This window comes from Cnephaeus nilssonii (genome assembly GCF_951640355.1).
Source record: "Cnephaeus nilssonii genome assembly, chromosome: 18".
Lineage (NCBI taxonomy): Eukaryota > Metazoa > Chordata > Mammalia > Chiroptera > Vespertilionidae > Cnephaeus > Cnephaeus nilssonii.
This window is the reverse complement of record NC_137089.1, coordinates 11,876,254-11,945,299: the sequence shown is the minus strand read 5'-3', so window position 1 is coordinate 11,945,299 and position 69,046 is coordinate 11,876,254. Positions and strand designations below refer to the sequence as shown.

Here is a 69,046-nt window from a genome sequence, read left to right as displayed (position 1 = left end):
ATGGTTTCAGCCCAGGCCAGATAGGAGAGAGTCATCCCCAAATGCTAAGGATTCGATTTGATCTTCCCTCGGGGCAATCAACCAAGGAATTCGTAGATGGGTGGAGCAAAAATGGATGTTTCTCTCCCTCGTTCTCTAAAATCAATAAATAAAAATTTAAAAAGAAAAGAAAATAGTTCCACTAATTTTATGAGAGCCCTAGGTGGTCTAGAATAGAAGCTCTAGTCTTGTTATCTAGAGAAAGAAATGGGGCCTAGTCTTATTTGTGCGGCAATTTAGTAAGTAAAAACAGTGTATTGAGATAAATTAGCCAGATATTTAAAACAAATAGTTGTTTTACTATGATGTACAGCATGGGGCAAAAGTAGGTTTACAGTTGTGAGTATACAAAACAATTTATTCTTGTATTATTATTTAATTATTATTTTCTATAGGAACAACTGTAAACCTACTTTTGTCCCACCCTGTATAAGCACAATAATAAATAATCATGGGATAATAAACATTTTTTTGTGTGTTCCAGTATGTCCATTTTCTCTTGGAGCCAAAAAAAAAAAAAAAGTAGCAAATTCCTGTCTTTGGAAAAATATTTGAGAACTGATTGTTTGTTTGTTTGTTTGTTTGTTTGAAGAATCCAAAGGTTTTCAACCTGTGCTCTCATGTGCCCTGTTCTGTAAGCAATCAAGATTAATTCAATTCCTTTTCAACTAATACATTTCATAGTTCATGGGGTTTTTTTTTTTTTTACATCAAATGAACAGCCTTTCCCAAATCTCCTATTATGTCTTTCTGTTGTAAGATCCCCATTCCCCCCCAAAAAAAATTTTTTCATCTTCTCAAGAAATCTTTGAGGCAGGTTGGTTATATAGCTAATAGCTCTGTAGAGTCAAGTGAACTTTTTTCTTTTCTTAATTAGAGCAATTGTAGCTTCACAGCAAAACTGAGCTTAAAGTACAGAGAGTTCCCATATAATCCTTGTCTGTCTCTACACACAACCTTCCCTACCACCGACACCCCCACCACAGTGGTACATACATTACAACTAATGAACCTACGTTGACACATCATTATCACCCAAAGTCCATAGTTTAGGGTTCATTCTTGGTTTTGTGCATTCTATGGATTTTGACAAATGTATAGGACACATATCCACCATATACAGAATAGTGTCACTACCCTAAATTATCTTCTATGCCTGTTCATCCCTCCCTCCCCCAAACCTCTGGCAGCCACCGAACTTTTTGCTGGCTCCATAGTTTTGCTCTTTCCAGGATGTCATTTACTTCTGCCATTTAGTAATGTGCACTTAAGTTTCCTCCATGTCTTTTCATTTTTTTGATAGCCCTTTGTTTAATGCTGAATAATATACCATTGCATGCATGTATCACAGTTTATCCATTTGCCTGTTGAAGGATATCTTGCTTATAAACACTTGTGTATACATTAATTTTTGTGCGTGCACAAATTTTAACTACTATAGATAAATACTAACAAGTACAATTGCTGGATTACATAAGAATATGGCTAGTTTTGTTTAAAAAAACTGCCATACAGTCTTCCTAAGTGACTGTACCATTTTGCATTCCCACCAACAATGAATGAGAGTTCCTGTTGCTCAACTTCCTTGCCAGCATTTTGTGTTATCAGTGATCCAGATTTTGGCCATTTTAATAGGTATGTAGTGGTGTCTCATGGTTTTAATTTGCCATTTGTATACCTTCTTTGGTGAAATGTCTGTTCTTGTGTTTTGCCCAGTTTGCAATCAGGTTATTTTCTTATTGTTGAGTGTTAAGAGGTCCTTATATGTTTTGTATAAAAATCTTTTATCAGATGTGTGTTTTGCAAATATTTTCTCTTGGTCTGTGGTTCTTCTTCTCTTGAAATTGTCTTTTGCAGAGCAAAAGTTTTTAATTTTAATGAAGTCTGGATTACCAATTTTTTTCATGGGTCCCGTCTTGTGTTATATTGAAAAAGGTTTTGCCATAGCAAAGGTCATCTAGGGTTTCTCCCATTCTCTTCCAGGAGTTTTATCATTTCATGTTTCATATTTAGCAGTACAACCCATTTTGAGTTCATTTTTGTGCAGAGTATAAAGTCTATGTCTGGATTCATTTTTAATTTTATTTTTATTTTTATTTTTTGGCTGTGGATGTCCAATTTCTCCAGCACCATTTGTTGAAAAGTTTCTTGGCTACACTGAATTGCCTTTGCTCCTTTGTCAAATATCAGTTGACTATGTTTATGTTCATCTATTTCTCTTAGCAGTTCTAGCAGTTTTTGCCTTACATATTAGGTTTCCCCTAGGATATTTCTGCTGATGGGTTTCTGCTGTGCTAAGTTGTGTTTTTCTGTCTCTCCAATTTGGGGCATAGTGATTTGCCCTATGAGCAACTTCTCTGATGGATCTAAGAGATGGTGATATTTCATTTTGTTCAGTTTTTTACTTGTTAAGATAGAGTTGCAACTTTTAAGCTACTTACATACTAGACCGGAAACCAAAAGTCTCAGGTGAAACTTTTAAATACTTGAGTGGTGTTTAAAAGTTTGAACAAAGTAGAGAAAGGCTCCTTTACTGTTTAGTTTTCTATTATATTTAGTGTATGTATGAGATCTTCAAGTACAGGAACTTGTATCCCTGGCGCCTTGTATATTATGATACTTAATAGGTTGTGTGGCAGTTACTAACTTTAACAGTTATTCAATAAATCTGTTCAGTTTCCTACCTGTGCACATGACTAGATTATTACTAGAGTTCTCTTACAATCATGTGTTGTCAAGTAACTGAGTTCTGAGCATTTGAATTGGGTTGAAGTAATGTAGCTACAGGGCTGGCTCATAAAAGTCCTCCACAATACAGCTTTATTCTTTCTCCCATCACCAAATTAGATAAGATGCAACAGAGAAATCCAATGTCCAAGTGATGCCCAGGAGAAAAAGAATGGGAGAGTGAAACTGTGAACCTTGCCTAGGGGTACACAAACTGCTAATTGGTCACATTCATTAGAATTTTGCATGATTGAAAAATCAACTACTCCTTACCTCCTGGGATTTGAGGGTTTAACTGTTGTAGCAGGAAATGTTATATTAAGTAATAGGTAATAGACATTAGCTGAAATTAATCCATTCAACTTTTTTACTTCAGGAACATGAGAATTGAAGTAAGTTAATTTACTTACAAAATTATCATTGTTTAATTCAATTTTAAAATATACTTAGACAATCACTGAGTTACTCATTGAATATTTATTGCATGTTATTACACCTTGTTCCTTTTGTAACAAAAATATGGCACAATGAGGAAGTTCAGACATGGAAAGATTAAGTGAACTACCTATGGTCACAGCCTATCAACCCAACTTGTATGACTTCAAGTCTTGATTTCTTTTGAGAAGGAAAAAAAGAAACATAAAGTAAAAATCTGTTAATTACTATAATAATAGAACAACAAAGGACTTTTTCTGGGTTTAGAGTAATACACATTAAGTAGCTGCACAAAACACTTCTGACTAGCCTCCTAAAGAATTACAGCACATAAAATTTTTATTATCGCCTCAGAGTTAACTATAAACAAGTATCTGTGCAAGTTATATAGGTGTTATCACACTATGACAGCTGGGCACAGTGTGTAGTTCAGTTGATAGAAAATCAATAATAATCATGGTTGCTTCAAGTTATTGAAATATATTAGTTTGGTATATAACAATTAGAAAAAATAACAGTAAAGAATAACTTATTATATATGTAGTATATATACTATAGTGTATATAGATAGTACATGGTATTTATATATAGTATATATACAATATGTAAGATATATATGTGTATATCTATATCAAATGGGAATTCTGTAGCTAGAAAAGTAAATAGCTAAAATTCAAAATTCACTAGAGAGCTTCAAGAGCAAACATGAACAGGCAGAAAAAAGATCAGCAAACTTGAAGTTAGGAAAATAAATTATCCAGTCTTTGGAGCAGAAAGGAAAAATAATGGGGGGTGGGGAACAACTTGTGGGACAGAATTAAATATCACATCATTGTGGGAGTCTCAGAAAAAAGAGAGAGAGAGAATGGAGCAAGAAGAATATTTGAAGAAATAAAGGCTTCAAACATCCCAAATTAGACAAAAGAGTTAAATCTACACATCTAAGAAGCTCAACAAACGACAAGTAAGATAAACTCAAAGAGATTCTCACCAGAACACTTTGTAATAAAACTGTCAAATATCAAAGAAAGACTGAGCAAGCAACACGAGAAAAATGATTTAACATGTACAAGTGCTCCTCTACAAGATTAACAACCTATTTCTCATCAGAAACCATGGAAACCAGAAAACAATGGGACAACATATTTAAAGTACTGAAAGGAAAATAAATTATCAACTAATAATTCTACATCTGGCAAAACTAATCTTTAAAAATAAAGGAGGAATTAAGACATTTTCAGATAAACAAAAGCTAGGGAGTTTGTTGCTATGAAACTAACCCTATAAGAAATGCTAAATTAAAGAATTGAGAAACAAAAATATATAAGACATTAAAAAAAAACACAGCAAAATGACTAAACTAAGTTCATCTTAATCAGTAGCCATCATAAAAATAAATGGATTAAATTCACAAAATAAAAGACAAAGATTGTCAAAATGGGTTAAAAAACATGCTCCAACTACATGCTGTTTATAACAGATTCACTTAGATCCACAGATAGAAAAGGTTGAAAGTGAAAAGATGAAAAAAGATATTCCATGCAAATGGAACATATTACTAGACATTAGTGGCTATACTAATAGACTTTACTAGTAAGTCAGAAATTATTACAAGAGACATATGTGGACATTATGGTCTGTTTCTGATCAATTGCTTTCTTCCATTTCATTCAGCTCATTTTCTGGAGATTCCTCACATTCTTTCATTTGGAGCCTGTTTCTTTGTTTCCCTATTTTTGCTGTTTCTTTGTGTATGTGTCTGTATTTTGGATAGGATTGCTAAGACACCCAGTCAGTGGGGTGACCTTCTGTAATGGGTGTCTTGTGAGACCCAGTAGTGTAGTCTCCTTGATCTTCTGAGCTGGGTACTCTAGGAATGCCCTTGTGTGGGTTATATCTGCCCTCCTGTTATAATTGGATCTTGATATTTGTTGCCTCATTTGTGGGTGGGCTCAGCCCTCAGAGTGGCTGCCTTGAGGCTCTACCCTGACCACATCATGCGAACTGTTATACAGACGCTGACAGAACAAGACCAAACTGAAAACAACACATAGAGAGAAACAAACCAACAACAACAAAAAGAATCAGAAAAAAATGAATACTAAAACACCAAAAGAATCAGAGAAGAAAAGAAACCAAAAAGAGGTTATGAAAGAAAAGAAGGAAAAGTAAAAGAATAAGAATAAAAAAAGAATAATAAATAATAATATTTTAAATGTTATAATAGTGGATAAAATAAAATGTAGAATAGGAAAAGAAGCATGGCAAAAAGATAGAAAGAAAAGTAGAATAAAAGAAGGAAAGAGAGAAATAAGATATATGAAATTAAAAAAAGAGAAGAAAAATTTTTTTAGTCCTCAACTGAGGATGTTTTTTCCATTGATTTTTAGAGACAGTGGAAGGGAGGGATGGGGTGGAGAAAGAGAAAGACTGATATGGGAGAGATACATCGATTGGTTGCCTCCTGCACATGCCCTGATTGGGGCAGGGATCAAATCTGCAACCCAGGTACGTGCCCTTGACCAGGAATCGAACTCATGACCCTTTGGTGTGAGGGCCAACGCTCTAACCATTGAGTACACTGGTCAGCCTAGAAAAAAAAATAATGAAATATAAAAGAAAAAATAAAATGAAGAATCTTTAAAAATGCAATTTGCTTGCAAGATTTTTGTGCCTGCTGCAATTACTCTTTCGATCTTCTATCTGTGAAGTGCCTGGACTTTGCTCTGATGTCTGAATCTGGCCACTTGGTTTACAGGTCCCAGGCCTCCCAGGAGATTCCGTGGTGCTAGCCCATGTCAGTCGCTGTCCCTGCCTGGCCCTTGGCAACGGGACTGAAGCTTAGCAGGGCTGAGCCCCAAGTAGTTCAGTGGGCTGGGCCTCCACAGCCCAGGGGCTGGGTCCCTTCTCTGAACCACTCCCCTTTCCCCCACGGAACTGCCCTTTGGGGGATATCCTGGGTTTGGCCAGGGTGGTTTACCAGTAAATAGTCTAGCGTTGTGGGTGGTGCCCGGAGCTTGTAGAAGGCAGGCTTCCCAGAGCTGCGCTGGCTGTACTCACTGGGCATCTCCCCTCCCGTTCCCCACAATGCAGCCAAAGGGCCCTGCACAACCACAAACACAGTCACAATGCCTCAGCTCTGCCTGGTTCCCTGGCACCCCCTCGCTGCCACACCAAGTAGGAGGGGATATTAAAAATGAAATTAAATTTGAAAAAGAGAAAAAAATTAGCCTTGCTTGGCATTCCAATCTTTCCTCACAGCTGGCCCAATACCTGAGTCCTCTGAACCGCTCAGAGCGCAGAAGAGGGTGCAGAGGTCCAGCCCAGCGCTGCCTCCCCCATCCCCCCGCCTGGTCATAGCATGATGGGCAGACCCAGCAGTTCCACAGATGGGAGGAGGGATGCAGCTGTGTAATCGAGGTGGGCAAGTCCGATCCTCTTTCCCAAGCCACTCTGTGCAGACCCTGTCGCCAGGCACTCCGCCCAAAATTCTTCCAGATAATAGCAGGCCCCTCAGAGTCACTGCTAGGTGTACCAGACCCTTCTGGCCCTGAGCTCTACCGTGTCGCCCCTCCCGCAAATACAAATCGGAGGAGACTTCCCAGGTGGGTGGTGTAACAAAGAAGTCGCTCTTTTCCTGGGATGGTGTGGGCTGTCTTCCAGGTGGACCAGATCCCCACCGATTCCCACAACGCCTCAGCTATGCGAGCTCCCCGTCCCTTCTCTGTTGCTCTGGATTGGGTACCCCTGCCTGAGACTCAGACCACACGCTCCCAGGGGGCAGGGCTCCACGGCGGCAAAATCGCTCGGGAAGCTACATGAGTTGGCTCACCCTTTCCTTCCTCCCTCCTGTCCTTCCTCTGCGCTCCCTGCAACCCATATTTCAGATCAGCTACACTTTAACTGGGCTTTCTAGCCGATTGCTCTGCAGTTTAGCCGCAAGTCCAGTCCAGGTTGGAAGCAAGTGGATAGAGCCTCTTGCTACTCTGCATTCATCCAGGATAGCTATAGTTTTGGTCCTGATTTTTTTAAAAAACTTAGCATTTTACCAAAGTTATTTAACACATTAACCTTGTAAATGTCAAGTTTATGTGTGAGCAATCATCAAAATTAGGGTAATTTTCTGTGAGGGCATCTTTCATAGTCATTACATACGTGCAAACATAGCATAAACATCAGAAAATTTTAAGAGGAAAATATTTTATCTACTACACCTATGCCAAATTAAACTTTAAAAAAAAATTTTAATAATAAATAAAATACTTATAAAAGTTCATTCTCAGGCCAGCTATCTGTAAGTCTGATCTTATGAGATCCCATAGGGCGTACATTAGATTAAAATGTTTGATTTATTATTCACTCTGACAGTAATATAATCTAAAACAACACTCTGAGGATTACTTTGGTCTGAAAGGCCAAGAACATGATAACCCTATAATATGAAGAGTACAATAATATTTACCAGATTGGTTTTTCTTACTTTTTATGTGAAAGGTAGGCACAAAATATTTTTACCATATTTGAAATTGTCATTTTTAATAAAGAAAAATAATCAAGAAACCACTGCTAGCTATAAGCTTTACAACAATTATAATAGTTTATTCTTTAAAAAATTTGGCCTAGAAGAAGCATCATAAATAATACTATAGCAAATACCTTTTGGGGAAAAATGAAACATCATCATATTCTATTATTTAGCATGTAACCAAAAAAATAACTTTCTCCAGCTTCCAATAAAATAAAATCTAAATCTTGAACTACCTCTCCCCTATCTGAATGAAAGTTTCAAAGCTATTATTATATTTTCTTAGGTTAACAGCTTTGAGGAGGTAAAAACTACATTGTGTTTTTTTCTATATGTGTCTACATTTAAAATACTATTTTTGCTAGATCTTTCCCGACAAATAATTTTATTGAGTATTTTCAAAAGTGTAGAGACTTTTATTTCAAAGTTTTGTTCATATTCTCATGGCACATCAAATTTTAAGGAAATATTTTTATCATCAAAAAGGAATTCTGGTAATACTTGTTTCATTGGGTTTGCAAACTTTTCTTCATATTTGCTCTTACATCTCCAATCTGCCATTTCCCTTAGTTTTAGTGTATTATAAATTTCTTCAAAATGGTAGAATAAAAAAGAAATGTGTGTAAACATTAATTTTTAAGTAGCCATGTCCTTAATCCACTAAACTTTTGTCATTTTATCTTAATAGTATTTCATGTTAAAAAAAAAAGTGAATACAACTATCTGACACCCTTCAGTTATACTTTGAATAGTGATGGTTTGTGTCAGTTATTGACGACTTGAGTTAGAGAACCCTTGACCATATCAATAAAAACCAGTCAAACTATATGATAACTTTAACATCAAAATCATCAGTTATTGATAGGAAGAAGATTGCACAGGGAGATAATGATTTCAATGGAGGGTTGTGTTTGATGAAAAGAAAATTAAAATTCTAAATGTAAGTCAATAGTAAATCCAAAGCCATTCCTCTCAAGGGAAGTTTGACATTATGTTTTTTACTTTCACAATCCTTTCATCATTACAAGAGCTTTTTTTTTTTTCTGGTTCAAATATTGCTTTCCTCCTTTTAAAAGTCATTCCTGAACACATTAGCCTAGATGAGCTAATTTCAGATGGCTTATTTACCTGCTCATAGATTTATATGCCACCTGCTTTTGCTTTTTCTACAGATGCAAAGTCAATCTCTGGGGCAAAATTCCACCTTTCTCTTTCTGCCACACAAGTGGTAAATAACATTACCCAATAAATTTTAGCATTTCCCCCAAATGTGTAGGATACAAAAAATGTATTCATTCGTGTGAGATATAAAAATGTACACTCACACTTCTGAAATCAACAGCCAGCCATTTCACACTTGGGCCAAAGGCAAACAAACATAATTCTCACTGGCAGCTGGACAACATTCCAAGCTGCCACCACATTAATTAACTCACCTCAATCAGATTCCACTTCAACTTGCACAGCTTGCTGCCAAGATGCCTAGCAATAAATTGTTAGGTTAAATACTGAACAAGGTAGGGAAATGCCATATGGTATGTTGTTATAAAAGAGTGGGATATTCTTGTTTAACACTAGTAGCTGGGTTTTCCATTTACTTTTTATTATTGTCTCTTGTGATTTGAGAATAATGAGTATATATTGTTATTTTTAAAATTAATTTTAGAAAGAGGAAGGTGGTGGGGGACATCGATGTGAGAGATAAACCTCAATCAGTTGCTTCCTGCATGTGTCCCATTGGGATCACACCCAAAACCTGGGCATGTGCCCTGACTGGGAATCAAACCTGCTACCTTTTGGTGTACAGAAAGACACTCCAACCAACTGAGCCACACTGGCCAGGGCATGAGTATATACTCGTGTTGCTAAAATCTTGCTTATCTTATTATGAAGGGGAATGGGAGAGTAACAAGATAACAAAATACTTTTCTCCATAAGCTTCTGTAGTTGATATTCCCTATATTTCAAGGTAGCAGCTTACTTAGCAAGTACTGGGAATCCACTAATTATAAATTATTGTTTTAAATTTGAAGGGAATGTCAAAGGACTGAGAATTCAAATTCCCTTTTCATTGAGGTCTACTGGCAATTTATAAATAAATACAAACTACTTAATACTTGAAAAAATTCTAACCTGGAAGTCAAAATATTTGAGTTTGAAGTCCAGTTTCAGCCTCTGACTAGCCATATCACTTTGGGGAAATCACTTGACTGCTCTGATATTATTTCCTTATTTGTCATAAGTAGTTTGACTAGATGAGCGGTTCCCAAACCCTAATGCACAAATCAATTTAAGGAGCTTGTTTAAAATGCAGATTCGTGGATGCCACCCTTAGGAATGGAAACTGATTAGGTTGGATGTGAAGCCCAAGAGTCTGAGTTTGTAATGAGCAAGAAATTCTTCAGACAATAGGGTGCTGAAGGACACAGACAATAGGGTGCTGAAGGCCTGGCGGGGGGGGGGGGGGGGTGCTGGCTGAAGGGGGTCAATGGGGGAAAAGAGGGGACATATAAACTACTTTCAACAATAAAGAAAAAAAGTAATTAAAAAATTCTGCTGCTGATAGAGGACCCACGTTTTGAGAAATACTAGACTACGTGATATCTAAGATCCCTTTACCTCTGACAGTGCATTGTTTTACCTACCAGTCCATGCCACTGCTTTTATTTCTAGTGGTGTGATTTTGGAAGGAGGTATAATTGAGAGTGTTCATTCAGGACTTAATCACATTAGGTAGTTCTAATATCTAATGGGAAAAGACTGAAAACACCAGAATATGACTACTCAAAGTCATGTAAGCATTTGCCTTTGGTTGTGGGATGGGTGATGGGGGTGATAGCTGACTGACTGCTACCCCTAAAAATCCTGCCTGAATATGTAGGTAGACTCTAAATCTAGACAAAGTATAATATAGAAAGCCATCCTGCAGATCCACTTTATTTTTTAATATATTTTTTATTGATTTCAGAAAGGAAGGGAGAGAGAGAGAGAGAGAAACATCAACGATGAGAGAGAATCATTGATTGCTGCCTCCTGCATGCCCCCTCCTGGGGGTGGGGGGGTCAAGACCTCATGTGCCCTTGGCCAGAATCGAACCTGAGACTCTTAGTCCCCAGGCTGATGCTCTATCCACTGAGCTAGGGCCAGATCCACTTTATTCATATTCCGTTTTTAGTGGAGAGAGAGGGAGGGAGGGAGGGAGGGAGGGAGGGAGGGGGAGAGAGAGAGAGAGAGAGAGAGAGAGAGAGAGAGAGAGAGAGAGAGGCATTGATTTGTTGTTCTACTTATTTATGTATTTATTGGTTGATTCTTGTATGTGCCCTGACCGGGGATCAAACCTTCAACCTTGGCGTATTGGGATGATGCACTAACCAACTGAGCTACCCAGCCAGGGCCTATTCATATTTTTTATCACTCATCCAGCAAAGTCTTTCCTTGTTCTAAGGATGTTATAATGAATGCTTGTTTCATTTATTTTGCTTCTTCTGTACCTTGTATATTCTGCTTCTATTTTAAATGATAGAATGCAGAAAAATATTCTGTACTTGTTGCAAGATTATAAAAGGCTAGAAACTTTTGGAAACCTCATTCTTCCTAGCTTCTAGGACATGACTTGGCAAGGACAGAAAAAGGCTTAACCAGTATACACTTTCAGTTCATTTCAAATAGGTGCTTATGGATTTTTACTGGGCCACATATATATTCTTCCATCTGATCCCTCTTATGACAAGCAGAGAGCTATCCCATAACACAGTTGTCTGAGCATAGCCTTATATTATGAAAAGAAGAACCTTAATTGGCCCAATAAAACTGTACGCAACACAGGCCTTTCTCATCATGTTACAAACTCAACAGGCGTGAAGCCTCAAAAAAAAGACTCTACTATTTTAGTACTTAACACTGTGAAGTCACCTTTATCCTTAATTTCTATCAATGGTGGATGTAAAAAGGCAATGTAGTAGTTGCTTTACTATTTAATTTACACCAATGAAACCTGATTCTCTTAGATTTAATCAGTTCCTTGCAAGCTACTCTAATTACCATAAAAGGTGTAATAATGTCCCTTCGAGTAATGTCCCTTATTGATCTTTGTATTCCCAGCTACTAAAATCAGGCTCTTTACTTAGTAGATGCTCAATTAATGAATGCTGGCTTGGAGATATTCTGGCAGAGAAGAAAGAATTAAATCCAGTTGCAGACTTTTTCATCCCCTGCAGGTGGTGCTGGGAGACAGGTTCTTTATTTATTTACTTAATCATAATTATTTGGGATGGTTAAAGGTGTTCTCAGTACTTGGTTTAAAGCTATTGTAATTATCTTTTCTCTTTAGTTATTGAGTCACAAAGAACAAAAAGACTGAAAGGTGATCCAAGTGAAAGAAGAGACATTAAGATAATTAATGGTGTCTCCCAGGTCAGGCAGTAGAGAGATGCTGTAGGGATTTTGGGGAAAGAACTTTGTACACTTGTATTTTCAAAATGAGAACATATATTCAGGAAATTATTCTTTGGTATTCTCTATCTCTCCAGATCTACTATATTAACTCTAGTACTGTAGTTGTTACTTCTGGTATTTCTCACCATGGTTAGATATGACCGGTTGTTGGTATTTGGGGTTTCAAGCTTTAATAATTTCTGTCCACCTCACAACTTGTCCACCACACCTACCAATCAGAGTCAGCTGCCCTTTCCTCTGTGTTCCTCTAGTTCAAAGAAGGTATTGCTTATCGGGGTGATCACTTCATACATTATATAAAGTCTAATCACTATGTTGTACACTTGAAACTAATAGATTATTGTATATCAACTGAAAAAAAAAATAAAGAAGGGGCCAGGCCGGTGGCGGGGAAGGGATACAGGAGGTTGGCCATGAGGGGCCGTGGGAGGGTCGAGATAGGTTGGCTGGGAGGGGCCGAGGAAGGTTGTGGGGGCTGATCAGGGCCCCGATCGGGCCAGTTGGCTGCCGCAGTGTATGTCATAGTGACCGGTCATTCCGGTCGTTCTGTCGTTACGGTCGCTTGGCTTTTATATATATAGATATCTTCCAGGATTTACTTAATCTATGTTTAACCCTACTGTTAGGCATTGAAATTATTCTAAGTTTTCAAAACTACAAATAACGCTTGGATTTTCTTCCTTGTATATATATTTTGTATACAACTTTGGTGATTTGTTTATAATAAACTCAAAATTACTAAGCCAGGAGATATAAACAATTTTAAAACATCTAATCCAAAGAGTCAACAATCTTTGATGCCATTTTACTTTCTCACTAGAAGAAAAGAAAAACTATGACTTGGGAAAAAAGGAATAATTTGAGAAGTAGTGAGAGAAAGGTGGGGAAGCATATGGAAGAAGGACAACTCATAGAGAATAAGTGCTGCCGCCCGGCCAGCTTAGCTCAGTGGTTGAGCGTTGACCTATGAACCAGGAGGTCATGGTTCGATTCTCGGGCAGGGCACATGCCTGGGGTGCAGGCTCAATACCCAGCAGGGTCCGTGCAGGAAGTGGCCAATCAATGATTCTCTCTGATCATTGATGTTTCTATCTCTCCCTCTGTCTCTCTGAAATCAATAAAAAATATATATATTAAAAAAAAACAACTGAGCTCCAGCTTCAAAAATCCTTCTGTGTGATCTCAGCCTTTATAAGAAAAGAGAGAATAAGTGCTGCCAAAGAAGGGAGAAGGGAAGGGAAGAGTAGGAAGCATGATGGAGTTGAAGACTGCCTACATAGGGATAAAACAAGGCATACTGAAGAGAAGATTTTAGAGTCAGATCTACATTTAAAACAACTCATCCACTAATTATCTATGTACCGTAGTCAAGTTACATAACTTCTCTAAGCCCCCATTTTCTTATCTGTAGATATGAAAAGCAAAGAACTTGTCAAATAGTAGGCACATAATAAATGTTTGCTTCCTTCTGAAGAAATAGAATAAAAGGTTGGGGAGAGGCAGAGGAAAGAAAAAAGGAAATGGAGATGAAAGAATAAATAATCGAATATATGGAAAACAAAACTTAAAGAAAATAAAATTTTATTTTACAAATTACTACTTTTGTATAAAGTCCTGATGTAACATTAATGATGAAATAGAAAAATGAAAGAAATCAAAGCCACACATAAGTGAACATTTGCTTATGGGAGAGAAAAGTGGGTTAATGTGTAACAAATACAAAGAATACCAGACCTTAATAAAATCAAATGTTGACTCAAAATATTTGCAGATTTTTTTTTGTCTGTGGTTTGAAGAAAAGATCAATAAGAAAGATGCTGAGGAATTAAAAGTCAATTATGATTTGGAGTGCTTTCTATTCATTAAACCATGTTTTAAATTGGGAACAAATTGGAAACTGAAACCAAATCCACTGAAGCACTCAGTATTTTGACTGATCTTCAGCCCTAAAGACCTACACGTTATACCTGTGCTCCTGCATGCATGTACACGCTATCTTTTTCCTCTATCAAGCAAAGACGCAGGTGGCAACACCCATTAGCACTCAGCTTTCTGTTACTTAACTTCTGATCTTTGCTTTCTCCTTCACAAACTAAAGATAATACCAGGAATTAAGAATCTCCTCACCCAGCCAGTGTAGCTCAATGGTTGACTGTCATCCGACCATTCAACCTACGAACCAGGAGCTCACGGATGGTTCGATTTCAGGTGTGGGGAGTGCAGGAGGCAGCCAATCAATGATTCTCTCTCATCATTGATGTTTCACTCTCTTTCTCCCTCTCCCTTCCTCTCTGAAATCAATAAAAATAGATTTGAAAAAGAAAAAAAGAATCTCCTCTTTCTGGAATTTCCCTACATGGGCTAGAAATCTTGAGAAAACAGGTTGCTTTTTTCTCATGAAATGTTTTGGCATTTCATGCATCTAACTGTGCCAAGACTGTCTTGAGACATTTTATTTGGCTTTTCCACTTGACAATTTAAATAAAACCTGCTTACTCAGAGGTAAAAGCACATCACCAAAAATTTAATATGCCTCAAAAAGAAAGTTAATCAAATATTAAATGAATTTTATTTTAATTAAGGGTAAAAAGATGAATCAGTTTTTATTTACTTTGCAATGCATTCCTACAGCTTTCAATGACTAACATAGTTTTAGATTGGTGGAGCGCTCAGCTCTATGGGTGGTGGAAGAATAAACTGTAATGGGTTTCCTATTTGACGCCTCTTGGAGGAAAGTACTACTGATAAGCGTGATAATGGCTTTTCACACAGCAAAATTTCTTTAGGAACCAACCATGGAACATTAAAATGTTATATAGCAAACATCATATAATTTAGTTGAAGAAAATAAATCTTCTACACAATCCTAATATATAAAAACCCAGGGTCCGTAACAACCAACTGAAGGCTCAACCCAATACCGGAAGTCAGTCCTGCAGTGCAACCCAGCACTGACTGCTGAGAGGGATATGGATCAGGCCCGGAGAGAGGCCCAAAGAGAGAGGCAGGGTCTGATCTGCAGCCTCCGTGGCAGCTGTTGATCAGCCGTTGCCTCTCTCTTTCTCTCCGGGCTTCACCAGCAGCCATACCTCTGTTTCTCTCCGGGCCTCTGCGGGGGCTGCTGATAAGACCCGCCTCTCTGATCAGGCAGACAAAGAGGTTAGGGGCAATCAGGCAGGCAGGCAGAGGGGTTAGGGGCAATCAGGCAGGCAGGCAGAGGCAGATAGGGGCAATCAGGCAGGCAGGTAGGTGAGCGGTAGGAGCCAGCGGTCCCAGATTGCGAGAAGGATGTCCGACTGCCGGTTTAAACTGGCAGTCAGACATCCCCAAAGGGGTCCCCAATTGGAGAGGGTACAGGCTGGGCTGAGGGAACCCCCGCTCTCTGTATGAATTTTGTGCACCGGGCCACTAGTCCTATATAATAAAAGGCTAATATGTAAATTACCGAACGGCAGAATGACCGGTCACTATGACATGCACTGACCACCAGGGGGCAGATGCTCAATGCAGGAGCTGCCCCTGGTGGTCAGTGTGCTCCCACAGTGGGAGCACTGCTCAGCCAGAAGCTGGGCTCACAGCTGGCAAGCGCAGCAGCAGTGGCAGGAGCCGCTCCCGCCTCCATGGGGAGCGGGCCTAAGCCGTCAGTCAGACATCCCCCAAGGGGTCTCAGACTGCAAGAGGGTGAAGACCAGGCTGAGGAACCCCGCCGCCCCAATTGCACAAATTTCATCCACCAGGCCTCTAGTAGAATAATAAATAACCAGTTGAAATAAAGAATGGGTGATGGCTGGCCAGCATGGCTCAGTGGTTGAGCCTTGACCTATGAACCAGGAGGTTATGGTTCGATTCCCTGTCAGGGCACATGCCCGGGTTGTGGGTACGATCCCCAGTGTAGGGCATGCACGAGGCAGCTAATCAATGATTCTCTTTCATCATTGATGTTTCTATCTCTCTCCCTCTTCCTTCCTCTATGAAATCAATAAAAATATATTTTTTTAAAAAAAGAATGGGTGACGATTAAAGATTATTTTAATTCCAGTCTGACAGAAGCACTAAGTGGGGTTAGACCACACTTCTGATTTATTCTGGATTGCTCAGGCTATCCATCAATCCTATCTTCTCTCACTCAGCAGCAATATCTTCCAGACAATTTTTTTCTTGTCTTCTCACTTTCCTAACATCTGTCTTCCCAGAACTCTGAAGTAATTGGGGATCATAATACAGACTAGTTAAAAATCTGTACACATATTCTAGATCATTTCGACCAAGTCAAATTAGTCATTTCTTCCTTTGTCCTTGCCCCTTAACTTCCTCCCTTCGCTAATTCCTTCTACCCTTAATCCCAATGTGCAGACTTCAATTTTACAAAATAGTTTGATTTTGTTATCCTTATAATGATGAAGTTATTTGATGGTAATTAGTACATAAAATTTCTGGCTCTCTGTTTTCCAAAAATGTTAACCAGGTCTTAGAGAATCTCAACAAATATAATGAAAGAATCTTACAAAAGGTAGTTTGTACTAAAATTCTTAATTTAGAGCTAGCACCATTCACTGTCTTTTCTGTACCTAAATCATAGATCTCTCCAGAAAAAAGGATTGTATCCTTTTAAGGTGTCCAGTTTTCTTAAATATATCAAATACATTGAGTTTTTCAGGCCATTAGATATTTTTATGTAAAAATTTGCATCTCCCTAATAGAAAAATATACTGTATAATCAGCATTATCTCTTATGGATCAGTTGATTACAGGTCATACTTTCATTATATCCAAGTGTTCTATTATTTTTAAAAAATATGTTTTTATTGATTTCAGAGAGAAGAAGGGAGAGGGAGAGGGAGATAAAAATATCAGTGATGAGAGAGAATCATTGATTGGCTGCCTCCTGCACACCCACCACTGGGGATCGAACTCGCAACCCAGGCATGTGCCCTGACCAGAAATTGAACCATGACCTCCTGGTTCATGGGTTGATGCTTAACCACTGAGCAACACCGGCCAGGCATGTTTTATTATTTTTAAAAATTTACTCATGATACTGTATATCCCAGATCAGCACTGTCCAAAATGGTAGCCACTAGCCAATTGTGGCTGTTTAAATTTAAATTAAATTAAATTAAATTATAAATTCAGTTCCTCAATCATACTAGCCATATTTCAAATGCTTAATAGCCACATGTAGCTATTATATACCCTATGGGACAGCATAGACAGGACATTTACACCATTGCAGGAAGTTTTATTGGACAACACTGGTCTAGAGAAATTAAATATATCATCAGCTAATAATCATACACATAGTAAGGCAGGTATTGTTTCATGGAAGTTTTGTTTCAGTTACCTATATATGTATATGTGTACTGGTTCACATGTAAAATTTATTTCATTATGTGAATCCTAGTCAAAAGTTTTTAAAAATTTGTTTAGAAAAGTACCTACAAGAAATTTTCACAAAACGGTTCATTCTATAAAGCTTGTAACTTCAAATGTTCTAATCTAAACTAGCTGACAAGACTGAATAAATGTCTTAGAGAATAGGTAGTCAAGCACCAGCAAGGTCCTTCTTTTAAAAACTGTTATCTGTATTTAGATCTCTTTTATTAAAATGTTCACCAGTCAATCAAAATGCTATGCAGTTCCAACCAAATATTTTTACCATTAGTTAATGCAACATAAAGAGAAATGAATATGATAGTTATCTGACATCCTTGGGACTCAGAAGAGGGGATTTGGGGATATAGTTATATTAACCGTGATGATATTCAAATAGAAACATACTCTGAGTTGATTTTTATGGATTACAAGTTTTCTTCAAGGATCTTAAGTACTTTCATATTAGTCAAGGAGTGCACAGTATCAAAATATTTACATTATGAAGTGCTAAGCAATTTTAAGCAGTCCCAACAAAAGGTTGAATAGCCAGTTGTACCACACTTTTAGAGGCTGATTCATCCCAGCTAAACATATCTGAACTCCACAGAGCTTATTATGTTTACTTACTTATTTAACTCTTTAAAGTAAACTCTTACTAAATCCTAAACAACTTGAAGTCGGAGAACACATCTATTCAATGCTTTGCATATACATAGTAAATGTTAAATGATTAGTGTTGAATGGACTGCTGATATTAATTTTTTGTGTGTTTTTCTTTTACCAAATATCTGAATCAATAGTTCAGATATATTCAGAAATCTCTCTCTCTGTAGAGAGGAGTCCCTGGAAAAGCTAAGTCCATCATAGGCCTTTGTAATACTTAAACAATAAAACCCAGTAAGTGTTAATGGCAATTATTTTGTCCTAGCCAATATAGACACAGAACCAAATTACAGAATAGGAGAGTTTAAAGGTCACTTAATCCTATCCTTTGAAAAGATGGAAATTGAGTCTCAGAGAGGTTCAGTGATTTGCACAATGCTTTCCAAAGAATCTGTACATGGGTATGTTAGAACTCAGGTCTTGTGATTCCCAGTGGTAATCTTTCCATTATAACACTCTTATTTTTTATCTGCCTCCACTTCAACCTTTTTTTCATTTGTGCTATGTGCAAAATACTCCCTAGGTAATCTAGAAATTTAAAAAATTAAAATATAAAACTAAGATAGTCTTTGGCATTAAGGTACTTTAAAATGCAGAAGTATACACATAAATACATTCAGAGATTCATGGGGAATGAAGTTTCTGGCAAACTACTATAATTTAATTCAAATCTCATATCTTCTGAAAAGTCATTCATGACCATTATGGACTGAAATATCATCTATACTATTATATAGTCAATATGAAACTTGGACTTGTGTTGTAGCTCAAATACTAAAAAGATGTTTTAAAATAATTATTTTACTTCAGATTACTCATTTGTAATGTAGGGGGAGATGCAGGGGTAAATGATCTTTAAAGGCCCCTTTCAGATCCAAGCAACAGTTGTCTGCACCAGCCTATTCCAACTCTACACTTTACATCAAAGCCATCCACTTAGGCAGCATAGTGTTACAGATAGATCATCCTTGATTGTGACAACTGTCAAAGACTCTCACTTTAACCTTAATTCCTCCTTCTACTCCAGTGTCCCTATGGCTTCATTTTTTAGGCCATCTCTTATCCCTTGATGATTGAACTTGGTTCCCTGGTTTTGATCTTCAGTGCTCTCTAAAGGACTTGGTTTGTACATACTCTCTGGCTCTTATTATGCCTGGACATGGCAGGAAAATACTCCCAAGTCATCTGCCTTTGGCACCTGGGATCCAAGACCGAGTAACTGCCCATTTTCAGGGACACCCAACAGAGACACCAAAACCCTTTAGGCAATTTTCCAAGTAATGGTTTGAGATTATAATATTACTAGAGGCCCAGTGCATGAAATTCGTGCACGGGGTGGGTGTGTCCCTCAGCCCAGCCTGTACCCTCTCCAATCTGGGACCCCTCGAGGGATGTCCGACTGCCCGTTTAGGCCCGATCCTAGTAGGACAGGATCGGGCCTAAACGGGCAGTCGGACATCCCTCTCACAATCCAGGACTGCTAGCTCCCAACTGCTTGCCTGCCTGCCTTCCTGATTGCCCCTAACCGCTTCGGCCTGCCAGCCTGATCACCCCCTAACCACTCCCCTGCCAGCCTGATTGATATCTAACTGCTCCCCTGCCAGCCTGTTTGCCCTAACTGCCCTCCCCTGCAGGCCTGGTCACCCCTAACTGCCCTCCCCTGCAGGCCTGGTCACCCCTAACTGCCCTCCCCTGCAGGCCTGGTCACCTCCAACTGCTCTCCCCTGCAGGCCTGGGTCCCCCCCAAATTCCCTTCCCTGCAGGCCTGGTCACCCCCAACTTCCCTCCTCTGCCAGCCTGGTCACCCCCAACTGCCCTCCCTTGCATGCCTGGTCCCTCCCAACTGCCCTCCCCTGCTGGCCTGATCGCCCACAACTGCCCTCCCTTGCAGACCTGGTCCCTCCCAACTGCCCTCCCCTGCCGGCCATCTTGTGGTGGCCATCTTGTGTCTACATGGGGGCAGCCATCTTTGACCACATGGGGGCAGCCATCTTGTGTTGGAGTGATGGTCAATTTGCATATTACACTTTTATTAGATGGGATTATATTAGTTGTTATTTAAATATTTTATAATTTAACTTTTTTGTATGTTATGCAGACCCCCAATCCCCAAAACTCTTGAGGTCAAATGTATTTTGGAAGTCAGAATTTTTCAGATTTCAAGAGGTAACATAACATATATAGCATGTAAAACATAACACCACCATAACTGAAAGCATTAATATTTCTAAAGTGAAACATGAATATTCTTCTTACGTGGAATAAATGGAAACTATAAATAGCTTCACATCAGTTCAAGTCAGATTTTTCTCCAGCCAAGTCCGTCAATCTTTGGTTAGATTTTTTATTTATTTCATTTATTGATTTTAGAGGGGGAGAAGGGAGGGAGGGCACCAAAGCCCCACTGAAGCAAGTCCTGCTCCACAGGGGCATCTCCAGCACAGCAGCTCTTCAGCAGGTCTGCACAGCAGATTGGCCAATCCCTCCCAGTGACACCAACAGCAAGCAAGGCTCAACTATAAGGGGACAGTGCACACAGCCCACCCAGGGGCACACCTAGAGTGCCCAGCTCAGGTAACTGGGGAGGCTGAGCTACTGGGGCCTGCAGGACACCTACTACACAAGGCCACTCTACCCATTCCAGGAGACATGGCAGCTCTACTTAATACACAGAAACAAACACAGGGAAGCAGCCAAAATGCAGAGACAAAAAAACATGTCACAAGTGAAAGAACAGAAGAAATCTACAGAAAAAGCAAACTGTCAGATACAGAATTCAAAACAATGGTTATAAGGTTGGTCAAGGATCTTAATGAGAGCTTCAAGGGACTTAGTGACAACCTCAAGGAACTTAGAGAGAACATCAATAATATAAAAAAGGATCCGTCAGGCTTGTTCCAGGTTCTCTAGTATCTGGGGAAGTTGAGTGTCATCATTGTATGAACCTACCAGCCAAGAACCTGGGCAAGATCATTTTCAATGCCCAAAGGCAGCACTCCATGCTGACACTAGAAAGAACACAGCTGGGAGACCTCAGACAAGGTGAGAAATAGGGGCTATGACAGTTCTACAATTCTCTGGCCAGCCAGTTAGTATACATTCATGTTAGCTAGCAACGAAAAGAATTAGTACTTGCCTGTTTATTCAAGTTGAGCTTATCAACTTCTGACAAAACCCAACCTACACTTCCATCTCCTCAACAAACAAGAATCCAAAAATTGTCAAACTTCTGGAATAATCTTAAACTGAAAGTAAAAAGTGTTTTATTTTAATATAAATAAATAAAATTCACTTTCCCTAAAAAATAAAAATAAAAAAGGATCAGTCAGAAATGAAACATACACTAACTGAAATGAAGAATAATTTACAGGGATCAATAGTAGAGTACACCAAGAATCAAATCAGCGATTTTGGAATATGAGGAAGCAAAAAACACCCAATCAGAAGAGCAAGAAGAAGAAAAAAATCCAAAAATATGAAGTAGTGTAAGGGGCCTCTGGGACATTTTCAAACGTGTTGAATTTGAATCATAGGGATGCTGGAAGGAGAAGAGAGGGAGCAAGAAATTGAAAACCTATTTGAAAAAATAATGACAGAAAACTCCCCTTACCTGGTGAAAGAAATAGACATATAAATCTAGGAAGCACAGGGAGTCCCAAACAAGAGGAACCCAAAGAGGCCCACACCAAGGCACATCATAGCTCTGGACAGTTTGGCTCAGTGGTTAAAGGTTGGTCCATGGACCAAAGGGTTGTGGGTTCGATTCCCAGTCAAGGGTACATAACTTGGTTGCAGGTTCAATCCCCAGTCCTAATTTGGGTTTGTGTGGGAGGCAACCAATCCATGTGTCTCACTCACATTGATGTTTCTCTCTCTCTCTCTCTCTCTCTCTCTCTCTCTCTCTCTCTCTCTCTCCCTCCCCTCCTCCTCCTTCCCTTCCACTCTGTCTGAAAATCAATGGAAAAAATATCCTCGGGTGAGCGTTAAAAATAAAGATATATTGTAATTAAGACAAAGAGAGAGTCTTAAAAGCAGCAAGAGAAAAGCAGTTAGTTACCTATAAGAGAGTGCCCATAGAACTTTCGGCTGATTTCTCAACAGAAACTTTGCAGGCCAGAAGGGAGTGGCATGAAATATTCAAAGTGATAAAACGCAAGGACCTACAACCAAGATTAGTCTACCCAGCAAAGCTATCATTGAGAGTTGAAAGTCAGATAAAGAGCTTCAGAGACAAGAAAAAGCTAAAGGAGTTCATCACCACCAAACCAGTATAACTTGAAATGTTAAAGCGTCTTTAAGAAGAAAAAAGATAAAAAATATGAACAATAAAATGGCAATAAATACATATCTATTAATAATGAACTTAAAAATAAAAATAAACAAAGAATCTAATGAACAAAATAATCAAATGAATAAAATAGAACCAGAGTAATGGAAACAGACTGAAAAATCTCAGAGGGAAGCGGGGAGTGGGGACAGGAGATTAACCAAAGAACTTAATATGCATATATGCATAATCCATGGACACAGACAATAGGGTTGTGAAGGCCTGGGGTGCCGTAGGATCCAGGTGGAGGAGGGCAATGGGGGGGAGGGGGAATGGGAGGACATCTCTAATACTCTCAACAATAAAGATTTAAAGAAAAAGAAGAATGTTAAAATGTAAGTCAGTGATTAAGCACCAAAATTAGTGATGCAGGCATTAATGATCAGAATTGGGAGTAATAAGTCTAAATGTGAAGATTGTAATTTAGTTTAACAGGAACTGTCAACGTCTCACAAGTGTCAAAGTTGGCATAATGATTTATAGTCTGGAAAAGAAGTAGTATGTAATTTGGTAAGAGAATTCTATTGATCACAAAAGTTATATAGAAAATCACTATAACTTTTGCTGTAGATATATGGATTTTTCAGGCAGAGTTTCATTCACACTGATTCCAGAAATGGACATGCATAGAGATGACTCTAATACTTAAAAATGAAAGAGTGTAAGAGGGAGAATCATCACCACATGACTACATAGAACTGCGAAGGTGAGACGACCTAATTCTGTGCAAAGAGGAAATTATTTTTGAGAAAATTAGGTTTTTTTCAAATCTATTGATTTTACAGAGAGAGAGGAAGGGAAAGAGAAAGAGAGAGAGAGAGAGAGAGAGAGAGAAACATTGATTTGTTGTTCCACTTATTTTTGCATTCAGTGGTTGATTCTTTAATGTGCCCTAATCAAACCCACAACCTTGGCGTAGCAAGATGATGCTCTAATGAACTGAGCTACTGGGCCCGGGTGACAAAATGAAGCTTTAAATCAACTTTTTTTGCCAATTGGGCCCACTTTGGGAAGAATGATCTTGAGTCAAGAACAAATCAGAGAGAATAAGACATTCACTAAGATAACACATTATTTGTAAATCACTAAGCAACTTTAAAGAGACAAGCGACTAATAATTGGTTGTAATATATTAAATTTATTTTATGATAGAACTTGTCTGGCATCTGTTAAACCAAAATGTTAAATATTCCTCAGAAAAGATAAATATATCTATTTTACAGATGAAAACCTTGAACCTGGTTATATTGAATGGCTAAAGGTCAATTACATAATCAGTACATTATAAGTTTTAAATACAAGAACCATAACTCCAACTTCACTGAATTAACCCACTAACAACCAATTACCAAACCTAGACAAAGCAATTTGAAAATTCATTGACCTTTTCCCCTAATATATATAGCTATCTTACATAGTCAAAATAATGAGATTGATTGTTCATAAAAGCATTTCCTAAGCCTTGTCAATTCTTTCCATGTCTGGAATGTAAAGAAGAACTTGGAATAAGCAAGTTCTCAAACAAGAGATAAAGTCCATTCTGTTCTTTTTTATCAGATCCCCTGTGGTCTTAAAACACTGATATTCCAGCCCTAACCGGTTTGGCTCAGTGGATAGAGCATCAGCTTGAGGACTGAAAGGTCCCAGGTTCGATTCCAGTCAAGGGCATGTACCTTGGTTTTGGGCACATCTCCTGTAGGAGCTGTGCAGGAGGCAGCTGATGGATGTTTCTCTCTCATCAATGTTTCTAGCTCTCTATCCCTCTCCTTTCCTCTCTCTAAGAAAATCAATAAAATACATTTTAAAAAAATAAAAATCAGTAACATTCCAGTATGAAATCTATAAGCCTCTTAAGCTGAATTTATTATCTGATATTAAATGAATTGTGAAGTACTTTTAGAAGATTTTTTTCTATCAATAATGAAAAGGAAACATCTTAGCTGTTTAAATGGGAAGAACAACCTGGCAAAGACTATTACCGGCAAAATGAAAAGAAGCCTATAAGTGATATCAGATGACATCTTATATGGGATTACTTTAGTGGTGATATCATTTGACATCTTCTATAGGGTTATTTGGGGTGAGTGTGACATTTTCTTAATGAGAAGATTAGGAAGTTGCCCTAAAAGAGCCTTATATAATGTATAAGGCCAAGGAACATATGGATAAAGTGTTGCTGGAAAAGTGTAAATATGACTCTTGAAGTAGTAAATGAAGGTTAAACATTAACAGCTGGTACAGGGGAAATGAAGAAGTGGGGGAGGGGAAGTAAGCTGTTTAGACTGGTGTTTCACTAACCAGTAAGTCATCGCTATCTGTTTCCCATTTCAAGTCACCTGGCCAAAATATATTACATTTCAAAGTTCAAGGAAATAACTTTTTAAAATTGCTTAAATTTAGTTAAATTAACCAAAAAAGACATTTTAGGATTGTAAGTTTAAATTTTGAGCTGCATGGGTCTTTTTTTTTTTCCTTTTAAAGAAAGCAGTAGTATTTTAGCTATAAACCTAACACAGTACTGTTTTTAAGGATTCACAATGTATACTTTCATATGAAATCTTAGACCAGGAACACTATCTACCCTGTCTGTACACACAGCCCTCCCACTTCATGACTATATCACAATTTTGCTTCTGCCTTCTCCAGCTGAAAACCCATCCATTTACTTCTGGAACACCACGTCTTCGATGCAACTTGAAAAATCAAGTTATTACCGGTTGCTGGTTATTCCAGTTGACAGAGTTAATTGAATTAAATGTAAGAATCAAGTGACCCAACAAATTTCCTAATAGAATACTATTAGGGAGAGCAGGCTTGTAATGCTCGTTCTGGAAGGGTATGGGATACATTTCAGTCAACAAGTGTATCTATTCCTGGTACACTTCCGGTAGTAGTATATATGCAAAATTACTGGTGTGAAAAGCAGGAATTTCCCACTGAGGCCAAAGTGTAACTTCTCATTGAGACCAAATCATTTCCAACTTTGGAATCAGAATAAATGAAGCAAGGAAGTTCTGTTGCCCTGAGATTGTGTTCTAGGGGTAAGAAGAAAACATAATAGTTGTTATGAGTCAGGTCTTTTTAAAAATCTTGCCATTAAACTGCTAATGTATTTCTAGAGTTTTAAAATAAGGACTGTGAAATCACCACATGTTAAAATCAGTCCTCCATCTCTGAAAATTATAAGCAATGGTATTATTATAGCATACATCTTTTTACTTGTAGTCTGGAGAAGAAGTAGTATGTAATTTGGTAAATGAATCCTATTAATCATAAAAAGTTAGACTGAAAATCCCTATAACATTTACTCTAAATACATGGCTAATGTTAAAAGTTTCAGTAGCCCTAGCCAAATAGCTCAGTTGCTTAGGATGCCGTCGAATATACCAAGGTTGTGAGTTCAATCCCTGGTCAAGGCACATATAATAATCAACCAATGTATGCATAAATAAGTGGACCGACGAGTCGGTGTTTCTCTTTCTCTCTCTTTCTCCCCGTTTCTCCCTCCCTCCTCCCCCTCCCTTACTCTTTCCCTCTATCTAAAATCAACAAATAAAAAATAAAATAAAAGTTGCAGTAAAAACAATGCTAAATACTGGTTTTGGTTTTGGTTTTAATCCTCACCCGAGGATATGTTTCCAGTGATTTTAGAGAGAGTGGAAGAGAGAGGGAAAGACAGAGAGAAACATTGATGTGAGAGAAACACATGGACTGGTTGCCTCTTGCACATGCCCTGACCAGGGCGGGGCCAGGAGGAGCCTGCAAAGGTGGTACATGCCCTTGACTAGAATCAAACCTGGGACCCTTTGGTCCACAGGCTGATGCTCTATCCACTGAGCCAAACCGGCTAAGTCTGGTTTTATATCTTGAATAAAAAATTGTAGACTACCCCTAATGAAAATGATTATGACCAATATTGCCCATTATTGCTAAGGCAAATTTATATTTGCTTACAAATTTTACCATAACACTTATAATCAAGTTATATAAATTCATAATGGATAGATAGTACATATAGCCAGTTTTGGTTTTATTCACTTAGTTAACAGTAATGTAACTTAGTTAACAGTGCAAAGGAGGTGTCTTTAGCCACAGAAGTCTACTGTATAGGAGGCAAGAGAGAAACATGTACACAAATAGAAAGCAAGTGGAATAGATGAATGCTGTAAATGTGAGCATCACAAACACTTAAAGGTGGAAGAGATCAGACAAGAACTTCACCGAGGATGTAGCCTCAGAGGCAGGCTTTGAAGGATGGGTAGAATTTCCAAAAATGAAGTGAAGGAGGGTATGAGCATCATTCATTTACCACGTATTTAATATACCCACTAAATTTCAAGCACAGGTAAGGCACGGAGGATATGTACATCTATTAACAAGATGGATAAACGTATTTTCTACACTCACGAATTAGATATTCCAAATAATAATAAAAAATAATGCTCCAACTTATATAAACCAACAAAACATGAAAATACTAGAAAGGGTATTACAGAATTGTACCTATTTAATGTAGAGGGTATTTATATGTTGGTTAACCCAGTGGTCGGCAAACTGCGGCTCTCGAGCCACATGCGGCTCTTTGGCCCCTTGAGTGTGGCTCTTCCACAAAATACCACGGCCTGGGCGAGTCTATGTTGAAGAAGTGGCGTTAGAAGAAGTTTAAGTTTAAAAAATTTGGCTCTCAAAAGAAATTTCAATCGTTGTACTGTTGATATTTGGCTCTGTTGACTAATGAGTTTGCTGACCACTGGGTTAACCCAACTGTTTGAATCTGAATTTTTGCTACATTTCAATTAACATCTCTGTGTTGTCTTTACTGAAGTAAAATGGATTATCCAATAATCTAGATTGAGTAATTTGAAAGAAACATTGATTATAAAGTTTAAAAACACATGTTTAAAATGTACCTTTTAAAAAGTAAATATGTTTTTTTTTAAAAAAAAAAAAAAGAAAAAAGAAACATTTATCCATATCTGGGATTTAAGTCCTAACTCTGTCACAAACTAGCTACATAAACTTGAGGTCACCATTGTGAGCCTGTTTCCCCAATTATAAAACCACCAGTTTATTGTGAGAATTAAATGACATAAATGTATCTTAAAGTACTTTACAAGTTACAAAATGCTACACCAAGGTAAGCTAATGTGATTATTATATATTTAACTTCCTATGTAATATTACTACCTACCTATCTAACCTATTCCTTACCAAATTAAAAGAATGATTCTATTTAACCAGGGTTTACTTTATACCTATTTTGGGGTTAACCTGTTCAAAGCAGTAGAATCACATTATCAGAAACTTGCACATCAGATTAAAGCAATGTGTTTGAGCAAAGCTGTGAAGGACTGTCTAGCCTGGTAGAACTGGCATCTGTCTAGACCATAAACTCTTCCTTTTCCCCAAAACTGCAGATCTTAAGTTTAATGTCCTTAGCTCCTCATATAGTTATTTGTTAGCTAGAATGGCATCACTTCCAAATAACACTACCATAAAACAAATGAGAGTCTTTAAGTTTTGTTTGATAAGCAGCTCTTCCATAGACAAATCATGAACAGAATAAACTGTCTCTTTATAGCCCACGTATTTTAACATGTTGCTTTTATAATTACTACTGAATAATTTCCAAAATGGCATCAATCACTTTAGAAAACCAAAGCCCTAGAGTGCCAGCTTCCACCAGGAGGCCGATCTCCTGGAGGCTGAGAATACAGAGATGGAGGCACAGTCACGTCATCCCTTCCTTCCTAATCCCTTCACTCCGCTAGAACTCAAGAGTCTAACATGGCCATAGGATGGGTTCAGGGATTTCCCTTTATTGGTGATCAGAGTTTCCAGATTACTCACTGGTATGATTTGTTCCTACACTTAAGAATGACAGTAAAGCTCTAGCTGGTTTGGCTCAGTGGATAGAGCATCGGCCTGTGGACTGAAGGGTCCCGAGTTTGAGTCCAGTCAAGGGCACGTGCCTGGGTTGCGGGCTCTGGGCTCGTGCAGGAGGCAGCTGATCAATGATTCCCTTGCATCATTGACGTTTCTATCTCTCTCTTCCTCTCTGAAATCAATAAATACATATATTCTAAAAGAATGACAATAAATTTAATAATATGTTTCATTTTCCCATAACTGCTTCAGCAGATTCACCAATGATTCACAGGACACCATATATTCGCAAATAATAGGATTTTTATAGCTTGATGAAGGCCGTCACAAAAAAATATTTTTACAATTATATTGGAATTACTTCTTGTTCCTGTTACTATGTGATTTTCCAGAATGCAATAAGCAGAAATAGTCTTGTATAAACCTTTATTTCAATAAAAAGAATTTGAACCAAGCCCTATGAATGGGTGTGTCCTATAAAATTAGATCCTTAGGATCTTTACTCAGTGGCAGGGATAGGCAAGCCCTTTATAGATAGTCAAGAATTAGAATGTCTGCCTTACGTGTTCCTTTAAAAATGGTCAGCAACTCTGAAATTTTAAGACTTGCTACTTCCCAACGCCTTTTGTTGACATTTCATACTTCTGACTACAACACACACACCCCTTTTAAAGACGAGAGGGGGGAGGTGAAGGGGCTCTGAATCATGTCACCCAACCAAGGAGACCTGTCCTAGGATGCAATAAGGCCACCCCTAAAAAAATCTCGTTACTTTTTTAATTCGTCCACACAGCGCCTCCTGCTGGTCCCGGGGCCGCGGCTCGCCGCGGGGGTGGAGAGCGCGGAAAAGCGCGGCCTCTCCGGCTGAGCCGCGGGCCCCGACGCCGCCCTCCTTCCGCGGGGCAGCGGGGCGCTCGGGGCAGCGGGGCGCTCGGAGCCCCGTCCGCGCGGGAGGCTGGCGGGAAAGCACGCGCAGCCTCGGCGCCGGCCGCCCCGTGCCGGGAGCCAGCGCCAGACGGAGCGCCGGGCGGCCGCTCCCCCTGGAGAAGGAGCAGGCTCCCCGGCCGGCCTCTGCTGGGTCCCGGCGAGGAGGCAGGACCCAGCGGCCTGGGCGTGGCCCTCACTGCGCCCACCGACGTCAGGCCCGAGGCTCAGGGGAGCGGGGGCCCCGTCTTCACCGCGCGCCTCGCCGAGGGCGCCCGAGCTGGTCCCCAAAGGCCCCGCTCCCCAGCTCGGCGGCCCGGCCTGCACGCGCCACGCCCTCCCTCCTGCGCGCGGCGAGGGCCGAGCGGAGGGACGCTGCCCCCGCCCCACCTGCTTCCCGCCGCGGGGCCCCGAGCCGCCCGCGCAGTCGGCGTCCCTGTCCGAGGCTCACCTCCGGTGCGCTCCGCGGCCTCTGCCGGGGCAGGCGCTGCTGTTCCGTCTGGACTCCCCCATGAGCCTGCCAGGCAGTGAAGGGGCTCAAAGGCGCGCTCACCGCGGAGAAACCAGCCTGGGCCGCCCCCCGCCCGCACGGCCGCCGCGAGCCCGCGTGGCTCGAGCCTGGAGCCTGCGCCCAGCGGTGCCGCAGGGCCCCCTTCTCCGCCGGCCGGGCCCGGGCCCAGACGCCCGGCGTCCCCGGCGTCCGCGGGCACCGGGCCGTCGAGGAGGCCGCCTGCTCGCTCCTTCCTGCGGGAAGCTGTCGGCCCAGACTCGGCGGCGGCTGGCACCGTGCGGCGGTGCGCACCGCTGTGCTCCGAGGCCGCGGTGCCAGCGGGGTGCCCCGTGCCCGGAGGCGCTTGGCGAGCGAGGCCGGGAGGCTTCCCGGGAGCGTATGTGGGGGCTCGAGAGACTTTCCTAAATGGAAGAGGGCGATGAGGAGTGGTCTCCCGGCCCCAAGCTAGGCCTCTCCCGGCCTTTCTCATCCCTACCTCCCCCCACCCGCCTAGGATCTCCTCTCCGCACCCTCCCCCACCACTCTGCGGGGTTCCCCCCTCCCTCCCTCTCTCGTCAGTCCCCAAACCTCCACCCCTCTCCCTCTCACCCCCACCCTCCCCTCTCCTTCGCTCACCTCCCTCTCCCCCTTCCCCCTCTGGCCTGTGTCCCCCGCCCCCACACCTGTTTGTACTTGGGTCTGTTTGAGCCCTCACCCCCTTATACCCTCCTGGTTCCTTAGTTTATCCGGAAACACACTGCCCCGAACCTGAAGCCGATTCCCTCTTTTTTTTTACCTACAGTACTCCATACAGTTTCTGGTGTCCCAGGGCGATGCCTACACACCGAAAAGGGGAAGGAAACGGGGCTCCATGCGCTGGAGGTTGCCTCTCTGGGTCCAGTCGGAGGTCCCCGTTCGCCCCCGGTGAAGCCGGAGCGGTCTGCACCGGCCGCGTCGGTGACCAGGCCCCTCGCTCCATCGCGCTGGCCTGGGTGCTGCCCAGGCTCTGGAGGTTCAAGGCCAAGGCCAGGGCCGGGGCCGCCTGTTCCAGGGGCGCGCAGAGCCCCGAGAGCCTGGGGCCAGGGGCCAGGCTTGTCAACGTCCCCCCGGAGCAGGCCGCGCTCCCCAGGGGGACCGGTGTCCAGAGAGCCCCGGCCCCGAGCCCCGAAGCTGCGGCTCCCAAGCGGGCGCCCCCCCCCCCCCCCCCCCCCCCCCGAAGCTGAGAGCTGGCGAAGACTGTGGCTTCTGACCAGCTCCCGGGAGGTGCCTGGCGCCAGGGCCCGGGAAGGGGGCGCCTCCAGGTTGCTCAGACCGTGCGGCTGAGCCCGCAGCCGCGGCAGTTTGCGCTTGGGAGCGAGGCTGGGGAGGAGCGGGGGCTCTGTCCGGCGGAGGCTCCTGGTGAACGCGGGCCTGGAGCCTGGAGTCCCTGGGCAGCCCTTATTCCTCTCCCAGAGACAAAACGTGGAGGGCCACGGCTGAGCCCGGCGCGTGGACTGCGTGGCTTCCTTCTGCTCAGTGCGTTAACCTGACACGCTTTATGGAAATCATATAAATGTAGCATATGCAATGAATATGTTTTTGCTGATTGCCTGGACTTGCATAAACAGAAATATATTCGCTGTGGGCACAAGTGGAGAGTCTTTAAGAACAAAGAGATTGCCAAGACTGCAATTTGGGGGTCTGGGGGCCACCACACAACTCCTGCTGTCAGCTGGTTAAGTGGCTATGGGCAAGTCACCAAGTCCCACGTTCCCTTCATCATTCACTAAATAGTGTTGTTGGGTGAGCTGCTTCATTCCTATGGTCATCCCTTTCCAACTCAGAGACTCTCCCCCCACAGGGGCTTTTTAAAATGTCAATTAGCTTTCCAATTAGTTGCTTTGGCTTTTCTTTTTAACCCTTTTAATCTCTGTTACATTCAGAGGAAAAGTGAGAAAACAGTTTACCATTTAAAGTCAGGAGAAAGTATTCAGAGAAGTCTGAAATTAAATGGAAAAAGTGGCAAGATCAATTAATGTAATTTTTTTTAAGTATCCAATTTCCCCAGTGAAAATAAAACCAGAGCCCTTTAGTGCCCATGAAGTTCAAGTTTGTGCAGGTTAGGGTATGTATTGGCTTGGTCCTTTTTTTCTGGATCTTGACTCTAGAATCACTCTATCACTCTAGACTGCCAAATGGAATACTCTGGGTCTTAATTTGCTTGTCCCATCAAGTGTGTCTTAAAGCTGTGTATCTTATTGTTCTTAGGGCGAGTGGCAGAACCTGGCCATCAGTAAAATGGAGAAGAAAGGACTGGGGGCGGGGGGAGAGGAGCGAGGTTTAAGGGATCTCCAGCAATATGCCACCTTAACTCAAAGCCCTGTCTTTCCTTTCGCTTCTTAGGTTTACATGCAATATAGCCAAGAGGTAACTCTTCCTGAGTTCACGTCTCCATGAACCAACAGTCTGCATCTGTTGTGAGTTAGGCTCTAGGGGTTAGGTACTAAGGATGCTATATTGAGCAAACTTTGGGTCCAGCTTACAGACCAGTGAGATAGTTAGGAGGAAATTGCTGTTCCATAGCAATACTTGGGTGTCATGGGAGCATTAAGAAGAAACACTAGAGTCAAGATCCCGAAAAAAAAGGAAAAGCTCTCCAGAGGCATGCCCCTTCCGCTGAGCTTTCAGGAAAAAGTTGAAAGGGGGCAGTTGGGGAAGAGGGTGGGGGCATCAAAGGGTATCCAGAGGACACACCTGAAGGCCCAAGGCTAGAGAGCGCTTCCTTAAGAAAAGTTCAAGTAATCCCTCAAAGCAGAAACAAATGGTAAAAGTTAAAATTAAAGGAATACAGCTAAAGAAGCAGGAAGAGGCTATATTTTGGACGACCTGGTATACTGAATTTGAACTTTATCCCGAAAGCTATGGGAAGCTCTTGAAACATTTTTAAGTGGGAAATGAATGATATAATTTGTTCTTTAGAAAGATCATTTTACAATAATGTTGAGGACACAAAGGAAGGTTGGATAGATAGTAGGAAAACCAGTTAGGAGACTATTACAGTCATGACTGACAGAAGTGATGAGCGTCTGAATTTAGGCAATGATAGTGGCTGTAGTAATGATATTGAGGGAGGTTAGGGAGAGAGGGAGGGACTGATACAAGAGATAATAGGAAAGGAGACTTGAGAAAACCTGGTGACTAATTAAGTGTGACAGATGAGTGAGAGTGGGGAGCAGAGAGAGAGAGAGAGAGAGAGAGAGAGAGAGAGAGAGAAAGAGAGATTGATTCCCAGGCTTCTAGCTTAAGTATCTGGACATTTGATGATGCCACTTACCAAGAGAGAGGCCAGGGTTGGAACACAAAGCTGATGTGTACATTCTGTGACTTGTTGAGTTTCATGTGTCTGTGAGACATCCAGGTGGAGATGTCAGATGAATGGCTACCTGGGTCTGAGGTTCAGCAGTGACCTGGGCTGAAGGGAAGGATTTAGAAATCACCAGCATAAAAATAGTAGTTGAAGCCCTCGGCTTGTTGGATCATTCAAGGAGAGTATTTGGTTAAAGAAAAAATTAGGGAACATAGAGTAAGAGAATAGCTTTTAAGGACCTTAAGAAGGAATGGCCAGAAAGGCAGAAGGAAAACATAAGTCTGAGCACCGTTTGGGGGACACCTGTTATCTTCTAGTCAATGGCCTGTGTCTTTATATACATCATGTTATTGAATCCTTGGGCATAGCCAAATAGGAATGAACCCAAAGAGCAACATAAAGCTAGATCATCTGAAAGTGTATCAGTTGATTTTAGTATCCCCATAGGGGTACCACTTTCCTGCCTAGACCCTGGATAAGCCATCTTTCTGATATCATGAGGAAGCATCTTCAGTCTGTATACTTTTTATTTATTTATTTTTAATTTCTTTATTGATTAAGGTATCACATATTTGTCCTCATCCCCCATTCCCATCCCACACCCCTCCCCACACATGCCCCCACCCCCCTGTTGTCCTTAACCGCTGGTTAGGCTCATCTGCTTGCACACAAGTCCTTTGGTTGATCTCTCCCCTTTACCCCCACCCTCCCCTACCCTCCCTCTGAGGCCCGACAGTCTGATCCATGCCTCCTTGTTTCTGGGTCTGTTCTTGTTCATCAGTCTATGTTGTTCATCATTTCCCCTAGATGAGCGAGATCATGTGCTATTAGAAATACACTTATAAGAACCGAAAATGAGACAAACAATCAGTCTGTATACTTTAAAGTCCAGCAAAGGTATGATCCCACCGGGAGTCAGGAGTTCTCACTCAAATCCAAGACTCATCTTCCAAGATCCTGTTAATCATTCTGAGGAACTTCCGGATTATTGATACAGGGGATACCCACTTTCTTCAGAGACAGTCCTGTCTACCTCTAGGAGTGTGATTTACACGATGGCCTCAACAGTAGTCTTATTGGAACACAACAAAGCCCAACATTCATGTAAGGGTTGCACACTTTCCATTATTCCTAGAAAAAGATGAGACTTCTTGTATCAACTCTTAATCTTTAATGACCCTTAGGTCTTCTTCCACTCAAAAGTCACTCTGAAAAATGAGTTTGGATAGAGCCAGAAACTGACTGTAGTCCAATAAGACATAGAAAACGGGACCTACCCGACTGAAAATAAGAGAAATAATTTTGTCAGTATAATTGAGAAAGAACCACAAATTTATGTTTTCAAAATGAAAAGATGTAGAAGGTATAGAAATGAATAAATTATTGGTTAGTGTTCACTCATGTGTTTTTAATCCTGTAATATGGTTAGGTATTTCAACATATAGGGACTTTTGATCATGGCTTTATAGTACAATTCATAATGGCAGTTCTTTCATTTGTTTCTTCACACTTGTTTCAAGGAATGTAGAGACATGTTCTGCCCTAGGGCTCCAGGCTGTTTACCTCCAAGGTGAGGCTCCTATGCAGAACTTTTGAGGGGTAGGCACACAGCCTCAGAAAGCAGTAGACTCCAAGTCTGTGGCCCAGTTTGCCCATTCTGAAAGCCATTCTCATTAATCATTTTTATGGTAATGGGTAACTGTGAAACAGAAAAGCTGAAATGTATTTCTCTGACCCACAGCACCTGTTTTTCATGGGAAATTATCCTCTTTAGGTTAAGAATTTTAGTGGAGTTTGTCAGGAAGGCAATGGGTCTCCCAACCCCCCAAAAGAGGAGAGTTGTGGTTAAGGCAGTATGGGAAATGTTGGGTCATTCATTGTTAATCAGGTGTCTTTACTACTGTGTTTCTCAGACACATTAACTGTTGACATGTATTGTGAAGTTTCAGATGTATTTGACTACAAAATCCTTTTTGTCTCAGAGTCTAAAAGACTTTTGTCATGGATTATGCTTTAAAGAAAACTTATATTTGTCATTACTATCTGGTCAGTACTGGGATAACATACTTCCACTGGGGAAAGTCATTTCAATGCTCTCTCATCATTGAAACCACATTCACCTCCTCCAGTGAATCTTCCGCCCTCACTGACAAAGGAACCTTCTACACGCTATCATAGAAGCCAACACATACATGGATAATAAATTTTTTATTCATACTTTTCTTTTTCTTTATTTGTCTCCCATGCTAGATTAATACAGTGCCTAACATACTGATACTCAAATAGTTGAATAGTTATCAAGTGAATGAGAAGTATTGGAAAAAATATAAATTCAATCATAGGAATCTCTTGGTTTCAGAGATGCCATAGGGTTCCTCATAGGACATTAGGTTACAGAAAGATAAAAAGGACAACCCCCCATGACACACCCACGAGGCAGACACCTATTCCATATTCTTTTGTCCAGGCAACCTTAATCATTACCAAGAGCTCCTGTGAGTGGAACCATAGCTGTATAATTCCATTGGATTGTTTCCATAAGGTTTTAGCTCAAGAGAGAAAACATGACTAGGGAAAAGGAATCCTTAATTACATCTTAAAAAAATATGATCAAAAGCAACATTTAAGAAAAGTGTTTCCAGGGAAGAACTGAAGATGACACCCAGTACATAATAATTCATTTTTCCAAACCCCAGAGCATGTGATCAAAGCTGATATACATTATCTCAGGCTTGGTACCAGGGTGACTCATTTTTTTTTTTTTTTACTTTTTTGAAGTTATTATTTGGATGAATAAATAGATGAAGAAAAGCCAAACCTGGGCCAGCCAGGTGTAGACTATAAGAGACCTGCTGCCTAACCTAAAATAATCCCCCCTCCTTTTTTTTTTTTTTTTAATGAGGAAGCTGTGGCCTTTGGCAGCTTGACACACTATCATGCAATTCAGACCCTTTTAAATCAAGATAGGAATATAGCATGTTAGAACTTGCAAGAGGAGGACAATGGAACCTCCTCATTAAATGTGGAGGAGGTTGCAAACAGATTAATTATTAGGCAAATCAGTGTGATACAAGTACTCTTGACAACCTATGGGCTCAACGCTGGGATCATTCAGTTAATCTGGGTTAGGGATTTAGCTCTAACCAGTTGATCCTCCTTCCTGCCATATCACCAGAGCATGAAATAAAACTATGAAGCTTCTCATTCTTCTCCCTCCTTCCATAAGGTGTACTAACAGTGATTCGTTGATAATTGTGGGCAGATCTCCTAGGAAGACTAAACATTTGCGACATTTACTGGCCTATTTGAATTGAGAGATGAAAATTTGCTAGTCTAGAATAAGCAATGTATTATTCTGAAGACCTGATGATGTAGGGACAACATTCCCTAACAATTCTAAACATTTTACAAAGTTCAACTCAAACATCTTATCTCTTTATTATAAGAAGAATTCTCCCCTCTCCCAAGTTTACAGCTTAGAGAAAGCAGAGGGCAGGACTGGGACCAATCATTGGAAGGGGCAACACGGTGGATTTTTGATTGAACATAAGACTTTTCTAGCAGAGTTTTCTAACAATGGAAGCTGAGGCTTTACAAAATAGTGACTGCTCTTCCTGTTAGTAATACAATTTAGACATTTTTTAAAGTTCCTTCCAATCCAAAGACATTACTATTCTGGAAAAATAATAAAGATCATAACTTTGAAAATATGCTAACTGTCCTGCCTAGCAAACCAGTATCCCATCAGCTCTAGTTCTCAACTTCTTTGATAAATAATATTTCTTTCTTCATTGGTTCTGAGAAACTGAGAGGGAGGTATAGTTGACATAGTGGGGGAAACACACCTCCTGAGCAACAAAAATATCTTGAACTCCACAGTCATTGTTGCATATTTTACAAAATAAAAAAGCTGCTCTCTGTTTCCAAAAGAAAGAACCATGTTGAAATAAATATTCTTTGGTCACCAAAACTGTGAGGTCTCCATAATGTTGGATGAGAATAAATATATTAGTCTACAAGATCATTTTTCAAATGCCATTTAATAATAGTCTTCAAGCCCTGATCGGTTTGGCTCAGTGGATAGAGCATCAGCCTTCAGACTCAAGGGTCCCAGGTTCGATTCCAGTCGATGGCATGTACCTTGGTTGCGGGCACATCCCCAGTAGAGGGTGTGCAGGAGGCAGCTGATTGATGTTTCTCTCTCATCGATGTTTCTGATTCTCTATCCCTCTCCCTTCCTCTCTGTAAAAAAATCAATAAAATATATTTAAAAAAATAATAGTCTTCTAAGAAAGGCCTAAAAATAAATTTTAACCTGATATTGTATAATAGCATATATTATTTCTAACATCAAATAATAAGATTAAAAAAAAACTTTAGATTGGCTCCTATTATTTTATGCAAAGGTTAAATTCTTCTAGTATTTCAATCCTATAGTAATGGATATGACTTGACTCTATCAATTGTACTTTAACTTCTTTATTTTTTAACATTTATTGGACACCTGTTATATACCTGCTAAAAGCTTTGACATAGTTTATATTTGGATAAATAGTTCTACAACCGTAAGTTAGCAGAGAAGTTTAAATTATCTGTAATAATAAAAGCGTAATATGCTAATTAGACCAGACGACCTTCCAGACTAATCCAGGGCTTCGAGGGAAACCTGGGTCCTGGGTGCCAGAGGGAAGCCGGGGCCAGCATCCGGGGGAAGGAAGGCCTACTCTTGCACGAATTTCATGCATTGGGCCTCTAGTTAGTTTATAAAAAGGTTTCAGAGAATTTGTAAAGTCAAATAGTGCATGTAGAAGTAATTATAATAATGGTAAATATATAGGGTCCCTATTGCAGGTTATATCTTTCCAAACACTTTCACATAAATTCCTTTATTTTTTTCCTCTACTTCACTGTTTTGTTTTCATAAATGCTTTAATGAGATATAATTCATATACTACAACCATTACTGATTCTTTTTTTTAATATACTTTTATTGATTTCAGAGAGAGGAAGGGAAAGGGAGAGAGAGAGAAACATCAATGATGAGAGAGAATCATCGATCAACTGCCTCCTGCAACCCAGGCATGTGCCCTTGACCAGAATCAAACCCGGAACCCTTCATTCCTCAGGCTGACTCTCCATCCACTAAGCCAAAACAGCTAGGGCAACCATTACTGATTCTTAACCTTATTTAAATAGTGAGAGAGACACTTGAAGCTGAAAAACAGAAAGAAACCTTAACTTTAAAACAAATGAGCAACCCTTAAGGAATCCATGTTTCACTAATATTTAAATTGAAGTATGTTTTTAAGAGATAGCAAAAGGAAGAAAATATTTTGAGGCAAAGTCAGAGGGAAAGACAAGAGGAGCGAATCAAGGCATCTGAAAAACAACATGAGAAAAGAAAGCTTCATGATATACAGTATTCTATATCAAGGGGGTACAGGAGGACAAGGGAGTATGAAGACTGGAAATTAAATTTGGTTTGGTCAGTATCAACAGGGCTGAGCAGGACTTTTGAGAGAGGATGGGAAAGATGAAGAGACTAGCCAAGTTAATTTGGAAACAAGCCAGGTTCACAAATGTCTAATAAGCTAAAGAACCGTCTGAGAGGATAGGTAACTCAAGAAGGTGGCCATGGAAGGCTTGCTGCACAGGAGCAAAGATAAATCAAAATGGACTGATGTCTGAAGTGTAAGTCAAGGGAAAAATAGCTTGTATATATTCTTGTGATATAAAGCAAAAAGTGGCAGGTAGCCTATTAATCAAAGACTCACGCTGTGCTTCTGCATTCCGTGTTTTGAGTCCAGTCTAAAGTGGGTGATTCGTCAAGAAAACAAGGTTGAAGAAATATTATTTCAAGTGTACTAAATAATCGATTTTTTTTTAGTGAAAGACAGCATTTATTATTATTATTTTGCATTTTTTTCTTTATTGATTAAGGTATTACAAATGTGTCCTTATCCTCCCATTTCCCCCCATCCCCCCACTCATGCCCTCACCGCCCCCCCGCCGTGTCTGTATCCATTGGTTATGCTTATATGCATGCATACAAGTCCTTTTATTTCATTTTTTTTATTTTTTAAATATGTTTTATTGATTTTTTACAGAGAGGAAGGGAGAGGGATAGAGAGTTAGAAACATCGATGAGAGAGAAACATTGATCAGCCGCCTCCTGCACAACCCCCACTGGGGATGTGCCCGCAACCAAGGCACATGCCCCCGACTGGAATCGAACCCAGGACCCTTCGGTCCGCAGGCCGACGCTCTATCCACTGAGCCAAACCGGTTTTGGCCATATAAGTCCTTTTAAATAATCGATTTTAAAAAGCCAAACCCAATTACAGGATCCAGTTAAAACAACACTTTTTAAAAATCACACGAAGAGGAGAAATAGTGTATTGTATTTGAACTTAAAATATGATCTCTTAAATTTTGCCAACTGTTCCAAAGATAAATGCAGGTAGAATTAGTGTAATAATGATCAGATTATTTGGTATTCATTTGAAATGTTACAAAACTGAGAAATTCCCACTGGGCTTTTCACATCAGAATTTATTTCACTTGGTGTTCTTTAAAAAATGAAATTGCTGTTTTTACTCAAAGTGGATTTGAGTCACCATATAAATTAATTTATGCCACTTTACCATAATCAGAGCACAATTAATTAACCAAATGAATACTTTTATTATTACTACTACTAAATATGATGGAATTTTTTTCAAGCTGCTTTATTTCACCAATGTGTTCTGCCAATACAACATATTTTCACTTTTCCACCAAATTACTCTTTTTATGTCATTTATTCCAAATAGTCATGTTACCTTTGTCATACTTGGTTGAATCAGAATATACATGTACGTGAATTTAGCCATAATTGAGATTTCACAAGTTACCAAAATCCTGGTCATTGGTTAATATTTAAAAATTAGTTTGCCTTATTAGCATATTCTGTACTCTTAGTAAAAGGAGACATTAAAAGCTTTGCTCATTCAGATACTTTGAAAATTTTAAGATATCTAAATACATAAGAAAATAAACCAACACTTCTTAACCTTTTTTGAATTACAGATGTTTCTGAAAATTTGATGAAAGCTACAGCTTCCTCTTCCCAGAGAAAAATACACATGTGTACGTGCACATGAAATTTTGTTTACAATTTCACAGAGTTTAGGGGCTCTCTGAGGTCTGCCTGTGGGCCCACTAGGAGCCCATGAACTCTGGCTCAAGAACCTCTGCCATAAAACTACACTTTGCTTTGGCAAGATGGAAAACCTGCTAGTAGAAAGCATGACTGTTTAAGCTTCCATTCTTTAGGGGCATGTATCTAAAAGGAATGATTTTTTTTAATCTCCCTAAAAAACTTTGGCTCAGTTATCCCTCCTGTTTAGCCTTAAAATGAGGACCAATTTCCTTTGGGTCAAACCCCAAACTCTTAGTGTCTTGACTTTCTAAATGCTTGACAACTATAGACACTTTAATGAAATCCAAATGGGTGAAATTCAACACTTCATTCTGATGCTCTTTACAGATGTTCTTAATAAGTACACCGAAGAAGTCCTTAGAAGCCTAGCTTCACACATCAACCAGGGGAAGAAAGAATTCATTGGAAAATGAAGATAATGAGTAATTCTGGAGAGTTCCTGTACCAGTCAATATCGAGCACTTACCACATAAACCTATAATCAGCTTTGCAGGGAAGTATATAGTGCACAGGGGTAAAGTTTGCTGGTAGACTCCTGGGTAGCAATAGTGTTGTCAGACCATACTACATTCTGATGCTGAATACTTGAATTCTGCTCAGAATAATTTTTTTCCCATAAGAGCTTTGTTTCTGTAAGTGACCATTATTTGAAATGAATACAGGAAAAAGAAGCTGAAACAATTAGCTACCTTTGGCTATCACGGTAGTAAAGCGATTATTTTAGTAGGCAGAAATGAAGACAAGTGCTCGAATAGAAACTTTATGAATGCTAGAATTTTATAGGTAGAATGGATGTCATAACACCATCTAGGTAGATTAGGTCACTATAATTATTCTGTTCTTCTGCTCCCTGTACTTGCCAACAGTGGATAAAAGCTCACCTGAAATCTGTCTTCAAAGATCTGAGGAGAATAGTTGCAGTCTGGAAAATTATTTCCTTGAACATTCTTTGAGACCATCTGGAGAGAAGGGTTTGGCACACTTAGGTGGACACAAAAGCTTATTTTAAACATTTTTACCAGTGAATTTCCAACTTTGAATGTGAAAAAATACTCAATTTGTCTGATAAGATATTAGTGTTATGGGCCCTTTTCTTACAATTTTCAAAGGAGTAGCATTGCTTTACGAGAGGGTGTGCAAGGGAGGCACGTTGACCTGAAAGGTAAGATCAGAAAGAAAGGTACTCAAGATTTTGCACTAGATTAGCCCGAGTTAGGAATTCTGATCCAGACCTTTCACTCTTATGTCCTACAGAGCCTTAGGCAATTTACTTCATCCCATTACTACTCCCCCATTCATCTCTTTCTTTATCCACGAAATGAATAATGCTGACCTACCTAATAAGAAAGTGGTGTAAATTTAATGTCATGTTCAAAATATTCTGATAATTTAATGCTTATTTAATTAAGTTTTAGTGGTTGATGCATTTGTACCTTTTGCCTTGTATCTTAAATTAGAGATGGCTACAAAATAGCTAAGGTCATTGTGTCTGTGCCTAACACCATCAACAATTGGAATAACATGAAGCTAGGGAGTGACCAGGAGAAAACAGACTTTTGTGGGAAGGCAGGGAGGAAAGGCAAGTTTCTAGAACTGGTTTGCACCTTGAGAAAGTCACTTAACTTTTCTGCACCTCAATTTTCTGGAATGAAGTCCCTTGTATGGTCCTTATTATATCTGTTTTTGTATATATACATGTGTGTGTGTTTTTTAATTTCGCCTCTTTCCAGTAGAATGTAAGCTTCCAGGATTGTAGAGGCCTTGTCTCTCTGGAACACCAATGTGTCTCTAGCATCACAGAGTAGCTGCCCATTAAATATCCAGTATTAGAAGGTTTCTAAAGTCCCTCTCAGCTCTAAAATCGTTCATTTTTTTTAAACAGTTTATTATCAAAAGCTTCAAGCATATAGAAAGTATGGAGGCATATAATAAACACCCCTACACACACCACTCAGTTTTGTCCAGTCTTAACAATTTCTATATTTGTTTCATATTTTTCAAAAGAAATAAAGTATCATAAATACAGTTGATGTCCCTTTCGATGTGTACCAGTCCCTATTTTCCCCCTCTTTTTCCCCAAAGGTAATTACTATCCAGAATTTGGTGTTTATTATTTTAAGAACACTTCATATTTTTATTGTATTTATACAAGTTATGTATTATGTCTTCAAACTTTACATGAATTATATATACTTAAGATTCTGCAACCTGCCTTTTTTTTTTTTTACACACGATGTGCTTGAGATTAATCTATGCTGATACATGTACTGCTAACCCATTTTAACTACTATATGATATTCCATTTTATGACTAGCCATGATTTATTTATCCATTCTCCTGTTAGCGGATATTTATGTTCTTTTGAATTGTTTTCTACTCTGAGCAATATTTCAGACAGTATTCTTGGCCATGTCACTTTCTGCAGATGTGCTTGAGTTTCTCTAGTGGAATTGCTGGGTCGAAGGGATATATATCTTCACTAGTCTAAGCCACAATATCTGACCCTTTGCTTATATTTCTATGGAGATAGTTGATCAAGTTATTTCCTTTTTTCTTTTTTGCTTTTGACCTGGGAAGGAAATGAAGTGTTAATCAAGTTGACTAGAACATCATCTTTCCATTTCTAACTTTTTCTATCTCCAAATAGATAGAAATGGGGCTGAATCCTTATAGAAATCAAGAAGATTCACATAAAATAAGGATCTTTCAGATGTATCTAGATCAGAACCACATAAAAAAACATGGCCATGTCCTGTCATCACATTATGATATTTACAACACAGCACTGTCACTCTGTGATATTGCAAAACACAGTGCCACATGGCAAATATTGCAGAGGCCTGTGAATTAGTCCCTCTGAGAATTTGTGACTATGACCCAGTTCACAAGTGAAATAATTCTTAGGATAGAGAAGCCCAGCAAAACAATGAGAAATGTTCAATTCTGGCCAATAACACCAATGGAACTACCGTTTTAATGCTGTCCTTAAATAGGCAAAATAGCTATTAGTTTAACTTGATGTTCCAAATTCTGGATCTTGTGCAATTCATTTAGCTTGAATTTCAAATGATCTGTTTGGAAAGGCAGGCTATGGGAAAGGTTCCTCAGTCTCAGTCTCTGCAATTAAATAGCTACTATACTTCAACAGATATTTCCTCATTCAATAAACATTAAAATATAATAAAAATGGGAGTGTATTTGTATTATCTACTTGATGAAATTTCTTTTTCCTAGACGCATTTTCTTGTTTAGATAAAAGACGTAGTGCGTGAACACTACAGTTTCACTGGGAAGTTTACCTTGGTAAAGAGACAGGAGCTCACATTCTAGCTTGTCAATGATCCATGGATAATGGGTCACCAGGGGATTTAAGAACTGTATCTTTCAGTCCTTGCCAGGGAGGTATATCATGTGCACTGATGTGAACCATAATAGGACACACCTTGAAGAATCCTCAAAACCCTCAGGCACTTTCTGAGCTGCCATCATGAAGGCAGGGAACTAAAGGTTGTCAGTTAAAGAGATGGCATTTTGTACATCATTTCAGAATGACTTTTTAATTTCTTCGTGTTTCATTCTTTTTAATACCTTTAACATTGAAATTTATTTTTCCTTTCAAATTTATAAACTGTTTGTTTCAAAACAAAAGAGTGGATCAAGAAAATAAAATATTACATGAATAGAACAACTTGATAACTGCCCAAATTTTACCTTTTGCAAGTATTTTTATTTCATTAAATTCATTTATTAGTTACCGCAATGTTACTATTAATTACAATGTATGTATTTTTTCTTCATGTTTAATTCTAATGAAAATAATGAATCCTCAGACTTAAAATTTCTTAGGTTTTTTTCCCCCCATTACCTTAGGGGAAGATCTATTTATACTGGTATGAAAAAGTAGCAATAGACCCAATTTATATTGTTTTATTGTTAAGGAGGGGGGAAGCAAGATGCAAAGGAGTATTAGAGTATGATCCTATTTGTGTGTGCATGTTTCTAAGTGTACACCTACATTTGCATATTCCCAGAAAAATGTTTAGAAAGATATACCCAAAATATTAAGAGTGGCTACCTCTGGGAAATAAAATTATGAGGATCATTAGTGGGCAAGGGAAAAATAAAAGACTTTTACTTTATACAGTTTTATATTGTTTGAATTTTTTACAATCAGCATGATTGTTATCATCTGAAAAATAATAAGGAAATACATTACTTTTCAGTTTAAAAACACAACTTTCAATTAATATTCTTCTAAAGAGAATCTAAAATATCTACAGTTTCAGGAAAACATGACATGATAGTATGCAAATAGAGATTAATTTGTAAACCCACCTTTATTTTTACTGAGTTAAAATTCTTTATGGGAGGGAAGTGATATGATTTCTTGGTATTTTCTAGCCTTTATCAACAATAGTTACCTCAATGAGAACCACAAATCTTACAAACTAGAGAAGACCTTACTTATTATGTAATGCAAATTCTCATTTTACAGATGAAAAACAGTCCCAGAGGGGTTAACTGTCTTATTTGTAAACAATTCTAGAGCTTAAATAAAATTAAATTCACCTTCTGACTTCTTGTCCATGGCTCTTTCCATCACAAAATGGCCTCCTGCTCTGAAATTTTTGTGTAATAATAATATAAATAATAATAAAAAATGTCACTTAGCTCTGACCTTAAAATAAGCACGAACCCATACTCAATACATAAAGCATTACTCATAGCAAATTAATGTTCTTCATATAGAAGCTGAAGTAACAAGTCATTTGGTGTTGATATTTTAATTTATAAATTGAAAAGAAAATTATTTTTACCTCTCTGTGATTTTCTCATATTAATCAATTATTACATTCTCTTTCTTCTTCTGCCTCTTTAAATTATTGAGTGGACTAAGATAACAAATAAAACAAAAAAATATCAAAGCCAAAGATGTTTATTATTGTGAAAAGGAAAAATGGAATTTGAGGACAGCAATGATAAAAAAAAAAAAAAAAAGTAGATGGAGAGAACAGGGAAGAGTAGTGAGAACCAAGGCAGAAGGAGATTTGACAACTTCAAGGACAGTGGGTAAATAAGTAAAGAAAAGTAGGTTGAGATTTGTTTTATGTTTATTATGGTAGGCACACAGTAAATGACTGATGGATAAGATAAAGGGAATGATGGTGTCAAAGGCTAATGCAAAAGTTCTCAGTCTCTAATACACATAAGAACCACCTGAAGTGTTTGTTTAAAACACAGAGTTCTGAGTCTTTTATCACCAGAAATCCCATTCAGCCACTGGATTAAGGAGGACTCAGAAATAAGTACCCTGGATAATTCTAATGATCTTACCTGGAGAAACATGAGCTAGACTTAGTGAAAAGAATCAGGACACAGAAACCTAGAGAAGAGAAATGATAGGAAAAGGAGATTTGAATAGAAATCAATGAAGAAAGAAAAGGAAACTAGAAAGTAAGGTGTAACTAAATTAAAGGGATGGTTTAGAAGAAGTATGTGTGGATGTGCATGAAAAGAGACAAGACTGGTCAGAGGCAATAAAGCAAGATGAAAAACCAAAAATATTGAGGAAATTAAGGTTTTTAAAAATAATGTGTGTTTTTAACTTTTTTTCCTTTGTAAAAGTAACACATGGTCATTGTGAAAGAGTTGAAAATAAGAAAAGGAGAAGAAATTTTTTGTTACTCATGAATAGCTGCTATTAATATTTTGGTATATTTTCTGCTAGTCTTTGTTTATGCTTAGTTTTTTTTGTTTAGAGGTTTTATTTGTTTAATTAGTTTGGATAATATTGTATATGCCATTGAGTATCCTTCTTTTACCTATATATATATAAAAGGCTAATATGCAAAGTGTCCCCTCGGGAGTTCGACCGGGAGAACGGGAGTTCGGTTACTTGCTATGACGTGTGCTGACCACCAGGGGGTGGTGCAGAACATAGAGGGCGACCAGCTGTGGTGGTGGGACACTGAGAGAACGAGGGAAGGAGGAGCCGGAGGCATGGAGGCAGGGAGGCAGGGAGGTGGGGAACCTGACTGGCCCTGATCGCTGGCCAGGCCTGGAGACCCTACCTGTACACAATTTTCATGCACTGGGCCTCTAGTAGTAATATAAGCATCTCCTAACGTAAGATCATTAATGGAATCCTCATTTTTCACATCTGCTTAATATTAATAACAATCAGTTCTCCTTTCTCCCTTGCTTGCAGAACTCAGGTGTTTTTAGGCAGTCAAAGGCTCCTGGGAAGACTGCCTCCATTTCCATGCATAAAAGGTGAATTTTAGTCTGAGTCAATCATGGTATAATTCCATGTCAGTGATTGGCTGAGGAAGAAGCAAGTGAATTAATTCTGGCCAATAATAGGTGAGGGCAAGTAGACAGGCTGGATTTATGGGGGAGATTCTTAGTTCTCAAAAGGTGACACAAGAAAGAGATAACCCCTTTTTCTGCCTATGGAACGTGTGTGAGAATGCAGTACTAGAGCTGATGGTTGGAGCTTTTGCAGCCATCTTGTGTCCATGAAGGGAGCAATTACGCATAAAAGATACAGAAGAGAAAAGTAAGAAGAACTGGGCTTTGGATGATCTTGTCACTCCAATTAATTACACATCCCTGAACCCTCCCTTGAGACTTCTTTTTATGGAAGAAAATAAATTCCCTATTGTTTAAGCCACTTTTAGTCAGTTTTTCTGTTTCTTGCAGTAGAAAGCATCCTAAGAGAGATAGCATTATAATTTGCCTTAAAAATTTCCTCTTGTAGTATATTTGTATTACAGTTTTTCACTATACGTTTTTGCCTTGATTAGTTTCAAGAAAAAAGTTACTTGCTTAGATAACCATGTAATTTATGTTAGGTAGTGAAGGGGGGAGGGAGAAGGGCAGGACCAATAAGCAATAAAGAAAGGAAACAGGAATAAACATGAAATATCTCAGGTCATCAAAGCTGAATCATTCTGAATCTCCACTCCCTTTATTGCTCATTGCTGTCAGCAGAGGTGGTTATCAGTGGCAAGTTACATTTCAGAAGGAAAAATTGGGAAATAGAGTCTCCATATAACACACACATAGAGATGAACACAAGTAATCCTCCGAAATACAAAACCATTCCTGTTTGCAATATATTGCAAGGCTTCACATTTTTTTAACAAGGCTTTATTTTTTAAAATGTCTTTATTATAATAATAATAAAACTACTTTGGTAATAAGAAAGGCAACCATCGTGCCATAGTGATACTTTCCATATTAAAATTTGCTGTAAGTTTCTACACTGTGTTTAATCCAAATGCATCTGGTCTATCGTGTTGACAATATTAAAGAACTAAAAGTTTCCCAAGTGTCTTCCAGGGGTAGACTGACCCTTCCAGAATCAAATTTGGGGCAAGGGTACTTGACTGAACATGATCTAAGGGAAGAAGTCTAAATGCCTATGCTAACGCCTGACACAGGAACAGTAGAAGAAACTAGCATTCACTGCCTCTGATTTCATCACTAGTTGTATTTGGGCCTACTTATAATTTGAGATTTGAGATTTGTTTACTTTTTAAATATTTAGTTGTCCTAGAGTCAAATTTTGGAAAGGCCTCCTAATGTAAAAGAGGATGTGCCTGGGCAACATAGTAATCTTAATTACTACAATTATAAAGCACTAGGCTACAATGACCTCTATGTAAATATTAGCACCAGTAAGTGGACTTAACACACATTCGTAACTTTATGTTAACAATTATTTCACAACGAAATTCATATTTAGAAATTATTTTTAACCTCCCCCCGCCCTAGCCCCCTGCACATAGACTGTAAAATGAGATTAAAGTCGTAGCTCAGTACACTGCTCATAAAGTTCTTCAGCACTGTGCTTGTGACTTGTCATATCTCACTCTAGTTTCTGGCCAGGGGTATTGATTCATGAGTTGACTATGATAGAGGTTGTAAGGAGAACACAGGCTAAGCTTAAAACTCAAAGAATGACTCTTCTCTATGCAAAAAAAAAAAAACAACAAAAAAAAACTCACAAAAAAAAAAACACCCCTAAAACCACAAAAAAAAAAAAAAAAAAAGCGCAGCAGACCAATTTCATAAGATACGATGTATCATTTTCTCTGTGATGTCTCAGAAGTTTGTCTCATGTAAGATTCACTTCCTGCACACTTGGACATTCTAAAGAAGAAACAACACGCAGAATTTGAAGAGGAACCCACTGTGTTAAAGTTCACCTGAGATCCTGAAGCGTGTAGATTGAGGGTAGGTATGAAACTAAGTCCTATTACAGATTTTTAAATTATTCTTAAAATGTCCCACTGGATATGGAGAGGCAGAAACTGATCTTGAAAATCATTGGAACCAAGCACAGGGCTTGGCAAATGGAAAGTACATAAGAAGCATTCGTTAAATTAATGACTGCATAAATAAGTTGTAAATAAATTAGCCTTAAACTGTGAAATAATGTATATATTGAAAGGGGAACTGCTTTCTCCACTTTCTTCTCTGATTTTCCTCATTCACTTCTGATTCCCATTTTTTTCAACTAAAGCAAACGAGCCGAAACCAATTTGGCTCAGTGGATAGAGCGTCAGCCTGTAGACTGAAAGGTCCCAGGTTCGATTCCTGCCAAGGGCATGTACCTTGGTTGCGGGCACATCCCCAGTAGGGGGTGTGTGGGAGGCAGCTGATCGATGTTTCTCTCTCATGGATGTTTCTAACTTTCTATCCCTCTCCCTTCCTCTCTGTAAAAAATCAATAAAATATATTTTAAAAAAATAAAGCAAACGAAGAGGAATAGTTTTCTGGTTATACCTATCTCCAGATCCCTGTGACGGGGACTTCAAGACTACGCCTGAGCTTGATAGTGAGCAAGAGTCATTCTTTGATAATTTGATTGGAGCCTGTGCCATGGAACTGTTGAAGCTTGTAGTCAGAGGAGGTGGGTGGGGCAGTGAAACTGACCATATGGAAAAAGCCTGCAGGGTTAGGAAAGCTTTAGGGACAGTCAATGTGTAACCCTGCCCAAAAGTATTCGCATCTTCTGTGCCAAGGTGGGCAGGATCTGGAGAGAGTGGGGCTGGGGAGGTCACTGAGTTAATTCTATACAAACAAAAGAAAACAAACAGTTTCATTCCTCTCCATGCCACACACATAGGCACCCACCCTTGTCCTCTCTCCCCAGTGAAGCCTGTAGGCCCATCCCATGTTGGGAAATGCATTTGTGCGAGTAGTAGACACACGGGCTGGTGAGTGGACACTTTGTTAAAAAGAGTTCTCTCTCAGGAGAAGCAGAAGTGACTTCCAGCTAGCTCCCCCTGAGAACAGAGTAAGCAGCAAGTCAGAACAATTCTGAAAAGTCCTTGTAAGTCCTATTGAACAAGGCACTGGTGAGAAATTCTGAGTCTAGTCCTCAAATCCCTACCTACCCTTCTGGAGGATTGTAAGGTACAAGCCTAGGACATGTTGCCTAGTGTCACCCTGAACATAAAACATGCCATTCCACACAAATGTACAGATGTGAAAAATCTCTGAAAATACCTAATCCACGCTGCTGTTCAGTATTCAAGTTTGTGAGGCCCTACTGGGCCACTGGGTTACAGGTTCCTCTGATGTTCCCCCTTTAAGTTCAATGAATTTCCTTCCAGACTCGGCCTAGTACCTCTGTTTACCTGCACCCAAATCCTACACAGGGTTGTCATTGTGTTAGTGTCGTGTTCCCCAGAAGCCATTTGGGAGAAGTTGCAATGCCTCAGAAGGTGATTACAGATTTGCCATGAGTCCTATACACAGAGTCACCTGTACTCCTGGCACTTTTCCCAGGGACAAAAAGGCCAGCCAGTGACAGACACCCTGCTGGTGACCTAACTCAGTGTGCTTTGCAGAGAAATCCGAAACTTCTGGAAGAAGAGTCCTCCACCCTTGGAAAGAAGTATTGTGTGCAAACACAGCTAAGTGGCCTCTCTTTTTCTCCTCTTGTCCTGCATCTTCAGAAGATGGAGGACAAGTGTTCTGTAGGTCTTAGACCGCTCTCCCCTGAAGGCAGGGTAAAGTCTGTCTCTAGCGCTCAATCACAGTGTTCAAAGTCCAATGGCAAGAGAAGTTGCCCATCATAAACTTTGACACGAGGTCAAGGACTTGAAAGAAATGAAATGGTGAGCAGTTCCCTTTCCCTTCTTTTTTTTTTTCTTATGCTTCTTCCCACCTTGTGCTTTTAAGTAGGGCAGTCATTGGACGCACGGCTTATTAATAATAATGATGTTGCTTTTTTTCTGAAGGAATAATACCCAAGGGATTTGAATAAACAAAGGGGACTAAAACCTCAAGGGTGTCCATTTTAATACCTTTGAAAAACAAAAGGACAGCACCGTTGTCCAACTCCAAAATGCCCCAGTATGAAAAGGGAAGAGCTGACGTTCCAGTAAGAGAAGTGCAGGCCTTGTTTTTAAAGCCTGGGCTGGGGGGGGGGGGGGGTGGATGTATACCCTTCAGCACTGGCGATGGTAGAGGCAGCCCACTCTTGCAGAGCACAGAGGAAACACAGAGGCTAAAGAGCAAGACTCTTTGCAGGAAGAGTTGAAACAAACAAGAAAAAGTTTTATTTTGAAAATACAGTCTTTAAAGATAAATTTGGCTTCCATTTTCCATATCCAGGTGCATCCAACAAGATACAAAGACAGACAAAACAACAACACCAAGACCCACGACATTATGTACAGAGCTCTAAAATGAGCTGTGCATTATCTACAAGGAACTCGCATATGCTCTGTGTGAAGGGATGTACGTGTGTGGCTGTCTACAGTTCTCAGTCCTCCAGAAGCTGAGTTAACTCCCTGGAGCTGCAGGTGCGGCTGCAGCAAGGGCAGAGCTGGGGTCAGTGAAGGGTTGGGGGTGGGATCCCCAGGGGGGGAGGTGTGGAGGGGTGTCTGGGGAGGGGAGCAGGGGGTGGGGGCACGGCGGGGGGGGGGGGGACAGATCCTGGGCTTCTCTAGAAGTCCTGCCGCGGGGTGTGAGTCAGGCTGTGCCGCCGCAGATCACAGTTTCGCCTGAACACTTTGCCGCACTGCTCGCAGCTGTAGGGCTTGATGTCTGTATGGGTGAGAAGGTGAGTTTTCAGATTACTTCTCTGATTAAAGGTTCTTCCACATGTGGGGCATTTGTGTGGAGATTCCTGTTCAGATGTGAAGCAAGCAAAGGGATTAATCCTTCGCACCACCACCGCACCCTTCGCAACAGTCGTCTTATTGGTATCACATAACACACACGCGCGCGCGCGCGGCAACAAAAGGCGGCACTGGCAGGAACAAATCTCCGCTCCTAATCCTCCCGTCACTAACACACAGCGCAGGCACACACCGGGCCGATGACACCGATAACAGCGCTGGCCACCGCGGTGGGCTTTGCGATTTCCAGCTCTTTACATTTCATCACCATGTCACGGGCAGGAAAAGGGGGAAGGAAAAAACCCTAATCCTCTCTTAAGGAACGACATTCTCCCGGGTAATAAGTCTCCTCTTTGCTGGAAAATTAAACTATTCCTCAAATGTTCTGAACACTACAAATTATGAGGCCCCTGGGAAAGAGAGAGCAGATGGGATTTCACCCTGCCTCCATTATCAAAATTACCTTTATTTCCTCCCAAACACGAAAAAGCCTTACATGCAGGGCAGATCGGATGAAAAAATAAATAATAATTCTAAACCTGGGATGTAGAATAAAGAGAGTGGCCTGTTCTTTAAGAAAATATAACACTGTTTTATGTTAAATAGGATTAATCTTATGTATATTTAAAAAAACGAAGTCTTGCTTTTCCCACCTAGAAAAATAATCTAAATAGAGTCTTTTAAGAGGAAGACTCTGCCGCGGAACACCTTTTGTCGAGCAAACATGATAAAACGGAACCAGTCACTGTTTCTGTGTTTTGTTTTTTAACAAGAAAATACACTTACCTGCATGTGTAAAGTTTTGTGAACGGCTAGAGTTCTAGACTGACAAAATCCTTTCCCACACTCCTGACACTTGAAGGGCTTTTCTTTGGAATGAATATACCTGAAAATCAACATAAGGGTTCATTGAAATGGCTTTCCCACCATAGGGAGGAGATTCTTTTGACAATGACTGAACTCAACGTCATCAAAGGACAAAAGAAACAGGATTCCCCTTATGTATGTTTTTAGGTTGTATTGTTTCCCCCCCCTGTATAATTCTGTTTATGGTTAACCTCAACTAACAGACTCTTCCAAACATGCACTGGACGTCGGTTTATCTACACTTGGTCGCCCTCTCTGGCGTATTCTGGAGCTCGAAACCCTGCCGAGTAAGTCCTTCTTGGCCTCGACGATTTCGCCAGGGATTTAAACGGGCCAAACCGAGATGTAAGGCAAGGGGGAGAGGAGGGGGACTGACTTTAGCGAATCCCCTACCAGCCTCGGAGGAATCGGCACTCAAGTCCCACCCTGGGTAACCAACAGCGAGTGGAGTCCCAAGAGAGACACCCCACCCCACTCCTGGGAAGTTTTTACCGGATGAAAACATTTACGTTTATAGTATTTCTTCCATTGCCGTTGGTTAATGCAGAGTTTAAGGTCCTGGGGGCGGGGTAAGGGGGTAGGGGGTGTAACTCTGTCTAAATTCAGGGATCCGCAAATAAATTTAAAAGGAAGGTCCTGGCGTTAGGCTCTGGAGAGCACGCTGGGGTGGGGGGTGGGGGTAGGGAAGGGAGGGAACCCAGTTGGGGGTGGCCGGAGGAGATATCCCAGAAATTGTCTCCAGGCTGCCATTGTGGGATTTGGGGGTCCCTAGGCTTTACACCTGCCCCCCCACCGCAAGGGCGACCTGGAGGAAATTGAGAAGCCAATCACAGCACCAAAACCAACCCACCAAGGTCTTAGCTGCCAAAGCCTGGAAAAAGGACCTCCCGCATGCATCCCAGACTAGAACGCAGCAATGGCCGGTGAGGAAACAAGGTAACTATTGGCGGGTTGCTGGGGCCTTTGGGGATGCATTCTAGTTCGGAGGGGCTTTTCCGGGACACAAGGATTGTCTCTGAGGCTCCGGCGTTTAGCACGAATTCGCCGCACCCCCCGCGGCCAACCTCCTGCTCCGTCTCACCTGTGATCCCGCAGGTGGTCTTGCCTCCGGAAGGCCTTGTGGCAGATGTCACACGTGTACGGCCTCTCGTCCGTGTGGGTCCTCTCGTGGATGAGCAAGTTGTAGGATTTGGTAAAGTGTCTGCCGCAAAACTTGCAGATAAACTCCTTTTTCGTTTTCGAGGGCAGCCTCCCCCGGGAGGGCTTTCGGTCCGGAGTCAATTTGCCGAGGCCCGAGATGGGGCTGCCCAGCCCCGGGCTCAGCTTGGCCAGCTCGCCCATCTTCGGGGGGTCCTCTTGCGTGGCCGCCACGGCCAAGTTGGCAAAGTCAAAACGGGGCCGGTCCTTGTGCAGGGCCGGGAGGACGTGGGCGATGGCTCCCTGCTTGGGGTGGAAGAGGTGGGTGGTGAAGGGCAGAGCCTGGAAGGGGAAGCGCGCGTCCATGAGGCCCTGCGCCGCCGCCATCTCGGTGAGGGTGGAGCGGGTGATCTCGTGCACGTTGGGGTACCCCAGCGTCCAGTGGTTCATGTGCATGGTCTGCACGGCGCTGAGCCCGTACAGGCCCTGCAGGTGGTCCACCGCGGCGGGGAAGGTGTTCACGGCCTGCAGGAAGGAGTAGTTGGTGAGCTGCAGCGACGGGTGGAGAGGGATGGGCGCCGGCAGGGCCTTGCTCCCCATTTTCCGGGCTTCCGGGGGGGGGGCGCAGGGAGCCGCCCCTTTCTTCCAGGAGGCAGAGGCGGGTGGGTGTGGGGCTCCCGTGCAAACCCAGAGAGACGACAGCAGAGACACCCTAAAAATGACAGGGAGAGAGAGAGAGAGAGAGAGGCAGAGTCGTGATTGTTATCCAAACCAGCTCGGTCTGAACTTTGGCGCAGGCGCCAGTTACCACACCTTCCTTCTAAGTCCTCCTCCCCACCCTCCTCCCGCGCCCTCGCGCCTGGCCAGGGCGTCCGGCGGGCCAGGAAAGGTCCCCTGTGAGCTGGGTACCCTCGGGGAGGCCGGGCCCCTGCAGGGATGGAGCCGGAGACCCGGGAGAAGGAAAAGGGGGCAGGGGCGCTCCAGCAGAGGCAGCGCCCGGTCCAGCCCGCCCACCTCACCCTGTCTAGCGAAGCTCAGTCAACCCCGACACCCCTCGATGCCAACACCACGCAGGCCCCGGCTGAGCCCCCAGTCTCCTGGGAGCTACCGGAGAAGGACGGGCTGCGGCTCCCACTCTGCTCAGCCCCGCTCACTGGTGCGCCCCGCACTTACGCGGGCCCAGGGGCCCGGGTGCCGGGAGCGCAGCCGGGGGTGCTTCGTGCTCACGGGCCCCCGAGCACTCGGTGAGGCCCGATTTGCCCCGCGCTGACCTCGGAGGTTTTCTTTTTCCTTCCTCGGCCTCAGTCCCATTCATCAGCGGTGACGGGCCGCAGGAAAGAAAAGTGACACCCCCGGGGCCGGGTTCCACCAGGAATCGCCGCCTCCTTCCCAGGGGCCTTCCACTCCCACCCCCCACCAAGATCCCTTCCAGATGGCTCGGCTCCCGGGGAGAGGTTGGGGGTGGGCGGAGAACGTCCCCGAGGCCCGAAACCCTTCTCCCGGGTGGAGCGCCCAGCTCCAGGGCGGCTCCAGCGGCTGCCCGACCTGGTATCGGGGCTCCTACCCCGAGGAGACCTCGGGAGTGAAGGGTGGAGAGAGGGCTCCCTGGGGAGGGGAGAGGAGGGAGCAGCTGGGGAGCCGCAGCGGCGGGTACAGGGAGGTCCTGGCGGCCTGGAGGGAGCTTGTTTCTCCTCCTGGAGGCGCTTGCTCGGTGCTCCCGCCACCTGGACGCGGGGCCGAGGTCTGCGGCCTGGGCCCAGGCGGGGCGCGCACGCTCTGCTCTCTCCCTGCGCCCCCAATGGCAACACGGAGGTCTGCTTTCCGCTCCAGGTCCCCAGAAGCACCTCGCGTGCCCTCAGGGCGGGCCCACAGTCTCCCACGGCCAACCCCTTCGCAGCACCGGCTTCTGCCAGCTCCTCGGAACCGCACCTCGTCCCCGAGGGCGGCTCTCCAGGTGCGGGACTCAAAGGCTCCAAGCTGTCCCCGGGAGAGGAGCGGGCGGCCCGGCCGGGCCACCACCCTGTACGCCTGGCTGTGGAAACCAGCGGGAAGGTGGGAGAGGTTGTTTAGCCTTCCCTCTCCACCCACCCATTTCTTCCCCCGCGCGTGGTGCTGCCAGTGGCTCTGAGGGCAGACGTAGGGGGCTGCGCCCCTGACATAGCGCTCTGGCAAGGCAGGGTCTGGCTGCCTCCGCGAGGCCCACACCTTCTCTCCCTCCTCCTCTGCTTGGAGAGGCTCGGAGACAGGGATTTATTAATGAACCGCTTCTGCCTGGTGGTATGCGGTCTGGGAGTTCAGGCCTGGAGTTAATGAGAGGTGTGGAACAGTCAGAGGGTCTCAGTCAGACCATTCAACCGAAACCGTAAACCTCCTCTCGGAATAAACTTTCCCACCGCAAATCACGATTCATTTTTGTTCAGTGGCAACCCCTCAAGCCCTCTCCTAGGGGGGATTAGAAAAAGGTTTCTACTCACATCCCTGGTAACCTATCTGATTATTTCCTCTTCCATGAAAATGAACTGCACCTTTATTTCCTCCTCCTTGCATAATGAGCGCCAAGAAGAGATTCAAAATAGTATTTTCCTCTAGTGTTAAAAAGCAGCCTCCCCGATAGAGAGGAAACCAAAATTATTATTTGGGTGTATTCCCAGATTTCTTAGAAATAAATGCAGGAGGCAAGCACAGCTCCCACCATGTTCTCTCTCTGTGTGTGTGTGTATGTGTGTGTGTGTGTGTATGTGTGTGGGAGTGTGTGTGTGTTGCCAGTTGAAGGACTACCACAACTTGTGGTTTCGATTCCAAATACACGAAGTGAACTCTGCCATAAAGGTTACATGTGAATTCTGCCAGCAGGAAGTTCAATGCCATCTTCCTTCCCTTTTCCCTCCCCCCGATGGTTCGGAACACAAAAATTAAAGATTGCATTGTCATTCAGCTTCATGGGGGTACACAAGTGCTAGTTCCTAGTCTGTGTTCCTGGTAACCTGCAGGACAAATGGTTTCTCCACAGAGGAGCAGACTCACTGGTGACTTCTGAACGCCTTCTCCGCAGAGAACAACGCTAAATATCCACCTAACATTTTTGTCGTCAGTCATTAGGGAGTTCAGATTTCCACTCTCCCGCCGAGTTGCTGGAAATATATGTCAAAAAAAATATTTTAAGTCGATCTACAGAGATCTGCGGTACTTTCGTTTTGTCTGGAGTTGAGCATGGAGCTCCCATGCGCTGTCTCGGGCAGTAACAGTTACCGTTCCTGTCATTTCTCCACCAGGCCCTTGGGGACCATCGGTTACTTTTAATTTTGCAAGGAGAGAAATTTAAACCAATGAAAATACAGAAGGATTTCAGTGGGGCTGGGGCTGGGTCTCTTTCACCACTCTTCTTCGCAGGAATTTCCAGGCACTTACAGAAGTTTTGAAAAATTTAGCCCACTGGCTGTCAACAAGTGCGATGTGTACATACTAATTTCAGTTCCGCGAAGCCCTCAAAGCGTCGGCGAAGACAGGGGTACGTGGTCACTGGACAAGGAGTCTCGCTTTCAGGTAACAGTGTAGTTACACTGAATTATCTGAAAATAACATACAGTCAGGGGTCATCTGCTCAAACCTGTGCGCGGGTGTCTGAGGGAACGGACTGATAGATCCATGGGCTCGCTGAATTTCAGCCCAAAAGCCACAAAGGAATTTTTACATAAATCAGAGAAGCTACAGTCCAAGTGGATCTAAGGAGGTCATTTTGAAAAAGTGGCCAGACTAAAAATGGCCAGACTGGATCAGGTGAACTGAGAAGAAAAAAAAAAACACAAAAAAAAAACAAAACCAGCGAAGTTCCTGCCCCTGTGCAGCGCCTCTGCCTTCCCAAGGAGTTAATTAAATTAAGATGCCTTCCGCATCAGGGTTCTGTTTCTCTCTGCTCCCTCGCTCCCCCTGCGTGAGTAATTTTCTCGTTCTGCTCAGGATTGCAGTTTGTGTAGCAGAGAAACTAGCTGTCTGAGGCGTTTCGCTCCGGAAACGCCAGCCCTCTTTTGTTCTCTGCTAACAGGTAGGCAGACAGACCCAGCGCTCCCTCCACAAACACCCTTTTCTCCCTCCTTCTTTCTACAACTCCTTCTTCTGCTATTTCTTGAGAATCCCAGCGTTTCAGACCCGAGGGGAATTTGCCTTCCGCCCCCCTCCTCCAGAATTGGAGGGGAGGAGGAGGATAATCAAAAGGCCAACAACACAAGGTCGGAGAATTACCTAGGACTGAACTGTGACTTCCCTTTGGAAACGGGGGAGCTAGACAGGCGCTGTGCGTCCTGGCCCGTCCGCGCCGCGCCGCGGCTGCCCTGGGACGGCTGGATGTGGGACCCTGTGGCACCCAGGGGCGACGGGGTTTTCCCTCAGGGCATGCTGATCAGCTTTTATAAGAAGACTTGATGAATGCTTCGATCAAATGTTGCCAAGCAAAACTAAAAACAGCACATAAAAGTGTGTGTCCATGGGTGTTAGCTGGGAATGACATGCCTGGGATCAGACAAGTGAGAAACAATGCCCAGGATTGCATCCATATGATCATCCATAGGATCTCTTCTCGCAATTTCTGAGCGTGTGGACCGCCGGGCGGAGAATCAGCGCCCCCTGCACGCCCCGCACCCTTCCTTTCTCGGGGAGCCTGCAGCCCCTTCCCCGAGCGGACACTCACCTCCCGCGGAAAGGTCCGCCGGGGCCGCGCCGCTCAGACCCGCTCCGGGCAGCGAGGCGCGCAGCTTGGGAAGGTCATTGGGTCCACGCCGGGCAAACTTCTCTTTCCGCACGGGGTCCCGGCAGCCGCGGACATTCTCTGGAGCATGACGAGCCACAAAAACACACACACACACACACACGAGAGTGGATCCTCGCCTTCGTCGGAGTCCGTGGACGTGGAATGCGTAAAAAGACCCGCGGTGCTCGGAGCCGGCGCTCAGCGCTCGCCCGGAACCCGGCGCCTCCGCGAGCCTCCGGCGGACTCCGGATGGAGTCGGAGTCTGCCCCCTCGCAGGGCCATCACCCTCCGGCAGCGAGCGCGCCGAGCTCCGTCCCCGCCCGCGTCCCTCCCTAGGCTGTTCGCGGCCGCGAGTCCGGGGCTTTAGTAGCGGCCCCGCCTCCCCTCCGGGCGGGCGCCCCGCCGCCGCGCGGGGCCCACCGCTCCCAGGCTCCGCCCCCGCGCCCGGCGCCCGCGAATGGTCCACTCTGTTTACTTGTGTTTGGATAGCAACTGAGTCTTAAAGGCACAGGTTCGCCGGAGGTTTCCCAGTGGGAGCCGAAGGTGACTCAGTTCAAAACCGACACGCAAACACAACGCCCACCCCTCTCCTTCTCGGTGCCGCTTTTCCTTACAGTGTTAGGAACCCAGCCACGGGTCTTCTGCCCCGGGAAGACCCCACGGAGGAACTAAAGGACATGTTGTCGTTTTACTGGGAACTCTCGCCGAGTTCACGTCCACATCCTAGCACGGTTAGCGAAACCATCTTCTTCGTAGGGTAAAACCAACCAGTTCTAGATTGCATTCTTCAGCATCTAGCACCCTTCCCCCAATTTAAAACACAGTGTTGTACGTATTCTTGGGTCAATTTTGACTCTGGGTGTTGTCTGCTTTCATCTGTTGTCTAAACAGTTTGCTTTTGAGGTGAGAATGGCTAATTTCTTAATGACTGGAAAGGCATAGTGTGGGATATCCCGGGAGACTTGTCTTCCAATGTTTGAGCTTTCATCAGCCAGTGTACGTTTCCTATGCAGGTAAGCGACTTAAAGACGTGGGCTTCTGCAACGCATTGGTAAATAAAGAATCCGTCTGGAATTGGGTGAGGAGCAATCATTGACAAAATTTAGGAAAATACTATTTTAGCGTCTCAAAACGTGTACATCTTCATTCCCAGCCAAAATAAAAAATAAAAAATAAAATGAAGTAGAGCTCATTGTTTAGTCGCCAGGAAACTGAATCGAATTTGAAGTGTAGTGATGCATTTTTCAGGTTCTTCTAAAGGTGTGGTCCCGGGAGAGAGGAACTGCAGAACGCACTTGAACTCCCAGGAAGTGGGGCGACCGAGTGAGTGACACACACTCGTTTGAAACAGCCTCTTTCCAGAGGAGATCTGGCTGAGCACCCCTGAGCAAAGGGCCCTTCTTCCCAGCCCTTTGCCGGGGAGGGGGTGTGCCTTAGCCCCCCTGGCAAGTCCTCGATTGGGGGGGGGGCACAGATCTTACAGCCAACAGGCTGTACAATTCAATTGTTCCGCCAAAAAAGTGGTTTTGGATGTGCCACCTCAGAGAGCAATTGAAATAATCTCAATCGTGCAAGGAAGTGGACAAATATAAGATGAAACACTGTCAAAAGGTGAAGTGGTGATTGGGGAGAAGGGGGGGGGGGGTAGGCAGAAGCTCCGAGATGTTAGTTTATTAAGATAAAATTCTATTTTTTTATGCCGAGGTGGATAGAATTTTTCGTTCCTTTGGGGTAAAACCTAATTCAGGGAGAGCAGATCTTTTTTTCCCCCCCTTTCCAATTTCAAATTCGCCAAGGTTAAAAAGTGAGCTCGGTAGGCAGACCTGAGTGTTTAATATCCTTCAGTATTGAACTGCTTCGAAGGAGAATTGACAAACAGCATGGAAGTAGTGGAACGTCTAAGAGCTCAGGATTTAAAAACAAAAAACAAAACACGTCTTCCCTGGTGGCTTCTATAGGGGTGCTTTCATTTTAGTACTCCGTCCTGAGCTCCAGCTACCGGGATGCCTGTGGTCCCCTCTCTCTAACCGCCTCATTCTTTCCGCAGCTTTTCTCAATTTGGAGGAGTTGGAGGGAACTTTCTCTTCTTTCAGACCCCCAGGACACGCACGCCAGGGGTGGTGACCTGAAGAGTGTTCCTACGCGTTGCATTTCCTTTTCACTAAAGTGGTGGCAAGTCCCCAGCGGCGGACTTCACACCTTCCTAAGTGTGTGTGTGTGTGTGTGTGTGTGTGTGTGTGTGTGTGTGTGGTGCGAAACCGCCTGCTTTTCCCCCGCAAAGTAGCCAGAATTTACAACCACCCATGAGCTGCGCCCTCTTTCTGCAAACCTCCTGAGCCGAGGCTTTGCCATAAATGCGTTTCCCTCGCCCACCCGCGCCTCCGACGTTCCCCAATGGAGCCTGGGCCCCGCTGGCCCCGAGCGCTGCCGTCGCTGGGAAGGTAGGGAGGAGTCGGCGAGTTCCGGGCTTTGCGGGAAGCGGCGTGTTCCCGCCAGGCTCCCAGGCCCGGCCCACTCCGTCGGCAGGTGCGCGACCCAGGTCGAGCTCGAGCCCGAGGCTGAGCCCGGGGCAGCCCAGCGCGCAAGGCTCCCTCCCGCGAGTCCCCTCCGCGCCCACCCGCAGCCCGCCCCGGAGTGTCTCCACGCTCAGCCCGGCGAGCCCGACGGTGCACAGCGGCCTCTGGGGCGCACACATGGTGGGGGCCCACCCAGGAACAGCCTCACTTGCCGGACTCTCCGGGCGACACCTCCTGGCGCGGAAAATCGGCCACCGGGGCCCAGCGAGCTGTGGGGTCCGGGTGTGAGGAGCGGGAAGTCCCGGAGCCTCCAGCGGCCCAGCTGCGCTCGGGGGCTGCGGCTCGGCGCAGCCGTCCCATTCATTCCCCCTGCGCCCCGCGGGGCTGCGCGGCCGGTTCACTCTGACATTCGCGCCGACTCCCTCTCCGGTTGCACTTGCGGCTCTAGGCTTTGGACACCAAGGACGCTTCCAGGGAAATGGCAAACGGACTGACGAGGGGCGCGCTAGTGGTTGCTGCCCCAGCCGGATCGCCGAAAGTGTACGCCCCCGGAGGACGGGAGGAAGGCCGGCGAGAGGAAGCGCGGAGGAGGTGGAGGAGGAGGGGGCCGGAGCGCAGGCCCCTTCCCCCCCGGCCCACCCAGGAGGCTCTGCCAGCGCAGCAGCGAGCAGGTGTCGGGCAGACTCCAAGCCTTCCCACTCCGACCGCGAGCTGCGGACGTCCTAAAACCTTTAGGACACACATGATGGGAACCCCATTCTTCCCAAAGGGATCCCAGCTGCCGTGACCTCCGAGGACTCGCCACCCTTGTCCCCGGCCTCCCCCAGCCTCTGCAGGGCGGGGACCTTCTGCATTTGAACTTCCCGCACTGTTGGCTGCCTTGCGCCCGGGCCCGGAGGAGTTGGGGGGGGGGGCCCAGCGTGCACTTCAGCCTCGGCGTAGTGAGGAGGCCCGCGAAGGACAGCGGGCTTTGGGTTCAGGACTGTGGGTGCGGACGGAGGGGGGTCCCAAAACGAAGAACTTTTATCTTTTTAAAAAAAGTTAAGTTCGAGTCGGCGCTTTGCAACGCGGATGGGAGGGGGAAAGCGCAGCCGCCGCGGGAGCTCAGCCGCCGCGAGAAGACCCGCAGCGCCCCCTGGAGGCGAGGTCCGCGCACTGCGCGGCGCGGGCCGCGGGCGGTCACTCGGGCGGCTGGCTGGCTCCCGGGGGGCGAGTGCGGGGCAGCCAGCGACCCCTCCGGCCGCTGGAATCCTTCCGCCTCCACCCGGGCCCTTAGGCTCCGGAGGAAGAGCGGTGTGAGCGGCAGGGGCGTGGGGAGAGGGCCCGGGCCTGCTGTCAGGGCCGCTGGGCCTTGCTGAGCGCTCCACGGGGTGGCCCCAGGGACTCCTCTCCCGGCGGGTTTTTCCACGGCCTCGGAACACGGGTTCCCCAGGGGGCCGCGTTCGGAAAGGATTGCCCCCCTCTCCACGCCGTACCCCTCCTCCCACCCCAGCATTTGAAGCTCTGTGTGTGCGTCGGGAAGCGCGCCGTCGCGGGGACCACCCGCCGCCTCCAGCCGTCCAAGCCCGGGGCCCAGCCTCCTCCTGGGTCGGGCCAAGGCCAACGGACAGCCTGCGGGAGGCCGGCCTCGCCGGGGGTCTCTGCCCCGGGGCCGGGAGAGGGTGATGCGGGGTGCTGGGCCCAAGGGCGCTCGCTGTGCCTGCGCCCCTCGCTCAGCTCCACATCCCGCTGGAGACCGAGGCGGGTGCCCTTTCAGCTCCCAGCTTGCGGGGCGCCGAGTCACCCGGAAGGGGGAGCTGCCCGGGGAGGCCGGAGACCGGGTCCGAGAGTCCGCTAGAGAGCTCGGAGCGGGGTGGGCAAACCGGGGGCAGACCCTCCCGCGAGCCCGGGGCCGGTCTGGGTCTGGCTTTTCTGGGTGAGGGGTCGGCCCCCCCCCCCAGGAGCAAGGCCCAGAGCCGACTCGAGGCCGCCAGCGCCCGGTCAGCCGGTCGCGAGGTGCCCGGGGCGGGGGCCGGGGCGGCAGGCTGGCTCTGCCACGTGCTGGTTGCGGGCGGGACCGCAGCCCCGAGGCCGCGCAGCCTGCGGGGCGGTGGGGGCGCGGGCAACCAGGACGCACGGGGCAGGGCGCCCCTTCGCCTGCGGGGCCCCTAGGAAAGCGGGTCTCCAGTTTGCCTCTCCAGAGAGAGCCGGGTCAGCGCCCAGGCTCCCGCCTCCAAGGGCAGCTTCGAATCCCATGCCAGGTGCTTTGCTAACGGAGCCGGTTGGCGCCCGGACAGGGAAGGCCGGGTTTCCAGGAGAAATCGGCGGCCCAGGGCCAGACCCGGCGCCTCTGCGGTCGGGGGCCTCTCGGGGCAGCCTCCCCTGGTCCGCGTGGAAGGATCGTCCTCGGGGAAGACGAGGGCAGAGCCTGCTAACCTGTGTTTCTGAGGCTGACGCTCGAAAGATGGACTTGCCGACGCTTAAAGGTCGGGAAAATTCAAACGAAAACCTTGATTTCCAAGGAGCTCTCGCACTCTGAGCGAGCTGGAGCTGAGCAGCTCGGTTCTCTGTCCTCAGCGGCCAGGTTTGCTGTTGCTGTTTTTGTTGTTTTTTTAAAAACTGGGCCTTGAATTGCCGTGGAGGTTCCAATTCTCAAGGCGCAGAGGTCGTTTCTCGGGGACGCTGGGATCGGTCCAGAGCCGCGCTTCTTCAAATGGGGTTCAGTAGCTGCAGCGACGTCTGGAACTTCTTTTTTTAAATTTCTTTATTGATTAAGGTATCACATATTTGTCCTCATCCCCCCTCCCCATTCCCATCCCACACTCCTCCCCACGGATGCCCCCACCCCCCTGTTGTCCGTGACCACTGGTTAGGCTCATAGGCATGCACACAAGTCCTTTGGTTGATCTCTCCCCTGGAACTTCTTAGAAATGCAGATTCTTTAGCTCGAACCTCTGGGAGCCGGGCCCCAGCGACGCGTTGGCACGAGCCCCCCAGGTGATTCTGAGGACCACTGACCCGGTCAAACGGACACATGTGGACAGATGCGAGCCTGTCCGATTGACCTGTTCCGTGGCTCTCTTCCTCACTCCTTCCCTTTCCCACCAGGGAAGGCACTCAAAAGCTTGTGGCCGAGGACAGCTCATTCATTCATTCATTCATTCGCGCTGCATCACTCTCTCTCATTCATCTGACTTCCAGGCATCTCCCCAGTCCTGAGCATCCCCGGGTGAACCAGGCGGGATCCTCTCTTCAAGGAGTGGGGTCCCGGATGTGAGGGGAAGAGCAGGGTGAGAAAGCAGTGGAAGGGTGCCTTCCCCTTTCATGGCCATTTTTTTGTGTGTGTGTATTATTCTCATGGAATACTAGATTTGATCTGATTTCAGGAAATGCCCCGAGAGGACCCAACAGAAGCACCGCACCGCATCTTACAGTTCCTGACCTTCTGGGACTCTTGGCTGTCTTCTCCTCCGGGCTGATGTTATTCTCTTTCTATTGGCATCGCATGCTAGGGACTCGGTGTGTCTGCCGCATACACTTCTCCACTCGCCTTGACACAGGCTTCCCACACCCTCCCCCGCCCTCCCTGCACTAGGTCAGAGTGCGTGGCTGGGGCGGGGTGTGTGTGTGTGTGTGTGTGTGTGTGTGTGTGTGTGTGTGTGTGTGAGGGAGTGTCACAATCTCCAGAACATGTTTGGACCGAGGCTCAAAGTCCGTGTGCAGTTGGATTTTCCTGAAGCCAAGCTGCACAGGACACTCTCAGGACAGCAGAAACGGACAAGCCCGTTCTGCTCACCCACTCTGTGGGGCAAAGCCCCCAACGGCTCCCGTCTTGCGTCCTGCTGCCCAGAACTGCCCAGCTTCCGGGGGTTAGGTTTCCCCAGGTGTTGAGGTCGTGGTCCTCGACCAGCATGTTTGTCACTTTAAGATTCAGCCAGCAGCCTGACCGGTTTGGCTCAGTGGATAGAGCATCGGCCTGCGGACTGAAGGGTCCCAGGTTTGATTCCAGTCAGGGGCATGTACCTTGGTTGCGGGCACATCCCCAGTAGAGGGTGTGCAGGAGGCGGCTGATCAATGTTTCTCTCTCATCGATGTTTCTAACTCTCTATCCCTCTCCCTTCCTCTCTGTAAAAAAATCAATAAAATATATATTTAAAAAAAGATTCGGCCAAATACCCTTCCCTGTTGCTTGGGAATAAAAGAATAGTTTATTTCTACCCCTCCCAGGGTATATAAAAATCCGGTTGAAATGCATACTCCCTAGTTTTCTTATGCCAAATCTATCTCCCTTACGCTTTCACTTTGCACTTTCTCTCCAGAGCGTTGACCTGAACGTAGTAGGTCCTCAGCCTTGGGAAGAGCTGCCTCCCCTGGACCTTAAGGTTCCGGAACCTCTGAGATTTTTGGGTTGAGGGCAGTGAGAATGGTAGAGGCACCTTTGCCTCCCAGGCAGTGGGGAGTCTCTCAAAAATCCAGTCAACTAGAAACTTCTAGTCTAGTTTCGGACTCAGAGAAAAAGGTTTCACTTTAGTGAGCCAGTGCCGGGAAGCCACTGAAAAGGCGCACAAAAATGAATTTTCATATTGACCAGAGTCGTAAATTGTATAAAAGTACTCAGCCCCACTTTGCCAAAGAGTTGCTATTTTAATAGGACCCTTTCTTGTGGGGATTTTCAAAATATAAAATGTATAATGGTCAGGAACATGATAATCTTTTTACAACCTGTGATCATATTTCTTAACAGGAGTTTGCTTTCCAGTGCAGATGGTTTGACATAACATTCAAAGCAGTCAACACTTAGTTAGGAAATGCCAAGGCCAATATTTTGAATGCAGATACAAGTTTTAACAAAGGAAAACGTCTATCTCTGTAGCTGTTAGCCTGCGATTATCCCCCAGAGGATTAATACACTATTCTTGAATCTAATCCGACTCAGCAAACTCTCTAAAAAGTCTGTAAAGTGCCAATTCCTAAGGCACATAGAATTCCTTGTTACCAAATGTTTTTTTTTCAGTTGTCTCCTATGTACCAGGTACGAGGCAAATGTGTTATTGTTTGAGACTCTGAGCTTTCCTCCTGACGTGGGGGTGGGGGCAAGGGCAAGGAAGGTAGGATTTGTGAGGTTGTTAGATTGCTGAGGTATTTGTACTTAATAGCAATCTTTAAAACATTTATTGAACGCTCTGTTACATTTTTGGTCATTTTTACAAGTGAAGGAGAGAAAGTCCGTGTTGAAGCCAACTCATTTATTGGAAAATGAATGCCAGCACAGGCTTAACTTTTGGCTTTCCAACTGGAAGACCTTAATATCATGACAACATTTTGCAATAATGTGATTTCCAGCATGCCAGGTGATAATTTAGCTGTAGATTTTATGATTGGTGATCATAGCTCACTCAAGCCGGTTTTTCACCTCTTAACTCTGTAGGGAGCCACAGAAGGAAAACACACACACACACACACACACACACACACACACACACACACACACACAAAAACACCTTCTTTCTCTGGCACCCTTGTTGGAGGGATGGGTAAAGGAAGTGGCAGATGCCTAGGATGGCCCCATCTTCTTTGTTCCTTGGAAAAACTTGGAGCAGGACCAAACTCAGATCCAGTTGGCTTCAGAGAATCCAGGTCTTACAAGGAGTGATGAGCTCTATTGTCTTTGCCTCTGAGCCTAAAACACAAACAACTCCATGACTCTTACCCCATGAAGTGTGTCATCATGCCTGGTCCCTGTGCCTGTCTTGGCCACATGCTTCATGTTACAGGGCCTAACCCCTCTTCCCATCTCCCCTCCCTCGACACCCTTTCCAGCTATGCCTGGCAAGTGGGCCTGCCTCCAGGAATCAGGCAGGGTGGATGCTATGATGTCAGGACCCCAGGCAGCAGCACTTCTAGAATGTGCTAGGCCACAGTTGCCTTTTTTCTTTTCCTGGAAAAGTACACAAAGTGCAAGTTGTCTCCCAGGCCGTGAGGCACACATCCAAATGCCCTACGTGGTGGGCCCACCCAGGCCCGGGAGAGTGTGGAGGAGAACACAAGTGTGTCATATGGGTGTGTTCACCACTCCTGCTCCCCTCTGTCTCATCCTTGACCACATTCTCTTGACAGGCCATATGGCCTGGGAGTGACCTGGAATATATTATGAGCTTTGGATTGTAGAACCTTTGCAGACCAAGGGAGCGTTGGCAGAATGGGGTTTTAGACTTGTTAACTCATTTAACAGGTATTTATTGAGGATGTTTAATATGTTAGGCCCTCTGATAAAGTGCCGGGGATACAACAATGACTGGGAAAGAAGCTAGGTCTAGAGGGGAGAAAGACAAGTAAAAAGGCAATTATGATATAGTAGGAATCTGAAAACCTGGATTCAAGGTCTCTAGTTAATGCAGTACTCTGTTACCTCGAGCAAATCATGCCACTTGTTGGAGCCTCAGTTTCTGACTCTTCAAATTAAGGATATTCTGAGTGTTTAATGACATGGATGCATTTCAATGCTATCCGTAGTTATGATTCGTTCTTACCCATTAACATGAACTGACCTCACCATCATAAAATTATTCCTCTAACCCCTCCAAGGACTTAGAGAAGAGAACCAAGAAGAAGAAATCTGACCCATTGTCTAGTATTTAGTGGTCAAGAATACAGAAATTAAGTTGCAACAAGTATTCCTAGAGAAAAATTCATCTGCCTTTTATCAAGAGAAAATGTCTATATTTTCACTGTTTATTGAAAAGTAGGAATACTGTGCTGTGCAATACATTTTGTTGTATGCTTTTTTAAAATTTCATTGTAATTAGAGAATACATGGAATAGATCTATTATGAATAGATTTTTTTTAGGCTTCAAAGCTATCATTTATACTCTCAATGAAATAATGATGCAATTCATTTGGCGATGTCATTGCTATTTCAGGTCTTAAGAGGAAGGCAATAGTATAGGTTAGAACACAATTGAGCTCTGATATTAGAAAACCCAAATAGCATGGGTTTAAACAATAGAGACGTTAATTTATCTCTGACATAAACAAAGGCCAGCCAGAGTTAATATGGTGGCTAACTCCTTGATTATCAGATACTTTGACTCCTTGTTGTTCCACCACCTAAAAAAATGATAGTCCAAGATGGCTTCATTCCAGTCAGCAGCAAGAAGGAAGACATGAAGAAGGGCAAGCCCCTCTCTGTAAGGAGAGTCCACAGAAAGCAAATCCTAGTCACACAGCTATACCCTGCTGCAAGGGAGGCTGGTTACTGTAGTCTTTAATTTGGTGTCCGTATGCTCAGCTAAAACTCAGGCTTCTATTACTAAACTAGAGGCCTGGTGCATGAAATTTGTGCACTTGGGGGGTTGTCCCTCAGCCTGGCCTGCACCCTCTTGCAGTCCAGGAGCCCTTGGGGGATGTCCGGTTGACGGCTTAGGCCCACTCCCCTTTGTGCTGCCATAGAGGTGGAATAGGCTCCCGCCACCTCCCCTGCACTCCCCAGCCATGAGCCTGGCTTCTGGCTGAGCGACGCTCCCCCTGTGGGAGCGCACTGACCACCAGGGGGCAGCTCCTGTGTTGAGCGTCTGCTCCCTGGTGGTCAGTGTGCATCATAGCAACCGGTTGTTCTGCCGTTCGGTCGATTTGCATATTAGCCTTTTATTATATAGGATAAGAAGAGGAGAATGTATATGAGGAAATGACTAGTGTCTTCCATAGGATGTCTAGGTGCTTTGTTCTTTATATATGTTCTTTTTTTAAATATATTTTATTGATTTTTTACAGAGAGGAAGGGAGAGGGATAGAGAGCTAGAAACATCGATGAGAGAGAAACATCGACCAGCTGCCTCCTGCACACCCCCTATGGGGGATGTGCCCGCAACCAATGTACATGCCCTTGACCGGAATCGAACCTGGGACCTTTCAGTCCGCAGACTGACGCTCTATCCACTGAGCCAAACCGGTTTTGGCTCTTTATATATGTTATATATGTTCTTTATATATGTTATACATGTGTTGGCAACATAATCACTGTCATTGGTTCTGGATAGTGTTCACTGCCCCCTTTGCTGATTTTATGGTTTTAAGCACTACATACAGCGGTAGGATTCTGTTTTGGAACTGCTCAGCATGCTGCCACTACTTACTTACTCTTAGTTGTGGCTGCTGATATGTGACTTGCTGCTTAGAGTGGGGAGGTGTGAACCAAGAAGGTGGGTGAGGTAGGGGGATAAGGGGTGTCAGGAGCCCCCCTGGTTGTGGATTGTGGAGCATGCCACTGTTAC

General features: G+C 43.4%; 1 protein-coding gene across 2 annotated transcripts; it reads right to left on the bottom strand.

Annotated features, from left to right (window-relative positions):
• Positions 1-51,222: 51,222 nt before the first annotated feature.
• On the bottom strand, positions 51,223-58,582 carry OSR2 (odd-skipped related transciption factor 2). Of its 2 annotated transcripts, none has more exons than XM_079796580.1 (4): positions 58,221-58,582; positions 53,481-54,248; positions 52,319-52,418; positions 51,223-51,540 (listed from the first exon to the last, which is right to left on the bottom strand). In XM_079796580.1, the coding sequence occupies exons 2-4, from the start codon at positions 54,134-54,136 to the stop codon at positions 51,358-51,360; spliced, it is 939 nt and encodes a 312-aa protein (XP_079652706.1). In that variant the 5' UTR covers positions 54,137-54,248; positions 58,221-58,582; the 3' UTR covers positions 51,223-51,357. The 2 variants fall into 2 exon arrangements, with proteins under 2 accessions (XP_079652706.1, XP_079652707.1); XM_079796581.1 differs by having other exon boundaries at positions 51,378-51,458.
• Positions 58,583-69,046: the final 10,464 nt, after the last annotated feature.

What these genes read in the sequence shown, in the direction of transcription:
- OSR2 (XM_079796580.1), bottom strand. Translation starts at nt 54,136, where the DNA reads ATGGGGAGCAAGGCCCTGCCGGCGCCCATCCCTCTCCACCCGTCGCTG. An exon ending in GACCACCTGCGGGATCACAG is followed by an intron (nt 52,419 to 53,480) that starts GTGAGACGGAGC and finishes GTTGATTTTCAG; the next exon opens with GTATATTCATTCCAAAGAAA. An exon ending in ACAAAACTTTACACATGCAG is followed by an intron (nt 51,541 to 52,318) that starts GTAAGTGTATTT and finishes ACATCTGAACAG; the next exon opens with GAATCTCCACACAAATGCCC.